General features: G+C 65.8%; 7 protein-coding genes across 11 annotated transcripts in view; 2 read left to right on the forward strand and 5 right to left on the reverse strand.

Moving 5' to 3' along the window:
* Ahnak2 (AHNAK nucleoprotein 2) overlaps positions 1-4,623 on the reverse strand; it is a 211,084-nt gene extending 206,461 nt beyond the window's left edge. The window contains 7 exon segments of the mRNA XM_048362033.1: positions 1-2,537; positions 3,148-3,332; positions 3,464-3,614; positions 3,813-3,911; positions 4,200-4,298; positions 4,397-4,455; positions 4,569-4,623. The exon segment at positions 1-2,537 is cut by the window's left edge and continues 1,891 nt beyond it. Of these exon segments, the coding sequence (XP_048217990.1) occupies positions 1-2,537; positions 3,148-3,332; positions 3,464-3,614; positions 3,813-3,911; positions 4,200-4,298; positions 4,397-4,455; positions 4,569-4,623 (3,185 nt within the window).
* An 8,181-nt stretch (positions 4,624-12,804) lies between these two features.
* LOC125363057 (collagen alpha-1(I) chain-like) lies at positions 12,805-22,719 on the reverse strand. Its single transcript, XM_048362034.1, has 10 exons — positions 22,312-22,719; positions 21,659-22,183; positions 19,548-19,694; positions 18,102-18,334; positions 17,542-17,867; positions 17,007-17,174; positions 16,033-16,196; positions 15,516-15,581; positions 14,565-15,239; positions 12,805-12,852 (listed from the first exon to the last, which is right to left on the reverse strand). The coding sequence occupies exons 1-10, from the start codon at positions 22,717-22,719 to the stop codon at positions 12,805-12,807; spliced, it is 2,760 nt and encodes a 919-aa protein (XP_048217991.1).
* On the forward strand, positions 22,694-28,346 carry Clba1 (clathrin binding box of aftiphilin containing 1). Its single transcript, XM_048362182.1, has 5 exons — positions 22,694-23,190; positions 24,639-24,784; positions 25,769-25,895; positions 26,674-26,790; positions 27,719-28,346. Exons 1-5 carry the CDS (start codon positions 22,768-22,770, stop codon positions 27,875-27,877), a joined length of 972 nt encoding a protein of 323 aa, XP_048218139.1. The 5' UTR covers positions 22,694-22,767; the 3' UTR covers positions 27,878-28,346.
* Positions 28,347-30,497: 2,151 nt separating this feature from the next.
* LOC125363402 (cell division cycle-associated protein 4-like) lies at positions 30,498-40,318 on the reverse strand. 5 transcript variants are annotated; one of them, XM_048362592.1, is made up of 2 exons: positions 40,297-40,318; positions 30,498-31,224 (listed from the first exon to the last, which is right to left on the reverse strand). In XM_048362592.1, the coding sequence occupies exon 2, from the start codon at positions 31,218-31,220 to the stop codon at positions 30,510-30,512; it is 711 nt and encodes a 236-aa protein (XP_048218549.1). In that variant the 5' UTR covers positions 31,221-31,224; positions 40,297-40,318; the 3' UTR covers positions 30,498-30,509. The 5 variants fall into 5 exon arrangements, with proteins under 5 accessions (XP_048218549.1, XP_048218547.1, XP_048218544.1 ...); XM_048362590.1 differs by lacking the exon at positions 40,297-40,318 and adding an exon at positions 38,429-38,564; XM_048362587.1 differs by lacking the exon at positions 40,297-40,318 and adding an exon at positions 38,429-38,564 and having other exon boundaries at positions 30,498-31,283.
* On the forward strand, positions 31,405-38,419 carry LOC125363059 (collagen alpha-1(I) chain-like). The gene is made up of 4 exons (XM_048362035.1): positions 31,405-32,229; positions 32,774-32,842; positions 37,305-37,548; positions 37,854-38,419. Exons 1-4 carry the CDS (start codon positions 31,405-31,407, stop codon positions 38,417-38,419), a joined length of 1,704 nt encoding a protein of 567 aa, XP_048217992.1.
* On the reverse strand, positions 38,425-39,976 carry LOC125363060 (collagen alpha-1(I) chain-like). The gene is made up of 2 exons (XM_048362036.1): positions 39,275-39,976; positions 38,425-38,541 (listed from the first exon to the last, which is right to left on the reverse strand). Exons 1-2 carry the CDS (start codon positions 39,974-39,976, stop codon positions 38,425-38,427), a joined length of 819 nt encoding a protein of 272 aa, XP_048217993.1.
* Positions 40,319-44,716: 4,398 nt separating the features above from the next.
* On the reverse strand, positions 44,717-48,456 carry LOC125363061 (probable G-protein coupled receptor 132). The gene is made up of 2 exons (XM_048362037.1): positions 48,238-48,456; positions 44,717-46,296 (listed from the first exon to the last, which is right to left on the reverse strand). The coding sequence occupies exons 1-2, from the start codon at positions 48,293-48,295 to the stop codon at positions 44,717-44,719; spliced, it is 1,638 nt and encodes a 545-aa protein (XP_048217994.1). The 5' UTR covers positions 48,296-48,456.
* Positions 48,457-65,491: the final 17,035 nt, after the last annotated feature.

Below are 65,491 nucleotides of genomic sequence, written 5' to 3' on the forward strand. Positions count from 1 at the left end.
CTGGCTCCCCCAGGCTGGACAGCCAGGTCTTCCTCGGGTAGCTTGATTGTTACCTGGTCGGCTTTGGCCTCCACTTCTGCAGGAGGCAGCTGAACACTGACTTCAGGGGTCTTGTGGTCCCCCTGGATTGATGGTAGACCCACGTCACACTGCAACGTGGGGGTGGACACCTCTAGAGTGCCCTCTGAGGCCTTGCCAGGCACTGACACCCCAAAGGAGGGCATCTTGAACTTGGGCATTTTGAACTTGCTGTCTTTGGCCACCTCGTCCTTGTCCCCCAGAGCAAGGTCCCCCTCCAACTGGACACCAGGGGCTTGGAGGTCCACCTCCACGCTGGGAAGAGCCACCTCCAGATCAGGGCCACCCGCCTCTGCCTTGGTGCCCTTCACGTCCAGCTTGGGGCCCCTGAGGTCCACTTTGGGCATCCTCAGGCTGGGCATCTGCACCTTGGGCAGGTGGCCTTTGAGACTAAAGCTTGGCCGACGGCCTGACAGTTTTGTCGCAGGATGTTGGTCATCACACTCTTTCTCAGTCACCAGGCCAGCCTCGGCCTCCAGTTCAACAGAGGACAACTGAGCACTGACGTCAGGAGTCTTCACTTCTCCGTGGAAGGTGGGAACATCTACATCTCCCTGCACCTTGGGGGCAGAAACTTCTATTGCACCCTCCGAGGGCTTCCCAGGCACTGACACCCCGAAGGACGGCATCCTGAACTTGGGCATTTTGAACTTGCTGTCTTTGGTGGGTATCTCCTTGTCCCCCAGAGCAAGGTCCCCCTCTAGCTGTGGACCAGGGGCTTGGAGTTCCACACTAGGCTGAGCCAACTCCAGCTCAGGGCCACCCGCCTCAAACTTGGTGCCCTTCACGTCCAGCTTGGGGCCCTTGAGGTCCACTTTGGGCATCCTCAGGCTGGGCATCTGCACCTTGGGCAGGTGGGTTTTGATACTGGCTCCCCCAGGCTGGCCATCCGTGTCTCCCTGGGGTAGCTGGCCCTCGGGCAACTCAATTATCACTTGGTTGGCTTTGGCCTTAGGATCGGCAGAGAGCAGCTGAATTCTGGCCTCAGGGGTCTTGACGTCCCCCTGGACTGAGGGCAAGCCTAAGTGTCCCTGCACCTTGGGTATCGACTCCTCCCGCGCCCCTTCTGTGGGCTTGTGGGGGCCCAGCCCTCCGAAGGACGGCATCTTGATCCCGGGCGTTCTGAACTTGCTGTCTGTGGTGGCCCCATCCTTGTCCCCCACGGGTAGCGCGCTGTCCAGCATGACACCGGGGCCCTCAGCGTCCACCCCCACGCTCATTGTGTTTTCATCACTTCTGCTATACGGGCCGCTTTCTTTTGTCAGGCTCCTATTTTGTTCTCCTTGTTTTTCTATTACGCCGGTGTGTATTTCACTTCCGTTTTTCCCGTATGTGTTTTTGTCTTCAATGTTATCTAAGCCCGTTGCTATTTTCTTGTCCCTTCTTCTTTCCCCTGTTTCCCTCTCCTTTTCTTGGGCTTGCTTTCTGTCGCCCGTTCCTACCTCTTTTGAGGGCGACCATGAGAAGGAGGGCATCTTGAAGCTGGGCGTTTTCCTCCTCGCTGGGCTTGGGTCCTCGCGGGTCTCCTCCCCTGCCATGGCGGGGGCTGCCGGCCCTCCGCCCGCCGGCCCTCCACCCGCCGGCCCTCCCTCCTGTGCCGGCCCTCCTGCCGGGGGGATGGAGGCGCCCCATCCCTCCTCTCCTTCGGGCAGTGCGGTCCCCCCTCCCCAAGGCCTCTGCTCGTGAGCAAACGTGCCTCGTTCTTGGGAAAATCCAAACGTTGGTGTCTTGAGAGGGCGTATGCGGACCCGGGCTTCCCGAGGCGGGCTCCGTGTGTCTCCGTGCTCCGGGTCACCTCGCGGAGGCGGCCTGGCGATCCTCCTTCCCGGGCCCTGCGCCGCCGCCCCCCCGTCCTCCCCACGCGATCCCGGGGCCGGCCAGCCGCCTGCCTCGCCCGGCGGCGGCGCCCTCTGCGGCCCGGCCGCCCTGCCTTCCTCCTCTCCGGGAACGGCGAGGCTCGACTCCGCGGGCCGGTGTGAGCTCTGCGCGGGCGCGGCCTCTCGCCCCTCGGCCCTGCCCTCCTGTCTGCCACCTGCCACCCTCTCCGCCTCCGGCAGCTCCTCATACCCGGGCTCCGACGGCTCCCGCACCCCTGCGTGCGCCGGGGCCCCGGCCCGCCGGCCCGTCTGGCCCTGCTCAGAGCCCCTTCCGAGCCGCAGGGGCAGAGGGCACCTCTTCCTGCGGCCGCCGGGCGCGGCCTTCTCCGGCGCCTCCGTGTCGGTGTCGGCTGGGGACCCCCCGCGCGAGCCCCCGCCTTCAGGGGCCTCTGAGGAGCTGCGGGAGCGCCGGGGTCCCGACGCCCGCCGGCTCCTTAGGGCTGGGAATTTGGGCCAAGAAAGCCTGTCCTGCGACCTCCGACCTCGACCTCCGCCGGGGGTGGAGAGGAGCCTCTCCCGGTCTCCATCCGCCTCCAGCGTCCTCGCGGGGGCCTCTGCGCACGCCTCCGCCGCCTCCGTGTCCTGAGTCACGAGGAGGGGAGGCCAGTTAGGGCCGGGGGCCGGGACTCGGGCCGGGGGCCGGGGACTCGGGCTGGGGGGCGGGGACTCGGGCCGGGGGGCGGGGACTCGGGCCGGGGGGCGGGACTCGGGCCGGGGGGCGGGGACTCGGGCCGGGGGGCCGGGACTCGGGCCGGGGGGCGGGGACTCGGGCCGGGGGGCCGGGACTCGGGCCGGGGGGCGGGGACTCGGGCAGGGGGGCGGGGACTCGGGCCGGGGGCCGGGACTCGGGCCGGGGGGCGGGGACTCGGGCCGGGGGGCGGGGACTCGGGCCGGGGGCGGGGACTCGGGCCGGGGGCGGGGACTCGGGCCGGGGGCCGGGACTCGGGCCGGGGGGCGGGGACTCGGGCCTGGGGGCGGGGACTCGGGCCGGGGGCGGGGACTCGGGCCGGGGGGCGGGGACTCGGGCCGGGGGGCGGGGACTCGGGCCGGGGGCGGGGACTCGGGCCGGGGGCGGGGACTCGGGCCGGGGGCCGGGACTCGGGCCGGGGGGCGGGGACTCGGGCCTGGGGGCGGGGACTCGGGCCGGCGGCCGGGGTCACGGCGCTGGCCACGGCAGCCACAGCGGCCTCACCTGCTGTTCCGGGCCCTTCCAGCCCTGTGGAGGGGGGTGGACAGCCCAGGCCTCCTCCTCACCGGCGGCGAGTTTCCGCTTGAGGTGGAACTGAACTTTGTAGGGCTCCGAGTACTGTAGAATTTTGAGAGCATCTTCATATTTAATGTCATCGAAGAATATGGTCGCACTGAGCAGCTGGTCTCCTAGGAGAGAAGAGGCCGCTCGCTCTCCTGCGTGCGGAGGGCTGGGCGTGGCCCGGGAGGCCCCCCTCCCCACACCCCCCAGCCCCCCGGCTCACAGGGGACCGGTCAGGGCGGAAGGAGGCCATGTGTACCTGCTCTCAGGCTGAAGAGCTTGGCAGCTGAGGAATCCTTCAGCACTTGCTTGACAAAGAGGCCCTGGGTGCCGCCGCCCGTGACACTGTAGCCGCTGGCTCCCGCCTCCACCTCCGTCTGCAGCGTCACCTCTGCTGTCTCCCGCGCGGCCTGGGACAGGAAGGAGCACACCGGAGCCGTGGGACGGGGCCTGACCCCTGCGCGTCCTGGCTGAGGGCGGGGCACTGTGCCTGCTCCGCCAGGAGGGGGCTCGGGCGGGACCCCTTCCTGTCCCCCCCTCCTGCCTGCGGGACCCGGGCAGGGCAGGGGTTCCCCATGGGCTCCCAGGGCTCCCCGCCTGGGCGGTACCTGGGGGTGGCTCATGCTGGAGGCCGGTGAGTCCCCCGAGAGCCGCTTCCACCACGACCTCCGCCTCCCCGAGGCGCGGCGCCGGCCCGGAGCCTCGTCCTGCAGTCACAGGGTTGAAGGTCGTCCACGGAAATGGGGTCATTGGGCGTGCGTGCCCTGCCCCTGCCACAGCCAAACCTCCCCAGGCCAAACCTCCCCGCCTCAACCCCACAACTACACTCACACCTCCCCCCACCCCACGCCCACACCTCCCCCCACCCCATGCCCACACCTACACCTCCCCCCACCCCACGCCCACACCTCCCCCCACCCACCCCACGCCCGTACCTCCCCCCTGGCCGCACATCCAGCCCTCCCCACAGTGGCAGGCCCTGCCTAGAACCTCACCTGGACTCCAAAGCCAGCACCCTCAGCCACACATTCGTAGACCGGTGAGGAGCCCTGAGGCCGGGGCCGGATGATCTCCTCCTCGGGCCCTCGGGTCACCTGGCGGGCGGCAAGAAGGAAGTGGCCGTCAGGGCCAGGCTCCCCCAGGAAGGACGGGGTGGGTCTGGGGGGACCCGCGGCTCCCGGGCCTCACTTACGGAGTCGTCCTCCCGGCTCTCCACCTCGGGCCGCCCCGGCTGCGGCTGTGGGCTGGACCCTGGGAAGAGAGGGAGAAGCAGCCTGTGAGACCAGGCGGGCGGAGGGAGGAAGAACGGGGTGCAGGCCGGGTCTGGGGAGGCCCCCAGCCCCTGGGCCCGGCAGCCTGAGGACTGAGCACGCGGGAGTCAGACACCAGGACTTCACACACCGAGTCCAAAAGCGTCATCCACGTGGTCCATTAAATGTGCAGCGATCAACCGAAAATGACAGATCGCACAAGAAACAAGAAGGCGCCACCTACTCTGAGGAGCAACGCGTGAACAAAACCTGCCTCCAAAACGTAGACATGGAACCTCAGCACTTGCGAGGCTGAGGCAGGGAGCATTGCAAACTGAAGGCCAGTCAGGGCTACGCAGGGAGACCTTGTCACAAAACTCCAAGGGGAAAGCACACCTGAGTGGCAGAGTCCTGTCTAGAGTGTGCGAGGCCCAGGGTTTGATCCCCGCTACCACACACACACACACACACACGCGTGCGTGCGCACACGCATTCAAAACACTAAAGTAAGCCAGGCCCCACTGGCTCATGCCTGTAATCCTAGCTACACAGTTTAGAATAAGCCCAGGAAGGACAGTCCACAAGTCCCTTATCTCCAATTAACCAGCAAAATGCCAGAAGGAGAGCTGTTGCTCAAGTGGCAGAACACCAGCTTTGAGCAAAAAAAAAAAAATATTTAAAAAGCAGCACCTAGGCCTTGAGATCAAGCCCCAGGACTGACATAAAAACAAAAGCAAAATCCCCAAGTGATGACAATGTTCAATGAGGAGAAGATCTCATAAAGAAACAGAGGTGTGTGTGTGTGTGTGTGTGTGTGTGAGAGAGAGAGAGAGAGAGAGAGAGAGATTTCTGGGTGTCACAGGCCCGGGCACTGTCCCTGAACTTTTTTGTTCAAGGCCAGCACTCTATCACTTTAGTGACCATAGCACCATTTCTGGCTTTTTGTTGTTGTTGTTGTTGTTGTTCACAGGGCTTGGACTCTGGGCCTGGGCGCTGTCCTTGAGCTCTTCCGGTCAAGGCTAGCGCTCTACCACTTGAGCCACAGCCCCACTTCCTGTTTTCTGGTGGTTCATTGGAGATAAGAGTCTCTTGGGGACTTTCCTGCCCTGGGGGGCTTTGAACTGCAATCCTCAGATCTCAGGCTCCTGAGTAGCTGGGATCACAGGCGTGAGCCATCAGCGCAAGGCTGGCTATTTTTTGATAGTTAATTGGAGATCAGAGTCTCATGGACTTTCCTGCCAAATCTAGCTTGGAACCAGGATCCTTAGATCTTAGATTTCTGATTACAGATATGATAAAATAAATAGAAATTATTCTTTAAAAGTCAAGTGGAAATTCTGGAGTTGAGAATCTACTACAGGGACACAGCTGCCTATTTGAGTGGGCAAGAGGAAGACTATACCCAGAGAAATTCACCAGTTTGAAGAACAAGAGGAGGAAAGATTGAAGAAACACGAGCTGAAGGGAGCCACAGAGGTTGGTAAGAGAAAGAGGCAGAAAAATACAGAAGCAATGGCTGAAAGCAATCCACAGATCCAATGACAAGCCCTGAGCAGGAGCAGAGTGACCCGCCCTGGAGACATCAGAGTGAAAATGCTTACGAAAAAGACACTCCCGCGCAAAGGCATTGAGAACAACAGAGTCCTGGAGCCCGGGAGAACAGGAGAGCGGTGTTTACAGCAGTGAAAGAAGGGATGTTAACCAACTGTCCTTCAAAGTAAAGCAAAATAGAGCCACTCCCGCAGTTCCAAGTCATCTGCCACACAAGAAATACTTAAAGGAACTGGGCTAGTCTCTCACTCAAATCCGCTAGCGTGGATGGGGGTCATGGCCAAAGACAAACAGTTCAGTGGTGTGCCGGCTCCATAAGAGGACCTGGCCCTGAGTTACATCAGGACCTGATTTTTGCCGTGCGCAAACATCAGAATTGCCTTACACAACCTAAGGATGTTGCCCCTCACCAAGGGACAGAACCCGGGGGCCCTGGGCCCCTTCTCCACCGGTGCAAGGGTCTGGGTGTGCAGCCGCAGCTTCTTGCTCTGTCCTTTCCATGAGTAAATGGCTCAGGGTTCACCAGCCATATGGTGTCTTTTTTCTTTTTCGTTGGGTTTTTCCACCTGAGGTGGCTTTGAACCCTCTCCTCAGATCTCAACCTCCTGAGTAGTTAGAATTATAGGTGTGAGCCACTGGGGCCGGTTCAGCCGTAAGGTTTCTCCTGCAGAAGCAACTATTAGACAACATGCAAGTGAATAAGAGGATTGTCTGCCGATTGTGCTTATCAAGGGGTCGGCTGCCCAGGGCACAGCAGACAGACAGAGCTGGCAAAGGGGATTCCATCTAAGTAAAGAAGTTTCTGCACACTAAAGGACGGAATCCTAACCTAGAAAGGCAGCCATCAGACTGGGGGCAGGCAGAGGCCCAATATCCAAGAAACAGACCCCTCCCAAAGCTAACAGACCAATGGGTAAATGGGCAACGGGGCTAAGGAGAGACTTCTCAAAAGAAGAAAGAATGGCAAACAGACACAGGAGGAAATAAATGCTCAGCACGCCCGCCACAAGGGGAACACAGAGCGAAACGCCCTGGAGACCCCAGCGCACCCCGGCTGGACTGGCCCACACCAGGGGCCGGAACAAGGTGAGGGGGACCCAGGCCCAGAAAGCCCAAACTCCTCGATCGGAACGGAGCCGGGGCTGTGCGTGGGAGGCGCCCAGCCCACCCTGGCCACCCTTCCCCGGGGAGGTGCGGGGCGAACCCGCGGCTGCTCCCTGGGCACCACCGGCCCCCCTGCTCCCGACCCCGGGGCTGCCCGGAGAGGAGGCCCCGCCCCTCCGGCCCGCCCAAGCCCCAGGCCCCTCCGGCCCCGCCCCTCCGGCCCAGCCCCAGGCCCCTCCGGCCCCGCCCCTCCGGCCCCGGCCCCGCCCCTCCGGCCCCGGCCCCGCCCCTCCGGCTCCGGCCCCGCCCCTCCGGCCCGCCCAAGCCCCAGGCCCCTCCGGCCCCGCCCCTCCGGCCCAGCCCCAGGCCCCTCCGGCCCCGCCCCTCCGGCCCCGGCCCCGCCCCTCCGGCCCCGCCCCTCCGGCCCAGCCCCAGGCCCCTCCGGCCCCGCCCCTCCGGCCCGCCCAAGCCCCAGGCCCCTCCGGCCCCGCCCCTCCGGCCCCGCCCCCGCCCCTCCGGCCCCGCCCCTCCGGCCCCGCCCCCCGCCCCTCCGGCCCAGCCCCGGCCCCCGCCCCTCCGGCCCAGCCCCAGGCCCCTCCGGCCCCGCCCCTCCGGCCCCGGCCCCGCCCCTCCGGCCCCGCCCCTCCGGCCCCGGCCCCGCCCCTCCGGCCCGCCCAAACCCCAGGCCCCTCCGGCCCCGGCCCCGCCCCTCCGGCCCCGGCCCCGCCCCTCCGGCCCAGCCCCAGGCCCCTTCGGCCCCGCCCCTCCGGCTCCGGCCCCGCCCCTCCGGCCCCGCCCCGGCCCCGCCCTTCCGGCCCCGCCCCAGGCCCCTCCGGCCCCGGCCCGCCGGCCCCGCCCCCATCCGCCCCGCTGGCCCCTCCTGGAACTCCATAAGGAAAGAGCGCGGCTCCACCACGGTCAGGAGGCCTTGTGCCACGGCCCCTGCCCCGCCCGGAGGGAGGGCCTGCCCGCGCCTGCCATGTTCCCGGAGACAGCCCTGCGAGGAGGAGCGGCGGCAGAGCCGAGGGGGCGGGCACGGGCAGGGCCGGCCTGAGACCAGGGCCCTTCCCCACTGCAGCCTCCTTCTTCCCAGAAACAGCCGTCCATGCCTCCTGCCTCCCTCCACTCCCCCACCCCGTGCCCTGGACCCCGGCCCCCAGCCCCCTGTCCATGCCTCCTGCCTCCCTCCACTCCCCCACCCCGTGCCCTGGACCCCGGCCCCCAGCCCCCTGTCCATGCCTCCTGCCCCCCTCCACTCCCCACCCCGTGCCCTGGACCCCGGCCCCCTGTCCATGCCTCCTGCCCCCCTCCACTACCCCACCCCGTGCCCTGGCCCCCCCCTCCACCCCCCCCACCCCGTGCCCTGGCCCCCGGCTCCCTGTCCATGCCTCCTGCCCCTCCCTGCACCCCAGGCCCCCGCCCCCTCCAGCCCCCAGACTTCTCCTGTGCCACCTCCTCTATGCAGACCTGGCTTGGATAACCTGCCCCCGCTTGTGGACACCGCAGATCCCTGGTGCACCACACAGTAGGTGCATAATCAATGCTAGAGCAAGGAGGAGATGGAGAAGGGCAGGGCAGGGCAGGGAAGGGCAGGGCTGGTCATGGCTCCTGCAGTGGCGGACCTGAGAGGACCCAGTCCTTGGACTGGATGGGCAATGGGTGCCCCACCCCCACCCCGCCCTGGTGCCTGCAGAAGCTGAGGCACAGCACAAGGTGCACCAGCCCCAACTCCACAGAGCCCCGCAGCCTGCAGGACCAGCCCATGGCCCCATCCACCCAGTCAGGGCAAGACAACTAAACCTGTTGTGTGCCTAGAAGGGCTGGCTGGGCCCACGAGGAGGTGGCCCACCACTCCAGGTCCCTAGAGCCCACCTTGGGTGCCCCAAGAAGAGCCGGCTGAGTGGGCTGGGGATATAGCCTAGTGGCAAGCGTGCCTGCCTCGGATACACGAGGCCCTAGGTTCAATTCCCCAGCACCACATATACAGAAAACGGCCAGAAGCGGCGCTGTGGCTCAAGTGGCAGAGTGCTAGCCTTGAGCGGGAAGAAGCCAGGGACAGTGCTCAGGCCCTGAGTCCAAGGCCCAGGACTGGCCAAAAAAAAAAAAAAAAAAAAAAAAAAGAAGCCAGGGACAGTGCTCAGGCCCTGAGTCCAAGGCCCAGGACTGGCCAAAAAAAAAAAAGAAGAGCCGGCTGAGCCTGCCTGAGCCCCTCCACAATCTCCCCGGGCCCCTGCACACCAAACCACATCAGCAGGCACTGTCTGTGGCTCCCTCCCCAAGCCGCAAGGCACAGCCTCTGGGACCTGCGTGTCCTCTGCTGGCACCTGTGTCCCCCACAGCCCAGGCATCCTGCAAACCAGAGCCCCGGCCCCCCTGCCCAGGGCCAGGTCCTGCCCAGCGTCCACAGGCCTGGGGCGGGTGGGTCCCGGCTTTCCTCAGGTTCCAGGTTCCCTGGGGTGGAGGAAGCCTCTCTCTCGACACACTGGCTCTCCAGTCCAGCCTGCGCTGGTGCACTGACCCCTGCCCTTCCATCTCGCAGGGCTGGGGAGGAAGGGGGCCCAACGATGCCCCGCCCAACTCAGCTGCCCCCCCCTCCCCCAGCACACTGACCTGCTGGGAACGATACTGGGTGGACCGTAGAAGAGGGGCATCCTCTCCAAGGCCAGGCCCGGACTCTCCCAACTCCAGAAGCCTCTGGAGTGGGCTGCCTCCCTCCAGCCCCTCCCTGTTCCTGATCCGCCGGCCCGCCCGCCCCACCGTCCCTCCCTCCCAAAGCCGCCACCTCCTCAGCCAAGCCCAGAGCCCTGCCAAGACCCCCACGCCCCACTGGGGGAGTGGACGGGCCTCCTTGCAGGCCCCACCCCCCCCCAGCACTCAGCCTCTGGGAGCCGAGGACCCCCCTCGGCCCCCACTGCCCAGGGACCCCCCCTGCCCAGGCGGCCGACCGTGAAGAAACGCCTGCCGCCCGCCCGCCCGCTCTGTGAGTCCCAAAGGCCGCCCAGTGCACACGCTGCTGCCGTGCAGACCCACACGCAGGGGTGCAGGGCCGCAGGTTCCCCGTGGGGCTGGGGCAGAGGTTCAGAGCTGGGGCGGCTGGGGCTCAGGGAGGGAAATGCGAGCAGGATCCACGGCCGGAGCCACGGGGACCTGCGCCGGGTGCCCTCGGGGACGGCCAGGGCTGCCACCACCCGTCCCGCCCTGAGGGTGACTGGACCCCAGCCCTCCAGCAGACGTTAGGCCCCGGCTTGAATCCCGACTCAGAGGCTCGAGTCACCACGCAGCCCGGTGCGGCGGGGCCCCTCCCTGCTCCCGTTATGGGGCACAGACGGCACCTGAGGAGCACACCGCCCGGGGGACCCCACCTCACTGCTGTCCCCACCCCCCACGCCCCCCCTCCCCCCGCTGCGGCTGCTCTGCCTCTCCCACTCCCTGACTCCTCTCTCTGCGGTGTCAGCGCTCAGCCCTGCCTCTCCTGGCTTTGGTCGGCCCACAGGCCCGGGCAGCACCCGGCCCCTGTGCCAGGCACAGGTGCGCTGGGGTCACGAGCCACCGCCGCACCCCGAGCCCACAGCCCACGGGGTGAGGCCCGCCCGCCCCACGCCCACGGCCCACCCCACGCCCACGGCCCACGGGGTGAGCCCCGCCCGCGCCCACGGCCCACGGCCCACGGGTGAGGCCCGCCACCCCGGCACCCGCGACTCACAGGCGACTGCGGCGGAGGGGCCTTCCCTGGGGCCGGGGGCTGGCAGGCCCCTCAGGAAGGAAGGGCCTGTGCCACGTCCCTGCCCGACCCTCCAGGCCCCAGTCAGCCACCGCTGCGCTGAGATGGAAGCTCCTCTGAGCGGCTGAGGGAGCAAGGCCGCCACTCAGACCTGGAAGCCAGGAGGAGAGGGCAAGAGGGCCCCGGGGCAGCCAGGGGCTCCGCGTGGTCCACACGCTGGCCTCCAGCTCTCCCACAGCCCTGCCCTGAAAACCGAATGGGCGGGCTGGGGAAGGTGGCTTAGGGGTAGAGCGCTCGCCTAGCATGCATGAAGCCCGGGGTTCGAATCATCACCACATAAGCAGAAAAAGCCAGCCATGGCGCTGTGGCTCACGTGGTAGAGTGCTAGCCTTGAGCAAGAAAAAAACAAAAGCAGCAGCAGCAGCTCAGGGTCAGTGCTCAGGCCCTGAGCTCAAGCCCCAGGAGTGGCAATAAATAAATAAATACTCACGGTCCCCAGAGCTGAACCTCCCTGTTTGCAGTGTGAGGAAGGGCGGGCCGCTCCCCGGTGCTCTCGCCTGAGAAGTGCGTTTCTTCCCTGACACCCACCAGACTGCCCACGGCCAGGGCTGGATGAGGCCGCAGAGGCCCAGCCCAGCCGGCATGAGACCGGACGGACACACAGGAGACATGTCACCAGCTGCCTGCCCAGGACCGCTATGCCCAGCTGCGCACACGGCAACAACAATGCGTCTCCAGCTCCTGCCCCCTCCCTCTGGCCCCCTGGCCCCGTGCCCCGGGACTCGGGGCCCCGGCTTGGCCTTGAGGCTAGGCTGCCTCAAGCAGAGAGAAGAGGCACTGCAACCAGCCGCAGGCTGTAGCTCAGCCTCCCGGGGGGGCTACCCCCCCAAGATGGGCTGCACCTCCGGAAGGTGCTGCCACCGCCAGCCCGGCCCTCTGTGGACATCCCCCTGCACGCCGCTCAGCCGCTGGGTGGGGGGTACCGGCAGCCGGGGCGCCAAGAATCTGCTGAGTGGCAGCACGTGAGGGTAAGGCCGGGCACGGTGGCTGCACCTGCAAACCCAGCTACTCAAGAGGAAGCCCACGCCGGCCAAGAGTGAGTGAGACTCGAACTCCACCAACCACCTCCGCATCACGGCTCGGCTCCTGCGGCCGCCTGGCCGCATGGGAGGCGGACAGCAACGGTGCCAGGCAGAGAGTGACGGGAGCAGAAAGGGCTGGAGGGGTGGCTCAAGAGGAAGAGCACCTGCCTGGCAAGTGCAGGGCCCTGAGCTCGACACTCCAGGACCGAGGGGAGGGGGGCAGAAGGGGAGCAGCCACAGAATCCTAGGGCTCTGAGCCCAGGAGGGCAAGCGCCAGGGTGGCCCCATCCTGGAGCCCAGGCCCGGCTCTGGGTCCCCGTGGGAACCTGGTGCTGGCAGAGGCCGGGTGGGGCCTGGGACGGCGGCCGGTGAGTCAGTCACACAGCCAGAGCCAAGTGTGCGGCCGGGCGTTCCCGGGAGGCGTGTCACCACCCGCCGCCCCCCGGAGCCTGCAGGGAGGGGCCCCAGGACCGGCCGCCTCCTCACCCCCAGCGGCGGCACTCCGAACGCGCAGGCCGCGGCTGACAAAGGGACGCGGGGCGGGGCGGGAGCCCTGAGCCGGCAACCCGAGGCCAAGCTGGGCCCACCCCGGAGCAGGAGGGGGCTGAGCCCCTAACCAAGGGAGGCCAGGACCCCGCTAGTGGACGGGAGTCACCAGCCCCTGGGGAGCCCCCCGACGGGCCCCGCAGCCCAGGGAGGCGCAGGCCCGGGCAGGCCCTCGGCCGTCCGGCCCGGCCACGGCTCTGGCAGCCCCGGCTGTTCTTTTCAGCCTCCGCTGAGCCCTTGGCCCTGGACCCCGCATCCAGGGCTGTGCCCAGGCAGGCGGCAGCCTAGGGTTCCACCCTGGGCTCCTGCCAGTCCTCCTCCGAGCCCTGGAAGACATGGCCCTGCCTCAGCGGGCATCGGGCAGGGGCAGTCGGAAACGGGTGTTCTGCGGCATCTGGGGCAGGGGAGGGGGAGGGGGGCCTCCTGGCCTCAGCTCCAATTTTCCATCCGAGAAAGTGCTTTTGACTATTAAATATTTATCCCAGCAAGGCAAGTCGTGGCTCCCACAGACCCAAGGCTTCCAAAAAAAAAAAGGAAAAGAAAGGGAAACCCCGAGGGAGCGGCAGGGGCAGGCGGGGCCCCGCGGACGCCCCTGCAGAACGGCTGCTGGTCAGGGGATCAAGCCGGGGCTCGCGGTGGGCAGCCGAGCCTCCCCCCCCTCCCCCCCGAGCTCAGCCGGCCTGGTCTCCTCCCGCCCCACGCCCTGCCTCCCACCAGGGTGGGCCCCGCCGTCTCATCCCTCCCTTCGGGGCGGCCTGCCCGCCTGCCGGGCTCTGACCCGCTCAGAACGCAAGCCTCCCTCCAGCGCCCGCCCCACCCCCTCTGGCCTCTCCACCTGTTCCTTCTTCCCTGTGCTGCTTCCGGCCTCCACTGCTGAGACCCTTCCTCCAGGAGGCCCCCCGCCCCCATGCGCCCGAGGACAGGTCTGCCCACTGCCCACAGCAGTGCCCACTGTTTGCCCGAGGAACCACGGTGGGTCTCTGCCTACGAGAGGCCAGGTGCACCGAGAATGGACAGGCAGCGGTGCCCGGACGCCCCCACACCCCACCCTCTCTGAGCGCAGGGGACCCCTGGGCAGGCCACACCCCGCCCCTCCTGCCGGGACTCAGGGCCTCCTCGCCCCGGTGCCTTGCTCCCTGGGCAGGCCCGCCCTAGCGGGAACCCGCCCAGAGCCACCCGAGGAAGGAAGGGCACCCACAGGGCTCAAGGAAAAGCCAGGGGAGCCGGGTGCCGGTGGCTCACACCCAGAATCCCAGCTACTCAGGGGACTGAGATTTGAGGATCACAGCGAGAAGCCAGCCTAGTAAGGCCGTGAGACCCTTATCTCCAGGAAACTAAAGTGGCAGAGCGCTAGCCTTGAGGAAAAGAAGCTCAGAGACAGCACCCAGGCCCAGAGCTCAAGCCCCAGGACAGGAAAGAGAGAGAGACAGAGACAGAGAGTGCACTAGGGATCGGCCCAGTAATCCTGGCACTTCCAGAAGAAGCAGCATCCAGCCTGGCTGAGGACAGAAGAGCTTGCCCAGGGAGAGAGAAGGAAGCGAGGGCATTCCTGCTGCAGTCGGGCAGGCAGGGCAGGTGCACTGCTGCCGGGGGGGGGGGGGGCGGGGAACTTGGCCTTGCTGTCCATCCTCAGGCCCCAGCCTGCCTGTCCCTGGCTGCACCAAGTGGACACAGCCTCGGGCGTGTGGAAGGAGCAAGAGGCTGCCCAGTCCACCCAGGCCGTCCAGCCTGACTCTCCGCCAGAGGAAGAGCCGGGGCGCTGTCCAGCACACAAAACCACGTCCAGGGGGGCTTCCTTCAAGCTGGGGGCGGCCCAGGACAACCCTGCCACCTCCTCAGTGGGTGAGAAGGGGTCTGCCACAGCTGTGCCCCTACCCTCCCCACGTCAGGAGAGCCAGCAGCCTAGACACGCCCCCACACCACAGCTGCAGCCTAGACACGCCCCCACACCACAGCTGCAGTCTAGACACGCCCCCCACACCACAGCTGCAGTCTAGACACGCCCCCACACCACAGCTGCAGTCTAGACACGCCCCCACACCACAGCTGCAGTCTAGACACGCGCACACACCACAGCTGCAGCCTAGACACGCCCCCACACCACACCTGCAGTCTAGACACGCCCCCACACCACACCTGCAGCCTAGACACGCCCCCACACCACACCTGCAGTCTAGACACGCCCCCACACCACAGCTGCAGTCTAGACACGCCCCCACACCACAGCTGCAGTCTAGACACGCCCCCACACCACAGCTGCAGCCTAGACACGCCCCCACACCACACCTGCAGCCTAGACACGCCCCCACACCACACCTGCAGTCTAGACACGCCCCCACACCACAGCTGCAGTCTAGACACGCCCCCACACCACAGCTGCAGCCTCTGTGGTTGCCGGGATGGCCGCCCCGAGGTGCAGAGCTCTTCCTCTGAGCCCCCGGCCCCACGGTGCCCGCCATTGTGGACAACCTGGTCAGGGAGCTGACAGGCCTGTGGCCTCCTCTGACCACGCGGCTCTCGCGGCAACACAGCTCCCCGGCCCTCGGCGGCGCGCCTCTGCAGTGTCCCCACCCTTCCTTTCCTCGGGACAGTCCTCTGTCGTGCTGCCGTCCTCACGTCAGACCCCTCCCGGATGTCCTTGGGCGCGTCCCTGCCCCTGGGCTCCCCTGGAGCCAGGGACAGCCGGGGGGTCCCCAGGCCACCGCAGGCACTGGCAGGTTTCAGGACAGAGACGGAGGCGTGGGCCTCGGGACGCAGCTCTGCCTCTGGGAAGGCACTGGCCTGGCCCGCGGCAGGAAGAGGTGTGCCCCCGTGCCGGCGGGTTGAGGCCCCATGCGGTGTCCCTTCCCACCGCGGGTAGAGCAGGGGGGCGGGGGGGGGAGCACACACCTAGAAGGGGAGGATCCCCATGCCGGGACAGCAAGCTGCGGGCAGGTGCATTCCCACACAGCCAGCAGGGGGCAGTCTCCGCACAAGCTGGGGAGAAAGTCCTAGAACCCGTGGGCTGTGGGCAGTCTGACGGCCTCTGGAAGAGGCGCGGGGGGGGGGGGGGGACACCAGAGAGTAAGGGGACGAGGCAGGGTAGCGCAGGAAGGCAAGGGCAGCAAGCCTGCTGGGAACAGCCTGACAGGGGAGTGGTCCGTATCAGGAACAGGGTCCGCGTGCCCACGTGCAGGGACGGGAGGGCCTGGGACTCCAGCCTGGGGACGGAACCCCGGGAGTTCCATCAGAGCTGCAGCCGGGGCCTCCGACCTCTCTCTCCAGGAGGGTGGGCACAGGAGGGGCTGTCCAGTCAAGCCAGCCGGGGAGTCACTAAGCCAGAAGTAGGAAGCTGGGTCCCAGCTGGAAAGGCACCGGCCCTTGTGGAGACAAAATGCGGAGAGGGTCCCCAGACCCGGGGGGCCACAGCCACAGAGGGGAAGGAAGCCCCAGCGTGGGGCACCCACACCGGGAACGGCAACCTCATCTGGCACTGCCCACAGACCCTTCCCGCTGAGGAGGCTTGTCTGCAGTGACGTGGGCTGGCGCCAGCCACGGGGAGCAGGGAGGGGAAGGCTGGGGGGCCACGCCTCACCAAGGGTCCCCATTCTCCTGCTACTGTCCAGGGCGCACGTCTGCACAGGGGAGGCCCACGCAGGAGGGCCCCCGGGGCTGCGCAGGCGAGGTCTGGAAGGAACCCGGGCTCCCTGCTGTAGTGGCCCTTCAGGCCAAACATGCCAAGCTGTCTGGCAAAGACAGCTGGACCACGGGAAGGGCCTCAGACGCTCCCACAACAGGTAGAGGGGCTGCCCAGCCCCGAGCGGCCCCGCTGCAGGGCACGTGGCCGCCGCCCCCTCCTCACGCACCGGTGGCCGGCCACACAGCGCCGCCCCAGCCCCCTTCCAGCCGCTGGCCAGGTGCCCTGGGTGTGGCCAGACTGCTGCATTACTGACCCAGAACCTGAAGGACAGTCCGGGCTGCCCCACCCTTCCCGCCCAGCCTGCCCCAGGCCCGGGCAGGGGTGCAGAGACACCAGGGGAGGCACCCACCCTGCCACAGAGGCGGTGGAGGGCGGGTTCTGACCACCCCCGCGGTGGCCCTGGAGGGCGGCACCCACCTTCCCTAGCCTGGAGCCGGGGAAGGGGCCGGGGGCTGCTTAGGTCTCGGTCCCGGCCCCGCCCCAGCCCCAGCCCTCACGCCTAATTCTGCCACAGCCACCACAGGCCCAGCCGAGCGCCTTCACCCCCGGTACAGCCGGGAGGCCGTCCCCACGCGGGCGAGGGGCCGCTCCGGCGGCAGGTCTCCAGGCCTGGCCCCACGCCCGCCCAGACGCGCGGCCTGCCCCGGGGCGGCAGCACCCGCCCCCACCTGCCTCCGGGCCGGGCGGCCTCGCAGAGGACGACCGCGGGGGGAGGGAGGGAGCGGGAGCGAGGGAGGGCGGCCAGGGGCGGCGCGGGAGCGGGCGAGGGGCGTGCGGGGCGGGCGGCGGGCCGGGGGTGAGGCGAGGCCGGGAGGGCCGCCCGAGCCCACCCGCCCAGGGGAGCGGGCCGCAGGCGGGAGGGGGCGCACCGCTGCCGGGGGCTCCGGCCCAGGTGGGCAGCACCACGTGGAAGCAGTCGCACATCTTGGCGCCCGAGCGGTGCGGGCCGGCGGCGGCCCGACGCGTCCGGTGACAGCCGCGGCTCCAGCGCGCCCGGGGCGCCGCGCCTCGCCGCCCCGCGCCGCCGCGCTGCTGCGCTGCCGAGGGCCGACAGCCTCGGACTGCGGCCGCGGCCCGCGCCTCGAGACCGCGGCGCCGGCCCCGCCCCGCCCGCCCCGCCCCGCCCCGCCCGCCCGCGCCGGCCACTGAGCGGCCAGCGCGCCGGTGATGCCACTGGCTCCGCCCAGCCCATTGGCGGCGCCCGCCGCGGCCCCGCCCCTCCCCGCCGCCGGCCCCGCCCCCAAAGCCCGCCCCTCCCCGCAGCGGCCCCGCCCCTCCCCGCCGCCGGCCCCGCCCCCAAGGCCCGCGCGGCCCCGCCCCTCCCCGCAGCCGGCCCCGCCCCCAAGGCCCGCCCCGCCCCGCCGCCGGCCCCGCCCCTCCCCCCCACCCCTGCCCACCCCGGGCCTATCCCGGTGGGGAACTGGAGCCGGGCCGGGAGCTGCCCGGGATCCCCGGACTCGGGCTCCCGGCGGGCCGCTGGCTTCACCTCCAGCCTGGAGGGCAGCAGGGGCACGCGAGCCCGGGAGGCTCCTCCAGACAAGACGGAGTTCCCCCAGGCTGCGGGTGGAAGGACCTGGCCAGAGCGCGGGGAGGCTGGGGCTGCAGGCCCGGCCCCGCCCCGACGGGGGGCTCCGCGGGGCCGGGCTGGGGCCGGGCCGGGAGCGGTCCCGAGGGCCACGCGCTCGGGCTCGCCCTCCAGCGGTGTGCAGGCCCGCCGTGCACACGGGGAGCTGCGCGCCACAGACTCAGACCGGGAACACTTAGAGACCAGAGCCCATTCGCACACCCAGCCCCACACCGCAGGCACGGCTAAGTCCCGACCACAAGCACGCACGCACACCGAGATGCACGCGTGCACACACTCGGGGCGTGCACACACAGGTCGGTGCAAAACAGCCCCGGGCTCGCTGGGAACGGAGTGCGGGCACCGAGCCCAGGTGCGCTAGCCCGGCAGGATGACTCACTCTTGGCAGTTCCCGGTAGCGGGGCTGCAGCCACCCGGCAGCCTGCCCGCGCGGATCAGACGGACGGTCACTGGAGTGGCTGCCGGGAAGGGGCCCTGGCAGACGCCTCCCGCGACACGGTGGGGCACAGCGCCGTTCTCCGGGCGGGATGCTGGGCTTCGCCCCTCTCCCTGGGCACTGCCTGCCTTGCCCCGGATGTGTGGGTCTCTGTGGTGTCCCAGATTGCCCTGTATCTGTCAGGTGGGCTGGGGGTCCCGTGTTTCTGAATCGGGTTCTGGGAGGGGCCTGCAGTCAGGGACCTTAGGGCCCAGGCCCAGCCGTGTCCCCACCCTGCCAGATGTGCAGCCTAGGCAAGATCACCAGGCCCCGTCCTTGTACAAGTGAGTGACCCCCCTGGGTGGGTGGTGTGTCTTGGTTTTCTGTGGAGGCAGCCCCAGGCCAGCCTAGCGCTCTTCCACAACAGGACACCCTTCAGACCCGCTGGGGACCGCGTGAGCAGGGCCTCCTGTGTCAAAGCCCCCTCCCGCTGCCCCACTGGGGGAGGGGCATCATGGGGGAGGGACTCCTCTGGGCCTGTGTGGCACGGAGAAGGTCCTAGCGCGTGGCTCTGACACACCCAGGGTGCCCACTCCCCTGTGGAAGTGGAGAAGGTGGGGGGTGCTCGCCAGCTCTGGGACCTGCCTCAAATGGGGTGGCCTAGAACTCGAGACCCGAGGCTGCTCCTCCTCTGCCTGCTCGGTCTCCTGACGGTGGCCTTCGGCTCTGCTCTGTCCTCGTGCCCAGGAGGGAGGCACCGTGGCTGCCAGGGCGAGCGGAGGGCCCCAACCCCGCTAGTCCTGCCGCCTCCCCCAGAGACCCCTCTAAGTTAGGCGAAGACAGGAGCGCTCTGAAGAACAGACACCTTGGGGTGTCCACCCAGAGAGCTTCCCCGCCTCAGGGGCCACCTCTGCATCCCCCTGGGAGCCCGTGCCATCTCTCTGAAGATGTCCCTGGGAGGGCCTGCGCCCACAGACAGGCTGCCGCCGGGGTGAGGGGCGGTCCTCCCGCGGCGAGGCTAGAATCCACCACTGCCAACTACCCAGCCTCAGAGTCCCAAACCTGGCCTCGGGGCCACGAAGCACAGGGGGCGGGAGGAGGTGTGTGTGGTGGGTAGGGTGAGGGACACCACACCATCCCCCCCCCATCCGCAGCCGGTCCCGGCCTCTGCTGCGGAGCGGAACAGCCGCCAGGAGTCCTGCTGCCCTGCCCTGGCGTTGCCCCGTGGGGACAGATGCCCCCGGGGAAGGCGCTGCAGCGGCCTGGCTCAGAAACCGATTCCCCACTCTGATGGGGATGCAGGCCGCCCCCCCCCCGCAATATCAGGCCACACGGCCCTTCAAAATGCCACCCCAGTGTGCACAGCCCTGTGGCACGCGCGCACGCGCACACCCACCCCCACACACACACCCCGGCCTCGCTTTCTCCTCCAGGCTCGCTCCCTGCTGGGGCCCCGGGCTCGGCCCTACGGCTCGGCCCGCGTTCCCGGGGCCCGGGCTCGGCCCTCCGGCTCGGCCTGCGTGCAGGGACGCCCACAGCATCAATCATTGATGCGTACTGCAGCAGCACAGCAAAAATAGTTTTGCCGTCAGCCTCGCCCTGCCCCGCCCAGCACGCGGCTCCGGCCTCCCTCCTGCCCCCAGCCTTTGCCCTAGGGCTGTGAGTCTCGGCGCGGCGGGCTGAGGTGGGGAGGGGCCCTCACTTACGGCCCCGCCCCTCACGGCCCCCATCTCTCCCGGCCTCTTCCCCTGCCTTTTGCACAGCTTCGTGGCTGGGCTCAGGAAACAAGGCTGTGGCAGGTTGACTTTTTTTTTTTTTTTTTTCAGAGCTGAAGCCAGATCTCAGGGCCTTGCACTTGCTAGGCAAGTACCCTTCCACGGAGTGAAATCCCTAACTTACACACACACACACACACACACACACACTTTCTTTTGAGATAGAGTCTCACGATATAGCCCAGGCTGCCCTTGAACTTGCAATACTTCAGCCTCAGACTCCTGCGGGGATTACAGGCATGGACCACTATGCTTGTCTTTCCTGTCTCTCTCTTACAAGGATCCTGCTTACTCTGGGCTCAACTGTTATACTCCAGGCCCATCTCTTCTCGAGATCCTTTCTTTAATGACGTGTGTAAGCCCCTTCCCCGTTGTAAGATCTATATCCACAGCTTCTAGGAATCGGGATGGGATGTTGAGGAGCGTTATTTGGTAGCCACATTGGTAACACAGACCACCCCACCCTGGACCCGTGGGCCAGGAAGCAGAATGCTGGTTCCGTCTTGGTTCCTGGGTCGTTCCCTCCAGTGCCCACACCGAGGAGCCTGGCGCTCCACCCTCTCTCCACAGGGATCGAGCTGGGGAGGGTGATGAAGGCCTGGAGCACCTTCAGCCCACGTCTGCTCACTCCAGCCTCAGTCCCCTCTCCTCCCACCCCTGCCAGCTCCCCACACCTCAATAACGGCAAGGACGGTGGCAGAGGGCATGGATAGACAGCAGGACCTGCCGGGTAGTCACTGCCCCCGCTGATGTAAGAGAGAGCTGAAGTCAGTGTCTGCAAACCCAGACAGTGTCTGACCCAACCTGCAGGGCCAGTGTGGGTGCTAGGGCAGCTGAGCCAAGACCCAGGCCTGAGCAGTCTGACCGCAGGGCTCCCACGGGCATTGCCAGGCTGTTTTGCCCCTCAGGAAAGGGTGTGTGTGTGTGTGTGTGTGTGTGTGTGAGAGAACAAAGCTATCATCCAAGGTGGGGGGAGGGGCCAGGCTACTGTCCAAGACACAGAGAGTGATCTCATCTTGTCACTTTTAAGTCCCTTTTTTGAGCACTACACTGAGAAGGGTGGGCCAGGGACTCCGAATTCACGCAAGGACTGGGCCCAGGCAGGGCCCGAGGAAGTTGCAGGTAGAAGAAATGTAAGCATGGAGGTGGGCTGGGGTTGGGTGTGGATTGGGGTCCAACGGTGGCCTGGAGCCCCCTTGCTCAAAGACGGCTAAGATGGGGTGTCGCGGCTCAGCCTTGGATGGATGGGAGAGGACAAGGAGGATCTGAAGAGAGGGGTAAGACTCACTAGTGCCCTTACTCTGGGCCAGGCCAGGGGGGGGGGGGGCAGCTCCCTGGCTCTGCTGTGTGCCTCAGGTGAGAATCCTGGGGGTAAGGGTGGGCGCCAATGGCCCCTCACCTCCTGAGGAGACAGAGTAGAAGAGACAGACGAATAGAGATGAACTCAACGACCAAGGCACGTTTATTCCGGACTCTACACCCAAGTAGAGAGCCTCTCCTACAGGCCGAGGGGCTTCTAAGGGGTTCGTGGGGGAAATGAGGCCAGGTGCAGGGGCTGAAATTTACCTTTGGCTGCAGGGTAGGGTACTTAGTGGAGCAAGCCCTGGTAGCCAAGTGTCATTCTCTTTCCAGAAAGGGCTTTGTGCTGGTCCCACTCCTTTGCCTCCTACAAGCAAAGACAACTTGGGGACAGAAAGACAGTCTTGGTTCAGGAAACCTCCAGCTCGGTGGAGACACTGACAGCACCCAGCCTGGGGCAGGGCAGGGCGATGCAGGCCGCGGCTCGGGCTGCGCCCCGGACAGGGCAGGGCGCCCCCCGCCAAAGGCTCGGGCTGCGCCCCGGACAGGGCAGGGCGTTGCAGGCCGAGGCTCGGGCTGCGCCCCGGACAGGGCAGGGCGTTGCAGGCCGAGGCTCGGGCTGCGCCCCGGACAGGGCAGGGCGTTGCAGGCCGAGGCTCGGGCTGCGCCCCGGACAGGGCAGGGCGTTGCAGGCCGAGGCTCGGGCTGCGCCCCGGACAGGGCAGCGTGTCCCCCGCCAAAGGCTCGGGCTGCGCCCCGGACAGGGCAGGGCGTCCCCGGCCGCGGCTCGGGCTGCAGGGAGACCGTTCGCAGGGGCGTTCGCGGGGGCGCGGAGACGCGGAAGGCCCGGGCCGGCCACGGCGGGGGGCGAGCACGAGCCTCCGCGCCGGCGCCGCCCCGCACGCCCCGCACGCCCCGCACGCCCCGCACGCCCCGCACGCCCCGCACGCAGGGGCGGCTCTGCCCGGCCGCCTGGGGGCGGGGCCGCGGGCCAGGGGCGGGGCCAGGGGCGGGGCCGGGAGCGGGGACGCGGTCCTCCTTGGCCCCGCCCCGCCCCGGCGGACGTCACAGGTAGTCGCCGGAAGCGGTCCGGCGCGCACCGTTGCCAGGCAACGCGCGGCGCGGCGCAGCCCGAGAGCTCGGCCGGCCCGGAGCTGGTGCCCGCGGGGTCCGGCCCGGGAGGCCGGCGCGGCGGCGCGGACGAGGGCGAGCCCGAGGCCGGGCCCTCGGAGCCCCGGCCGCCCTGCGCCCGCGTCTCGGACCCGGCTCTCGGCAGACCCCGCCGGCGTCCTCGGGCGCCGCGCCTGCCTGGGGGACCCGGCCCGCACCTCCCGGCGGCGGGCCGCCCCGAGGCCTCCCTCCCTGCCCCTTCCGCGGCCCCTGGCCACACCCCGGGGCGACTGGTGACCGGCGGGGCGCTGTGGACACCCCGCAGCCGCGCCGCCCGAGACGCCTGTCCCCCGGCGCGGCGCGGCGCGGCCCGGGCAGCTCCAGCCCGGCTGCTGCATGTCTCGGGAGCCGCTGCCGAGCGGACCTGCTGGCCCGGCCGTGCCGAGATGCAAGGCCGGCGGGAGCTGGGGGCGGAGGCAGTGAGTGACCTCGCAGGGGGGCCTGGGACGGCCTCCCTCCGCCGGGCAGCCGGGGGACAGAGTGGTGACGGTGTGCGCGGGACACGAACCTGCTGCCCCAGCTCCCCGCCTGCGGAGAAAGCCGGCAGTTCCAGGCCAGGAGCCGGGCTTCGCGCCCGCAGCCCCAGCTGTCCCGACCCAGGGGAGCCCAGCAGCGGGTGGGGGGAGTTCGAAGGCTTCCAGGAATCTTCCGCCAGGGCTGAGCAATTCGCTCTGGCCCTGGAACTCCTGGAGAGACCCACAGAACCTCAGCCACCGAGAACCCCTTCCATCCCAAAGGAGCCCAGTTCTCACCAGCTGCACCCGGGTGGACCCTGGGCGGCAGGAAGTGCTGCCTGCCCATCGTCAGAGGTATTTTGTGGTGCTCACCACCAGCTTGAGTGGGAGGTGTTTTGCACACCCAGAGGATGGAGGACTGTGTAGGCTGGTGTGCTGAAAGGGTGGGGGGGGGGGCTTCTAGCCTTGGAGGGTCTTCTTCGCTCTCTGGCCATGTGGTTGGCTATCTTGTCCTCCAGAGGCCAGGGAATGGAGCGTTGGTAGGAAAGGCTGCAAAAATGGACCCTGCCAAAGCCAGGTGGAAGCACCAGAGCTGGTCCACATTGACTGTTCCTCCCCAGGCCTCCACTTCCTGTCAGCGGGAGCTGTGCTTGGGTGACCCCCATTCTAGGCACATGGGGGGGATCTTTGAATTTGTAATCTGCAGATTTAGAAAGTCCCACATTCTGAAAGTCACAAGCATGTGGGTAATAGTTTGAACTGAGTAGTGCTGGCCCTGCCCCTTGCCCTGCGGTTCCTCAGAGCTGCCCAGCCCGACTCCTCACCTGCATCCCTCTGTGGCTGCCTTTGATCCTTAGTTTCTAGTTGACCTCTTCCCTCCATTGCTCCTTTTTCTCTTCCATCCATTCCCAGATGGTTCATCTTAGATACCAGAGAGCAAAAGATTAAACCAGAAAGGATAAGATAAAGCCAGAGATTCCATCATGAGTGGTGCAGATAGACTGACTGCTCTCTAGCCCATTTCCCAACTGGATGCTCATGGCTCATGTCTATAATCCTAGCTGTTCAGGAGGCTGCGACCTGACCATCTCTGGCAGGAAATGCCATGAGACTCTTACCTCCAATTAACCGCCCATAGCTGAAGTAGAGCTGTGGCTCCAAGTGGTAGAGCCCTAGCTTTAAGCACCAAAGCTCAGGGACAGTGCCGGGGCCCTGAGTTCAAGCCTTAGGACCAGCACATACACATGCACATAAATTAAGCATCCATTTCCCTGGACCTCTGATGAGGTCCCAGTGCATTCAGCTCTGCTGTAGCATTTCCTTGAAATCGAGACTTTCTTCTCACGTGGTGGAGATACTAGAGAACATTCGGGCATAAAGGGAATTTTGCAAGAAACACTAAGTGAATATAGAAAACTATAGCCAGCTGAGCTGGGCTTGTTGAATCCAGACAGCTCACACCTGACACTTCAGGCACCCTCGTATGCTGGTATTGTGATACTTCCCAATTCAGACCACCCCACCTAACAGCTGCGAACCTCAGGGCCTTTTCAAGGTGATGTGAGCCCCCACTACCATCCAGTGAACATGGAAGGGCCCTGTCGAGGTCACCTGTGTTGTTGTTGACCAAGCCTGAGCGGTGCCCTGCATGGGTTCACATGGCAGAGGCCATGGGGATGACACTGGGTGGTGGCGGAACTGATGGTACAGTACTTGCACTTCATTTATACCAAAATGCACGATCTGGAATAACACAAGCCGTTGCCTGTACTTCTCCTAACTGGAATGCCCTTCCCCCCCAGCCCATTCTCAGTTATGAGAACGTCTTTAAGTCTGTTTTCCAAGAAGTCCCAGTGGAGCAGGCAACTGAAGACGTTTCTACCTTGGACCATTTCTTAGGAACAAACAGTGAAGAGAACCCTGGCCTCACCTCTGTGCACAGACCGTGGTAATCACCTTAGACGGGGACTAAGCCTTCCTCAGGGCAGCTCGGCATCTGTGCTGCTGTTTGAGGCTCCAGGTCCCTCCTGGAGAGCACAGTGCTCCTGGACCCCCTGGGGGGGTGCTGCCCTGGGCGGGTGCTGTGCCCGGGCCCTTCAGAGCTTGGTTTCTGGCAGCCTCAAAAGCCTCGGCCCCAGGGTCACAGTAAACCCCGGAGCAGCCACCCAGCTGGCGGGATCAACCCCCTGTGTGTGCTCCCCAGGGTCACAGTAAACCCCGGAGCAGCCACCTAGCTGGCGGGATCAACCCCCTGTGTGTGCTCCCAGGTGGCCTGTGAGGACGAAGGTTCTCAGGGACAGTTAGCGACACCTGTCATCCTGTAAGAACGTGTGTCAAACGGCATGGACCGGAATGGTGCTGGGCCATTCGCGTGTGGGACCGAGGCTGAGATGGGCCGGCCTGCGGCCCCGTGGAGGGAGAGGGGGGCGCGCCGGCTTCTCTGCCCCTTGGCGGAGGTCGCTGTGCTGCAGGGTCTTGAGCGCTCAGTAGAGGGGCCTTCTTGACCTCTGGCTGGCTACCACGATTCCCGACGGGGCCACGCCTGTCTGTGCCCCTGCGCGGCGCCCCTGCAAAGCCTGGCAGGCCAGTGGGGCTGGGGTGGCAGGCTGGCGTCTGGACGGCGGGTTGGTGGTCTGCCCTGTGGTGGTTGGACGCCCATTTCACGTTCCTCCCTCAGTCCCCACAGCACCCACGAATGCTGCCCACCACCGGCATTTCTTGGTGATCCTCTGGCTCTGTGGCTAGCACAGTTGTAGGAACTGAGTGAATGGAGTCAGCAGAGCACCCGGCTCTTCTTGGAGAAGCCGCAGAGGTGGCAGCCGTGCCGCCAGGAGCGAGGCAGCAGCCGGGCAGGACCCCCCTCCCCCCCCGTGGGCTGCGCGGCGGGCTGCACGCAGGGCGATGGCCCTGAGCGGCCGTGCCTGTTTTCCAGCTGCGACTCCAGGCGGCTCTGGAGAGCCCTGCAGAGCAGCAGCGCCGTGTCCGCGTCCCCGGGCCCGTGGCAGGGCTCCCGCTGCCGGCAGCGTCTCCTCCTCCTCCTCGGTGTGGACACTGCCCAGGTGAGGGGGGCTGGGGCGGGGACCCCGCCGGGGCCCGGCCTGCCTCGGGCCCGTGGAAGCCTCCACTCCCGGGGCTCCTTGGAAGGTGGCCCCAGCAGGCGAGGCCAGGGTGCCGTGGGCGCCCCATCTGTCTCACCCCTGCGCAAGGCTCCAGCTGGGTATCCGGGAAGGGTGCTGTGTGTGGGCGCGGCCACCATGCTTGTGGGCAGGCCTGGGACCCCCCCCCCAGCCCTGAGGCGGGTGGGGAGCTGGGCGGGGCACCTGCTGGGCGAGCGTGCTCCCACAGGGCTACGGGCTGGCAGAGTGGGGGGCACGCAGGGAGGGTGACAGAGCGCGCTCGGCGTGGCCACGGGCACATGGCCCACGGAATCAGGCAGGCGTGAGGGAGCTGCGTCCGTAGTACAGGGGTGGTGGGCCTGGTGCGCACCCCAAGAGTTGGGGTGGGTGGCCTCATAAACGTGTTAGAGCCCCGACACCAGCCAAGCCCAGGGCAGAGTGGCACACGCACGCCAAGCTCGGGCCTCTCATCCAGCCACTGGTGCCACCACAGGGGACCCACGCTCACAACTGCCTCTGGTCCTAGCCACCTCCAGAAGGCCCTGCCTCTACACCTGGCCCGTCAGCAGACAGGCTGAGGGGCGTCAGGGCCATGCAGGGCTGGGCAGGGAGCCTGTGGGCCCGACTCTGCTGACGGTGGGCTTACTCACTGTCCAGAATTGGGGTCGCTGCAATTTGGGAGAGGAAAGAGTGACTGTGTGACTGAGGTTTGTTTCCTCAGAGCCTTTCTGGAGGCCAGGATCATGTTCTGGAAGGCTCAGGCCTGAGAGAGCCTGAAGAACTGCTGGCGGTCAGCACCTTCCAGCTGCAGCACTGCAAAGCCCTGATCCAGACCAAGGTGAGTGCCCCGGCGAGGTCTGGGGAGGCGTCTCGAGTCCAGGTGTTCTCCTGTCGTCCTGTGGACTGAGGGAGAGCCCTGCAGTGTGGGGCAGACACGCAGAGCAGGCCTGCGGCTGCAGGGCGCCGAGCACCACGGAGACCCAGAAGCCCAGGGGCTGGGGAGGAGGCGGGCGGGGTAAGAAGCCAGGCAGAGGGGAGAAGGCTGGGGCAGGGCTCCGACCCGAGCGCTGGCACTGACAGACGCACTCCAGGCAGGCAGGGCGGGCCGGGGGGCTCTTTTATCGTGAGGAGGAGGGAGAGGCCTGTCTGGGACCCGGAACTGCAGGAAGGGCTCAGCCCGGACGCTAGCAGGCGGCGGGGATTGCTCTGCCCTGCGGAGGGCTGTGCGGTAGAGGACAGGGAGGAGGTGCCACCTGGGAGGCCCATGCTGCGGGACAGAAGCAGGACAGAGCTGCGCCGGGGCGACGGTGCCCACGGCCTCGTGCTAGCACGTGATTGGCACGAGCTGGGTGCACGCGTGGCACTGCCCAGCTGCCAGCCACAGCCCGTGTGGCCGACGCGTGGTGAGGGGTGCGGGGCCCTCGGGAGGCCCGTCAGGGTCTCACGCAGTGGGGCCTCCCTGGTGCACCCCTCAAGGCTGTGCCCCTCTGGCCACCCTATGAGGAGGCAGAGACTCTAAGGCAGGGCCCGTGGCCTGGAGGGCGGGGCCGGGCTGCAGCTTCACGCAGACGCTTCCTGCGAGGCAGGCTTGGTCACTCGGGAAGAGGCCAGGGGCCAGTGGGCGGCCCCGGAGCCCCAGGCCCGGCCCGTGGCCATCCGGGAGGGCCTCTGGTTGCTAAGCAGTGTTGAGTGGCACGGGGCAGGCAGGGCGCCCGTCTGAGGGCTCTGCCCACCTGTGTCCTGGAGCCTGACCGCCTGCCTCTCAGCTCGCAGGGGCGGCAGGAAGCCGCCGGGGGAGCCTGATCACCTACGGCGTGTTTCTCAAGACACCCCTACGCAGAGACGAGCACTACATCACGGTGCCCCAGAAGATCTTCTCTCCACGCAACTTGAAAATGGCATTCTTCAATCGTGACGTCTGGTAAAAAGGCGTGCTTTTTACCTTGGTGAAGCTTTTTACATTTCCTTACTGGCTTGGCTTGGTACTCGGAATCCTGGGATCTGTCGGAACCGCCCCGTGCCTCCAGCCCCGTAGCCCGCCCAGTCTATTCGGGGGTGGGAGGCGTGTCCTTTGGAGGGCCAGGGCTGGGTGGGGCACTGCGCTCGCTGGTCCCGGCCCAGCTCACTGTGGGGGAGACAGCTGCCAAGGGCACCGGCGGGGCCCCTGGGCACGCCGCTTCCTGGGGGTGCCGTGCGCATCCCACGCCTGCACCTGGCCCTGTCCACGGGGAGGACAGGCCTTCCTCTGGACAGACAGGTGGACAGCAAGCCATTCCAGGACGGCCAGGAAGGCCTCTGGGGGAGGTCGCTTCCCATGGCCATCTGCCTAGGCCACTCTTTTCTCCAGGTAGCAGTTTTATAGACTGTTATGAAATAAAAAGGCCCGGATGATAAGCCTGCGCTGTTGAGTCGGCTCTGCGGGGGCTGCCGTCCACACCTTGTCCCACAGGGAGGCCTGAGGCGGAGGGCAGGGTGGTCTGGGTAGGGCACCTCTGGTGTCAGGCCCACCTGTCCAGGCCCGGGCAGGGCTCCCGGCAGGACAGGTGCGGTAATGGAGGGAACACAGACAGCTGCGTCTGCACCCAGCAGTCTGGTCACCGGCCACCCAGGTAGCTCTGCCACCAACACCATGTAGCTTGAAAATTCCAACAAACCAATAGTTTAGAAAAGCCACCTTAAGTCTCCACTTTCAACCAGCGTGCAACGAACGACATCGAGAAAAAGCTGCAGTTGAAGCAGCCAGGTTGGCGAGAAAGGCGTGTGAGGCTGGTTCCTAAGAGATGTATAATGAACCCCAGAGCAAGAAAATCAGTGTTCTAAAGTCCTGCGTTTGTGTGCACAGATTTAAATGCGTTAAGCTTGGCAAGGAGTGACTGGAAAAGCAGCTCCCCCATCCCCGACCCCTGTGAACTACAATAGCAATAAAGACTTTGCGCGTCCAAGTCTAAGAACTTAGATGAGCTGCAGTCAGGAAACCAGGGAGTGGGGGACCAGCTACGGGAGCACTCAGCCCTCAGCAACGGCCACATTACCCACCCAGAGGACGGCCACTTGCAGCTGCAGGCCAGGGCTGGGCTGATGGATGACAGTGACTCTCGACCCTGGGCATCCCGGGTGTTTCCTAGCAAGCACCCCAAAGCCACATGCTCGTCAAAGTCTCACTGCAAAGTCCTGTACTTTTCCATGCAGCTCCTCCTGACACTGAACAGATGATATCTAGAATAGATAGCGAACACCCACAAACATTGCTCTACCATCCATCCTGATATACCCTCCAGACCAAGAGGGCATCAGTCCACCCACGGACCCGGGACTCATCTACATCCTCCCCTGCGGTGCTGCCCAGAGCCCTGGCACACCGGCCCTTCCCCAGCCCGATGCCAAGGCCTTCCGACCCAGGGGAGGAGTGCCAGTAGAAGGGGCCCCGCCAGGCCCCGGAAGCAGAGCCGCCATTGCCCATGCACTACACCGAGTGGAGTTCTCCAACCTCTACAAAGCATTAGATATGGCTGAAACAAAACAAAAAAGCGCCTTCTCAAGGACTGCGACACGTAGATAATTCACAACACATTGCATCCTGTTTGTTGGATCGTTTTTTAATAGAGTGAGGTTTACATTGTTGATAATGGAGAATGGTCACATACGTAAGGAAGTGACAGGCCGTCGGGGCTCTGGTTGCAGTGCGGCAGGACACGTGCGTGCTGGGTGGGGTGGTGTCTGGCGTGGCGTGGTGCGGCGCCAGGGGCCCGGCGGGGCAGCAGCCGGGCACGGGCTGCATGCCAGTGGCTCTCGGTCAGGTTCTTTCCCCCCAGATTTAAATTTAACTCTCGAACGTTGTTCAGCACCAATGTCACAGAGCACGCCAGGTACGTGGGCCCAAGGGTGTGACGTCCCCTCGCCCACGCGTGACCAGGAGTGTGCCACGCCAGCTCCCGCTCCCCCGCCTCCCCCGCCGGCACGCCGGGAAGGAGACAGGGCCCGTGCATGGGACCCACACGAGACCAGAGCACATCCACCCAAGACTTCAGAGTCCTCCAAGACCACCGTGCCATGATCTGCAGCCACCTGGCCTTCGAACGCAGTGGCACTTAGATAAATAGGCATAAATAAAACTGAAGTCTAGGAGGAAGACTCACAGATGACCGGGCGCGGGAGCCCCGCTCACTCCTCCGTAACTGCACCCCGCCTGGGTCACCACGACAGTGAACGGCAAACACCCAACACTGGTGCCGCTGCCGGGGCGCAGTGAAGCCCACTGAGAAATTCCAATTCAACCTTTAAAAACTCAAACGCCAACGACAATGGTTGAGGCTATAAAAGTTTCTAACATAGCAGCAGAGGACATTTGTAGAAAAAATATACTTTTAAGAAAATAGCTGAAAAAATCTACCGGGATAAAATACAAAAAGTTTAGAAAGGTATTTTAAAAATATTGCCTGAAGCAACCATTTCAGAAAGGTCACCTGTCCAGGTGTACTCGCCTCCCACGCGGGGACGGGGGGGAGGGGGGAGCGGGGCCCGGGCGGGGCCGAGTCCCTGGCCCGCGGGGGCCTCTCCTCAGGTCTCCACCAGGATCTCCACCACGTGGTCCAGCTCGGCCAGGTCCGACTTGCAGCCCGCGGCGGGGGGAGCCGGGGCTGCCGCGAAGCCCTCGAGCCCGCCGCACAGGCCCGGCTTGGAGCCGCCCACCACGCCCGTCAGCACCGTGTCCAGGTCGTAGTAGGAGCTCTCCACGTCGGAGAACAGCTCCTCCATGCAGCCGGGGGGTTTGCTCTCCAGGGTCTCAAATATCTGGTCCAGGGCCTTGGGGAAGCCCCCCCTGCTCTCCCGCGCGCTGCCCATCTCCCACAGGCTGCTCCGAGGGTCCCGCGGCTCGGGGGCCGGGCCGGCCGTGCAGAGTTCGGGGGCCGGCGCCCGCGAGGGGCCCTCTCCGGACCCGGGGGCGGGCGGCGCCCCCGGAGGGCCCCGGGCCGTGCGGCACAGCACCTCCGTGGACACCAGGCGGTCCAGCGGCGCCCGCCCCGCGCCCGGCGGCGCCCCGGCGTGCCACGCGCCGTCCCGGCTCATCTCCTCCTGGATCTGCCGGACGGTGTTGGCGATGAGGACCGAGCGGCAGAGGTTGGGCTCCACCAGCATGTGGCAGAGCTGCAGCTTGACCAGGGACATGTCCAGGAGCGACTGCCGCTGGAGGCTGTAGGACGGGGCGGTGCCAAAGCCCTCTGCCGCCTCCTCCTGGTCACACCTCCTCTTCAGCCCGCGTGCAAACATCGTGCTGTGGAAACCAAGGAAGACACCATTCAGCCCACCTCCGCACCCAGCCAGGTCCTGACCCTGCAAAGAGAAGGGGCGAGGGAAAGGTCAGAAGGTGCACAGCCAACCCGCCCCGGCTGTCCTCAGAGGCGGAGGAGGGCTCGGGGAGCGGAGGGGCGGGTGTGACCGGAGCACACGGTTTATGCGTGTGGAGACGCCGCCGTGGAAGCTCCCTGGCACAACGAATCCACGCGGGTGGCCAGGGGCTGACAGCACACCGGCACCAGACACAGCCCGCGACGGAGCCGCTCCACGGGCCGGGACCCGCCAGTCACACCCCACAGGGACACAGCCTGCGACGGAGCCGCTCCACGGGCCGGGACCCGCCAGCCACACCCCACAGGGACACAGCCTGCGACGGAGCCGCTCCACGGGCCGGGACCCGCCAGCCACACCCCACAGGGACACAGCCTGCGACGGAGCCGCTCCACGGGCCGGGACCCGCCAGCCACACCCCACAGGGACCCAGCCCGCGACGGAGCCGCTCCACGGGCCGGGACCCGCCAGCCACACCCCACAGGGACAAGGTTCTAGGTGGAAGCGCCCGGGAGGGAAGAGGGGCCTCGCGGTGCCGAGCGGAGTGATGGGGCCGCAGGCCAGCGGCGTGTCACGCGTGGCGGTGCGTGGGCTAACGGGCTCTGCTGAAGCGCAGCGACACGAGGCCCCACGCCTCCCCCGCTGGCAGGCGCTGCCCGGCTCTGCGCGCTGCAGCCCTTCCTCTGAAGACACGAGTCCCGGCCGTGTACCGTGGCCTCGGCAGCCCACCGCTCCCACGCCCGCAGCCCGACACCCCGAGAGTCCAGGTCCCCCAGCCGTGACCCCTCAGGCTTCCCAGGGAATGGCCCCTGCCCCGGGGCCGGGAGCTGCTGCGCTGGCCTCGGCCTGTCGGGATCGCAAAGCTAATCCAGGGGCACACCGTCTCTTTCACCTCACGTGTGCAATAGAAGCTAAACATTTTAATCTCACGGTATTTGAAATTAAGCAATTCATTGAGTCATTCACTGAGTAGAAGTCTACAGGTGCCAGCTTTAGGGTGGGATGGGCCTGTGGGCAGTAGGGCCTCGGGGAAGCCCTCATACCCCGGGACCCCCCCCATTCCTGCTGACCCTGCCGCATCGTAAACAAAGATCAGCTTTACATAATTAAGTGACCTCTGGGACTGATCACAAGAAGACCAAAGTCAGGGCCATGTAGGGATGCACACACGCATGCTCAGAGCGCTCCATTCCCCAGCAACCCTCCACAGAGCCAGTCCCCTCCAGTGGGGAGCGGCTCAAGTCCTGAGCAGCCCAAGGACGGAGCTGGCGACGCCAGGGCCGTGTGCAAGGCTGCGGCGGGAGCCAGGCGCCCGGAGGACGGCAGCTCCAAGGAGCCATCGGGGCGGCCTGCGGCGGGGCAGGGGTGGGGGAGACACAGGGCTCCTTCCGTTCCTTCCTGTGCGCCCACAGCCACTGCAAAACAGCAAGGTCAGACGTCTGTCCAGCTGACATTCCCCACAACACTTTCTCCAGAGCAGCAAGCAGTGTGGTGTTCACAGAGCCCCTGCAGCCATGGCCGCGCTGCCTCATCACCCATCCCGTGTGAGCGTGCGTGTGTGTGTGTGTGCACGCGCGTGCACGCGGGGGCTTCAAGTCCTGAGCTTTTTTGCTCATTACCACCTCTTTCTTAATGACAAATTTACTACCAAGGTACTTTGCAATGTACATTAAAAATATCTCAGCCAGATGCCAGTAGCTCACATCTGTAATCCGCGCTACTCAGAAAGATGAGATCTGAGGTTTGCAGTTCAAAGCCAGCCAGGCAGGAAACTCGGAGACTCTTATCTCCATTTATTAACGGACAAAAGGCTGGAAGTGGAGCTGTGACTCAAGTGCTAGAGCACTAGCCTTAAATGGAAAAGCTCCGTGACAGCACCCCAAGACCAGCACGCTCACGTGCGCGTACACACACACACACAACCAACCACCTCAATTATGTATGTATGTAATGTGTGTGCTGGTAACAGAGCCTAATGCTCGCCCTTTCTGCTCAAGTGTGAGCCAGAGCTCCACTTCTGTTTAAGGTTTATTTGGTGTTTTCTGGTTAACTAGAGATTAGAATCTCATGGACTTTACTGCGGGACTGGCTTCCACCCTCTATTCTCAATCCTCACCTATCAGTAGCTAGGATTACAGGAGTGAGCCACCAATGCCCAGATTCTTTTTTTTTTTTTTGGCCAGTCGTGGGCCTTGGACTCAGGGCCTGAGCACTGTCCCTGGCTTCTTCCCGCTCAAGGCTAGCACTCTGCCGCTTGAGCCACAGCGCCGCTTCTGGCTGTTTTCTGTATATGTGGTGCTGGGGAATCGAACCTAGGGCCTCGTGTATCCGAGGCAGGCACTCTTGCCACTAGGCTATATCCCCAGCCCCCAATGCCCAGATTCTAACCGCTTCTGATAATATTCAAGTTCTTTGTCCTGTGTACAAACTTCTTGTTTAAAGGTTTTCTGTAGTACTGAAGTGTGAACTCTGGTCTCTGTGCTTGTCAGGTAAGTGCTTTATCACTTGACTCACACCTCCACAGACCTTGTTACTTATTTTTATGTTTTGCTGGGACTGTGCCCTCCTATTGATGCCTCCTTCTTAGATAGTTGGAATAACAGATACATACTTCCATGCCCAGTTACTGGTCCTGACCTGTGCCTCCTGTATAGCGAGAATCACAGGTGTAACCATCATGCCCTATCATATGTCTAACCATTTAGCTCTGCATGATTTAGTGTAGAAGTCAAACCAAATCTACTCAAATGACATGAATGAAACCTTTGTTTATAGACAGAACTCCTAGTCAGACTCCAGAAACATGGCAGGATGATGTACTCCAAAGGCAGGTTAGTCCTGGGAAAGCCAGGCTGGCCAACCAGGCCTGGAGGACAACTCACAAAGGGACTGAGAACAAGAGTGAGTGGGCCATGGACTGGGAATATGGCCTAGTGGCAAGAGTGCTTGCCTCGTACACATGAAGCCCTGGGTTCGATTCTTCAGCACCACATATACAGAAAAAGCCAGAAGGGGCGCTGTGGCTCAAGAAGTAGAGTGCTAGCCTTGAGCAAAAAGAAGCCAGGGACAGCGCTCAGGCCCTGACTCCAAGCCCCAGGACTGGCAAGCAAAAAAAAAAAAAAAACAAAAAAAGAGTGAGTGGGCCAAAGACTTACACCTCACACTTCCAAGACAGCCCAAGAAGTTACACTGAAGCCAGGCAGGGTAGTCCATGCCTGCAATCCCAGCCCTTGAGAGGAGAACCCAACAGCCTGAGGCCAGGCAGGGCTGTGATGGTGAGGTCCTTGCACGCCCAGGTCACAAGCCCCTCGGTGGGTAAACCACCAAAGACCCTTGCATGCCCTTCCAAAGGCACATGTGTCCTCTAGCAGGCTCTTTGGGGGATGGGAAGAGGCCAGGGAGGCCAGCGGCCCCCCCGGGGCAGGGCTGTAAAAATAGAAAGCCCAGAAGCACTCGTCCCAGTATTTGCTCTTAGAAGAGAGGCAGAGATGAGCAGATGGACTGCATGTCAACCACAATGCTGACCTACCATCTTTAATTGCCAGCCTGCGGGGCCAATCATGGCTCCGGAAGCAGCAGGCTCCCTACAGCACCCCAGGAGTCTAAGCAGCAAGTTCCTGACAGTGGCCCCTACGGCCAGGACCTAAAAGCTGAGCGTCTTTAGTTTCTGTTCCTGCTATCCAGAGGCCTAACCAGAGAGGCAGAAGCCCTGCCAGTCATCCAGGAGGTCCACCCCAGGCCACCGGCCAGCCCCTGGCCGGTGGCCTCCAGCTTGGGCCTCCTGGCCTTCCCTCTCCCTAGACCCCCCGAGCAAGGTGGCCTGGCCCTAACCACAGCAGCTCTGCATTCAAAGCCGCTTCCAGTTCTCCATGACTCCATTTGGAAAGACAATAAAAAAACAAAAATGCCCCACAATCCTAACCACTCACAGACGACCTCCCGGCCCTTTCCTCTCACGCAGAGTCCAGGCGTCCTCCACCTTCCCTTTCCTCTCACGCAGAGTCCAGGCGTCCTCCACCTTCCCTTTCCTCTCACGCAGAGTCCAGGCGCCCTCCACCTTCCCTTTCCTCTCATGCAGAGTCCAGGCGTCCTCCACCTTCCCTTTCCTCTCACGCAGAGTCCAGGCGTCCTCCACCTTCCCTTTCCTCTCACGCAGAGTCCAGGCGTCCTCCACCTTCCCAGCTGATCACAGCTGTGCTCCACGGGAGCAAGAGCACCCGTTATTTATGAGAGCCGTGTGCCGACTCCACACCAGGCACGCCAGCCCTGTGCTGCCAGAACCCCGCTCACCTCATCGCCTCCGCTTCTCACTGGGGGTGCGGGATCTCCAGCTCAGTTCTTACCCTTTTGATTCCTGATCAAAATCAAGGCAGCAATTTTTGTCAGTATCAAGAATTTGAATTCCATGTTCCCGCTTGCCAGTCAGGTGCTATACACTTGAACTACATACCACCCCCTCTTTTTTTTCTTTTTCTTGCCAGTCCTGGGGCTTGAACTCAGGGCCTGGGCACTGTCCCTGTCTTCTTTGTGCTCAAGGCTAGCACTCTGCCACTTGAGCCACAGCGCCACTTCCGGCTTTTTCTGTGTATGTGGTGCTGGGAATCGAACCCAGGGCTTCATGGGCCACGTTCCCAGCCCCTGCCATCCCTTTCTACTCTGGTTATTTTCAGACAGGGTCTTGCACAGGCCGCAGGGACGATGAGGATCTTCCTCATACTTCCACCTTAGCTGGGAGGATAGGGGTCTAACTGGTTCAGACGGAGGCTGTCCTTCACCGGCGGTCCTCCTCATCGCGAGCCACCAGTGCTCAGCCTGTGGGTAGGAGCACCCTTGAGGCACTTGAACAAACCAACACGTTTCGTAGGAATCCCCTCCCCAGTAACTTTTCCGAGCTGATGGCCAACTTCCCCTCTAAAGGCTTCCTCTCCTCTTTCCCATTTCCCTTAGGACCCAGGAATCTTATAGAATATCTCTCCAAACACTCGCTTTTCTGCCAGAGCCACGCTGCTGTGAGTTTTGTTTCAACACCCTCAGATGCGGAGCCTCAGATTTGAATTCTTTTTTTTAAGTTGAATGATGGAATACAAGCGAGCAACACAAACCCTGATGGTCTGTGTTCAGCGTGGATCTTGGATGCCACGCGGAAACACACCTGTACTCACCAGATGCTCTAGAACCTAGTGGGGAGGCACAGAGACCCAGGCAGTGCCGTTGGCAGGGAGCAAGGGGGCGCTGGGGCAAAGGAGATGCCCCCCAGCGGGGGGGCCCCGGGCCTCACCGTCCACCGATCTCCTCACAACACCCTACTGCACTAGTAACTAGTGACTTGCTTACAAGGAAGTCAGTGGATGGGTGGGAAACTGGAGGTGGCCTCGGCTGCTGCCTCACGGCGTGCCCGACACGGCTCAGGGCGCCGGGGCCATGTGGGTGGCCAGCGCCCCCGAGACCACCTGCCTGCCATCCCTACGTGGCGTTTTGTGGGTTTGGTGCCAATCCTGGGGCTTGAACTCAGGGCCTGGGCTCAGTTCCCGCGTTTTTTGCTCAAGACTAGCCACAGTTCCACTTCTGAGCTTTGGTGGTTAGCTGAAGCGTCTCCAGACTTTTCCTACCCAAGCTGGCTTCCAACTGCAATCCTCAGATCTCAGCCTCTTGAGCAGCTGGGATTACAGGAGTGGGCACTGGTGCCCAACTTCTGCAGGTTTCAAATGCTCCTAAGCCTGAGAGTGGTTTTTGTGACACCCCAAGTGAGAAATGTGGACATCACTGCAAGAGAGTAAAGTTCCTGGGTAACTTTTACCCCTAAAACGGAACCGTTACCCAGAAACCGTGTTCCAGAATAATGTGGATAATGCCCAGAAGGCAGGTTGTGGGGACAACCCTAGGCACATGTTTGTGTCTGGGGCCACGTTAGCATAAAGCTCGGCCCTGGCCAGCACTGGGGGAGACCTGGGGTGGGGGTGGGGCACCGCTCATCCCGGTTCCCTGCTGAGCTGCACGAGAATCTAGTTAAATGACTATGGTCCTCCTCGCTGGCGTCCTGGGGATGGCCAAGGCCGGCACTGGGGCCTCCTCCGGGAACGCAGGCGCTTCCTTCGCACACAGAGGAGAGGTCCAAGTGGGGACTGCTCCCTGGAGCAGCCCGAGGTCAACGGCCACTCCGGCCACTCCGGGACTCCTCGCCCACCTCCGTGGCCTGGCAGGTTCCCAGCAGCAGGGCTGCGGGCGCAGGAGACAGGGCTCCGGCTCGCAGGTCAGATCAGCATCCACCGAGCGTCCGGTTAAGGTGAGCCAGCGCGAACGGCTCCCACCTCAGGTGTGCTTGGCAATTCTCCATCAAAGAGCAAGCGGGGAGGTGCGGGGACCCCCGGCCCCCAGGAACCCCTGATTCATCCTGGCGCGATGCCTGAGGCTTTCCACCGACCCGGCTGCTTGAGATCCTCGGAAGCGCACCAGACCTTCCCGGGCCGGGCCGGGCCCGGGGCGGCCCGGGGGAGGCTTCCTGTCTTCTTCCCAGGGGGAAGCTGCCATTTTCCTGAAAAAGGTCCCGCTCCACAGGACACGGTGACCCTTGGAAGCCCTCCTCCCGCGGCCCCTTCCGAGGGCGGCTGGCCCCGTCGGGCGGTCCGGGGCACCGGACACAAAGGCCGGGAGGAAACCCCGCGGAAGCCGCGCGGCCCGGGCCACTCCGCGGCCTGCGGGGCGGCGCTCCCGGGCGGCCCGAGCAGCGAGGACGGCGCCCCGGGCTCCCGGTCCAGCCCCGACGGCAGCGGAGGGGAGGAGCCTCCCGCACACCCGAGCACGGCCACCCACACAAAGAGAACGCGCCCGAGTCCCCGCGGTCCGGGCGGGGGCTGCAGGGGCCCGGCCCGGACGCCCGGCTCCGGGGACGCCGACCGGCAGGGGGCCCGCGGGGGCCCGGGGAGCGGAGGGAGCCCCCGGCGGTGGGGCGCCGGGCCCGCCGGGCCGCGCTGCCCTCCCGCTCCGGCCGGCCCGCTCCCGGAGCCTCACACCCGCGGGCGTGGCGGGGACGCGGGACCGCGGCCCGGAGCTCCGCGCCGCCCGCCCGACCCCACCGGCGCCCGACGCGGCCGCCGGGGCGCCGCCGGCCGGCTGGCCGTTGACCCGCTCACCTGCGTCGCGAGGCCGGCCCGCCGCTCAGCTCGGCGCCGGAGCCACTCAGCGCCCACAAAGGGCCGCCATAGCCCGGCCGCCCGCCCGCCGATTGGCCGAACGCGGAGCGGGCCTCCGTTCAAACCCGCCGGGGCGGAGCTTGGACCGCCCGGACTCCCGCGCCGCCGCCGCAGCCGTTGGGCGCTCGCGGGCGGAGGCCCCGCCCCCTCAGGCCCCGCCCCCACCGTGTGAGGTTCCGCCCCCGGGGCCCGCCGGAGCACCAGGCCACGCCCCCGAGGTCCGCCCCCTGCAGACCCCGCCCCCGCCCCAGGCCTCTTTGCTCCGGCCCCTATGCGCTAGGCCCCGCCCCGAAGCCCCCAGGAGGTCCCACCTCTCCAGGCCCCGGGAACCAGGCCCCGCCTCCGAGGCCCGTCCCTCCCGGCCCCGCCCTCGGCCTCTGCGCGCTAGGCCCCGCCCCTCCCGGCCCCTATGCGCCAGGCTCCGCCCCTAGGCCCCACCCCTCCCGGCCCCATGCACCACGCCCCGCCCCCGAGGCCCGCCCCTCCAGACCCCCGCTCAGGTCTCTGCGCTCCAGGCCCCGCCCTCCCGTCCTCTATGTTCCAGGCCCCACCTCCGAGGTCCGCCCCTGTCGGCCCCGCCCTGGGCTCCAGGTCTCCGCGTGCTTGGCCCCGCCCCTCTCGGCCCTGCGGGCCCTGCCCTCGGCTCCCGGGCTCCCGGAGCCCGGCCCCGCCCCCCGTCCCAGGTCTCCGCGCGGCGGGCCCCGCCCCGCCAGCCCCGCCGCGCCCCGCCCGGGCTCCGCGGCTCCCCGGGTTCGGCGGCTCCCCGGGCTCCGCGGCTCCCCGGGCCCCGCGGCTCCCCGGGTTCGGCGGCTCCCCGGGTTCGGCGGCTCCCCGGGCCCCGCGGCTCCCCGGGCTCGGCGGCTCCCCGGGTTCGGCGGCTCCCCGGGCCCCGCGGCTCCCCGGGCTCCGCGGCTCCCCGGGCTCGGCGGCCCCCCGGGTTCGGCGGCTCCCCGGGCTCCGCGGCTCCCCGGGTTCGGCGGCTCCCCGGGCCCCGCGGCTCCCCGGGCTCCGCGGCTCCCCGGGCTCGGCGGCCCCCCGGGTTCGGCGGCTCCCCGGGCTCCGCGGCTCCCCGGGCTCGGCGGCTCCCCGGGCCCCGCGGCTCCCCGGGCTCCGCGGCTCCCCGGGCTCCGCGGCTCCCCGGGCGCGGCGGCCCCCCGGGTTCGGCGGCTCCCCGGGCCCCGCGGCTCCCCGGGCCCCGCGGCTCCCCGGGCTCCGCGGCTCTCCGCGGCGCGCCCGCCAGCGCTGCGGCCGGTCGGGGCCGGGCCGGGCCGAGGGCGAGGAGCGGCGCCCGGTCGGCATGGCCGCCGGCCGTGAACGTGGCCAGCCACGGAGGCCGCCCCGCCGTAGCCGAGCAGGGCGCGGCTCCGCGGTGGGGCGCAGCCCGCGCGAGCCCAGCGTGGGGCTGGGAAAGCGGCCCTCGCCCAGGCCCGGCGCCCGCCGCCCCGGTCCGGAAACCGGGGAAGTTAAGGAAAGCGAGGCGTGGTTCATGAAGGCCAGCCAGGCACCGGGCGGTCACGGGCCGGAGCGCTGGCCTTGCCGTCCGCGGCCCGGGGACAGGCTGCGCCCCGCCTGGGACGTCTGTGCCCCTCCCCTCGGGGGCGATCGGAGCCGGGGTGGAACCCGTCCGCACACCCCGGCAGCCTTGGCACCCTCCTCGGAGCGCCCGCGCCGCCTGGGCCTCGTCTCGGCTTGCCTGATCAAGCCCCACCAGGTTTCCCGCCATTGTGACTTGTCCAGAAATCCTTATTCTGCCATCCAATCAAGGACCCTAAGAAGGGAGACCCCGGTTTTCAAGGGAAACCACAAACCTTCACCGGCATCCGGTGACAACTGGACACGGTGGGGCTGCCATGACCCGGGCCGGGGGCAAACCGGTGCCCGGACCGGATCCCACACCTGCGCCCTTGGGCCTGAACCCCGCCCCTGCGCCCCTGGGCCTGAACCCCGCCCCTGCGCCCCTGGGCCTGAACCCCGCCCCTGCGCCCCTGGGCCTGAACCCCGCCCCTGCGCCCCTGGGCCTGAACCCCGCCCCTGCGCCCCTGGGCCTGAACCCCGCCCCTGCGCCTCTGGGCCTGAACCCCGCCCCTGCGCCCCTGGGCCTGAACCCCGCCCCTGCGCCCCTGGGCCTGAACCCCGCCCCTGCGCCCCTGCGCCCCTGGGCCTGAACCCCGCCCCTGCGCCCCTGGGCCTGAACCCCGCCCCTGCGCCTCTGGGCCTGAACCCCGCCCCTGCGCCCCTGGGCCTGAACCCCGCCCCTGCGCCCCTGGGCCTGAACCCCGCCCCTGCGCCCCTGGGCCTGAACCCCGCCCCTGCGCCCCTGGGCCTGAACCCCGCCCCTGCGCCCCTGGGCCTGAACCCCGCCCCTGCGCCCCTGGGCCTGAACCCCGCCCCTGCGCCCCTGGGCCTGAACCCCGCCCCTGCGCCCCTGGGCCTGAACCCCGCCCCTGCGCCCCTGGGCCTGAACCCCGCCCCTGCGCCCCTGGGCCTGAACCCCGCCCCTGCGCCCCTGGGCCTGAACCCCGCCCCCGGGCCCGAGCCCGCACCAGCACGGCTCTGCACACCTGGGTAGGGTGGGCAGAATAAACGCAGAGCTGCTTGGGCAGGTGACAGCCAGACCAATTGGAGCTCTGACCAATGTTCACCTACTGCCCGGCAAAGATCACAAACACTGTCTGGAGCAAGAATGTGTTCCAGAGCCTCCACTGCTTTTTACCCAACGTGTCCAGCGATCCAGAAAATAGCAACTGGCAAGTCGAGACACCCCCCACCCACCCATATAAAAATGGAAAGAAAAAAAAGAGAGAGAGAGATCCAAGGATGACCCTACTGTTGAAGCTGTCTGATTTTCAGTGAGCAGCAATCCATGTCATTAAGGAAAATTGATGACAAAAGAGAACTAGAACATACAAGAGGAAGGAATAACACCAATCTCTCATTTGTCCACATGCGTGCAACAGCCGCACTGCACCCCCACGAAGATGTGCACCTGCTGCCGTCGGTGAAAAACGTCCACGTCCACAAACGAGACCATCGAGCTCCATGGCGCCCAGGGCAGGCAAAGGTCCAGGGAAGGTCCGGGAGGGCGGGAGGAGAGGTTAGGGTGGACACCTCACAACCAGGCTTGTGGGGATCCAGCCCTGGACACGGGCTCCGTGCTGGCCCTGCTGAGGCAGTGCTGCCCCCTGGTGGCCACGGGCGGGAGGCGTGGTCCACACTCAGGACCTCTGTCTAGGCCCCAAAGGCCATTGCTGGGGCAGAGGACATTTTCCTAAGTGAGGTCTGCATCCTCATTTGGCTGGGCTGGCCGCGGGGAAGCGGATTTGAGCATCTGACTACCGTTGACCCCTAGCCCGGCCAGGCACAGCGTCGGGTTAACGTTAACCTTGCGGTTAGTGAACCCAGCAGCTCTGGGCTCACTGTCACCATTGCCAAATTCCAGGGGGCATTCCCGGCAGGGGACGTGAGCTGTCCCCTACAAGTCCTGGGGTATTGTGCTTCCAGGCAGAGATGCAGGGTCTCTGTCCACCCTTCCCCCAGCTCCACCAGAACCATCCACAATACGCCCCAGTGGGTGAGTGGAAGGATAATGGAGGGAGCAAGCAAGTGTAGCTCCCTCTCAAGCTTGGTTAACCCCTATGGTGACCCAGAACTTTCCGTTAGATAGATCCAACTATGAAAGGTCTGTAGTTGGAGGTGACAGAAACATGTAACCACCAGGAGAGGAGAAATGTTTCCAGGAAACTGGGCAAGGTAGGCCTGCAGCCACCCGCTGCCCGAAGGCCCCTGCCGGGTGAAGCTAGGCCCTTCGCAGCGCCCTGCCTCAGGGGCCGCACCCGGTTTCCTTCCTGGGCGCCCCCTCGCCCAACCTGGAGCCGGCCTGGGCCTGGTCACAAGAGCGTCCCACGGAGGCTGTCCGGGCCGGAGCACATGGCCCACGCCCGGGAGCCCGGTGAGACCCCTTCCCCAGAGGGTGGCCAGGGTGTGGGCTCCAGGGCCGCTGGCCTGGGGGCAGGGCTTCTGAGGAGGGGACTGGCCCGCCCCAGGCGCCCCAGGGGGGTGGGCGTGGTCCAGGGGCCAGGCCTCTCCACCCTGTCTCCCTCCCTGAATTTGGAGAACAGGCGTGGCCCTGGCCTCTGCCTGGCCTCATCCTTCACAGCTCTCAGGCAACCAAGAGCCCACCCCACCCCCACGGGCCTAACTTCCTGAAAGATGGACACACACACACACACACACGCACACACACGCATACACGCATACATGCACACACACACACACACACAGAGGAGATGGCCTAACTTCCTGTAAGAGACATGCACACGCACACACGCATGCACACACGCAGAGAAAACTGCTCACCTGCTCAGGGAAAATTGCTCTGTCCCTTTTGGAGGGGAAGTTGAGACCAACACGTGCTTTTGCACTTCTGTTGAAAGTGTCTCTCCCCATCCCCGTCTCCCAGTGGGGCTGACAGCAGCCTCACACACACAAAGGCCGCCTCCAGCCCCTGGCCCTGCGCGGGAGGATGAGCGGCGCCTGGTCGGCTCAGCATCCCCGCCTTGGACTCGCACCCGCGTCCTGTGTGAGGCGTCTGCGGCCAGGGCCTCAGGCAGGGGCGAGCCGGCCCCACAGGGCCCGCCGAGGCAGCAGTCCTTGGCCTCGCTGGGGGAAGGAAGACACCAGTGTGGCCGGGCCTCCCTCGGGGTCAAGGGGGTCAAGGGCTCGTCCTGCAAGCCCCCCCCTCCGGGGTCCCGGCAGCAAGGGCTCCTGCCCTGCAAGCCCCCCCCCCCCGGCTCCCGGCAGCAAGGGCTCCTGCCCCTCGCAGCGCCTGGGCTGTGCACAGTGTCCCAGCCCCGATGGCTGGTGCCTGGTGTGGCTCACATCACCTCTTGGGCAGAGCACAGGGCGCCCCAGGAGCATGGCAATCGTTGGGGTGAGGCATTTAGAGACGCACAGGAAATAAAGTCATCACTCCGCTCTGCCTGCCTGCCATGGGCTAATGGCCCAGGGAGCCAGCCGGGATGAGCCCAGGCCAAGAGCTCCCTGCTGGCTGCATGCTCCCTCTCTCTCTCTCTCTCTCTCTCTCTCTCTCTCTCTCTCTCTCTCTCTCTCGCCTGCGGGCCGCCTGCTGTCTCTGGGCTGCCAGGTGTAATGACCTAGGAGCAGGAAAATCCACAGAGGCACGGTTAAAGGGGACGATGGAGTTTTATTAGTCTGTCTGCAACGGCCTTGTCCTGGGCTACCCCGGAACTAGGGGCAGCTGCAGCCTCCAAGGGGGTGAGTTCTTCCTTTCTTCCTCTCCTCAGCCCTCTCTGCTCTCCTCAGCCCTCTCTGCTCCCCTCAGCCCTCTCTGCTCCCCTCGGCCCTCTCTGCTCTCCTCAGCCCTCTCTGCTCCCCTCAGCCCTCTCTGCTCCCCTCGGCCCTCTCTGCTCTCCTCAGCCCTCTCTGCTCTCCTCAGCCCTCTCTGCTCTCCTCGGCCCTCTCTGCTCTCCTCGGCCCTCTCTGCTCTCCTCGGCCCTCTCTGCTCTCCTCGGCCCTCTCTGCTCTCCTCAGCCCTCTCTGCTCTCCTCAGCCCTCTCTGCTCTCCTCGGCCCTCTCTGCTCTCCTCAGCCCTCTCTGCTCTCCTCAGCCCTCTCTGCTCTCCTCAGCCCTCTCTGCTCTCCTCGGCCCTCTCTGCTCTCCTCAGCCCTCTCTGCTCTCCTCGGCCCTCTCTGCTCTCCTCAGCCCTCTCTGCTCTCCGCGGGCCTCTCTGCTCCCCTCAGCCCTCTTTGCTCTCCGTGGCCCTCTCTGCTCTCCTCAGCCCTCTCTGCTCTCCTCAGCCCTCTCTGCTCCCCTCAGCCCTCTCTGCTCTCCTCGGCCCTCTCTGCTCTCCTCGGCCCTCTCTGCTCTCCTCAGCCCTCTCTGCTCTCCGCGGGCCTCTCTGCTCCCCTCAGCCCTCTCTGCTCTCCGTGGCCCTCTCTGCTCCCCTCGGCCCTCTCTACTCCCCTCAGCCCTCTCTGCTCCCCTCAGCCCTCTCTGCTCTCCTCAGCCCTCTCGGCTCTCCTCAGCCCTCTCTGCTCTCCTCAGCCCTCTCGGCTCTCCTCAGCCCTCTCTGCTCCCCTCAGCCCTCTCTGCTCCCCTCAGCCCTCTCTGCTCTCCGTGGCCCTCTCTGCTCCCCTCAGCCCTCTCTGCTCCCCTCAGCCCTCTCTGCTCTCCTCAGCCCTCTCGGCTCTCCTCAGGCCTCTCCGCTCCTCAGGCCGGGACTTGGGCCTCTCCACTGCTCCGCAGGCAGAGCTCGGGCTTCTCCTGTTCAGAAGCCCTGGCTTGGCCTGAGGTGAGGCCGGGCACTGCGCCGCCCCAGGAAGGCACCCCTTGCTGCCTTCTTTCCTCGGCGTCTCTCTCCCTCTCTTCCAGATCCCCTCCCTCTGATAGCCCACCCCACCCCAAGCCGGAGGGTGTGGCAGCGACCTCCGTGCGGGGCGGGGCTTCCCTCGGGTTCTCACCCAGGAGCATCCGGGCCCCTGGGTGCCGGGGTGAGCCATCACCCGCCCCGCGGGGGAGCCTGGCGCGCGGCCCCAGCGGACGGAGGCTCGGGGACGGTGGCTTTAGGAAGGCGCGGTCACCCGTGTGTCCGAGTGGCATCGCAGCCGGGACGCTGCCCGGCGGGCTCTCTGCCCCAGCCTCCGTGCCTGCCACTGTCCCCTGCGGCACTGTCCCCCGCCAGCCTCCCTGGGGGCCACGGTGAGTCCCGGGTGGCTGGCTGGGACCGCGATGGGCGGGCGGGACGAGGGGGCACAAATTGTTTGTTAGTGTGGTGGGTGAGCTGGGCGCCTCTGAGGCCCGGGACTGTGGGAGCCCGGGGGCACTCGTCCTCGCGGCCCCCTCTTTCCACCTCCGGTAGACTCTGAACACTTCTTGCCTAGAGTGTTCTGTGGCCAGGACGTAGAGGATGGGGTCAGCCACGCTGTTGACGGTGCACAGGCAGAGGAACAGCACCGTGACGCCGTACAGGCCGCCCTCGAGGGCGCACAGGGCGGCGGGGTCTCCCCCGTGGGAGGAGAAGGCGGCAGCTCTGACGAGGAGCACCACGTGGTAGGGGGAGAAGCAGACGAGGAAGATGGCCACCACGGCGACGGCCAGACGCCTCACGCGGGCTTTCTGGGCGGCAGTCAGACCCGCGCTCACCCGGATGCTCCTGAGGATGCGGTGGTTGGTGAAGGCGAGGACGGCGAGAGGGAGGGCAAACCCGACGGTGAACCGTGCGTAGTGGTAGGCTGCGATCCTCCCGCTCATCTGCAGGGGCTCGAAGCAGGACTCCCTCCCGGGCTCCATGTCAAACACCGGGTAGTGGACGAGCCCGACGAGGAGGAAGATGGAGCCCGCGATGGAGGCGGCGGTCCTCTGCCGGCGGAGGCCGCGGCTCTCCAGGGCGTACACCACGGCGGTGAAGCGGTCGCAGGAGATGCAGCACAGCAGGAGGATGCTGATGTAGATGTTGCAGAAGAAGATGTAGGCGGTCGCCTGGCAGGCGCGGGGGCCCAGGGTCCAGCGGTGCCGGTTGTGGATGTAGACGGCCCAGAGCGGCAGCGTGCTGACGTAGAGCAGCTCGCAGAGGGCCAGGCCCAGCAGGTAGACGGACAGCACGTTGCCCCGCAGCACCTGCAGCCACGCCAGCCAGGCGGTCAGGCCGTTGGCCGGCAGGCCCAGGGCACACACCGTGCTGTAGGCCACCACCAGGACCATCCTGGTGTCCTCAAAGGACACGTTACAGATCTCCGTGGAGACGTCCCGGGGCCCTGGAGAGGCAGGGCTGCTCGCTGCGGTGGAATTCCCTGTGGGACAGAGATGGAGGTGAAGGTCAGAGACCTTGCAATCCCTGGGAGAGGCCGGTGGTCGTGAGGAAGGCAAAGCGACGCCAGAATACGTACACCAACTGTTCAAAAGTCTCCCGCTGGGCCAGGCTCCCCGGCCCCTGCCTATAGCCCTAGCCTGAATCCTAGCTACTTCAGGAAGTAGAGATTGGAGAACCACAGTCCCAGGCCAGCCAGGTGTAGTAGTGCTCAAGACTCCACTTCAACAGAGGGGCCCGGCACCTGTAGGACGATCAAGACCCCACCTCAAAACTAACCAGAGCAAAAAGTGCTCGCGGCATGGCTTGAGCAGTGGAGCGTGCACCAAGTCCAGCAAGCACAGAGCCCGGTGCTGAAGGAAGATTCTAGATAAGTTTGCAAAGCGACCCTTAGCTCCTGCGTGTCCAACACACTGGCTTCGTGAACAAGAACGCAGGGTGCACACCCTGGGAGACCTTGTGACTCGTTCAGGTCAGGTGCCAAGAGCGTTGCTTGTGTTTTTAACACAAGTGCCTAACTAAGCACATATTCTCCACAGCGTCTAGAGTGAGGGATCACTGCTACCCCCTTCTAGCGTCTTCCATGCTCCTACCTCTCCCTCCTTCCCTGCCTCCACTCCCCACCACAGGCCCTACCTCATCCTAATGTATACTCTTATTCCTTCTTTGCCTGCCTGAGCTATCCGTTGCTGAGTTGATTTACAGTGCCTGTTGTGATGGTGGGTTTGGCCATGTCTTGTTGTTTTCTTCACATTTGCTTTGTGTATCTGATGCTTTTGGTAACTGGTGCACAGGAATTAGAATGTCGCTGTTATCCTGGTGAACTGGCCCTCTCACCGTTATAATCATGATGATGGGAAGAATAATGACCTGCCCTGGAAGATATCGATCACCCGAGCGAGGTGATCTGGCTGAGAGGAAACAAAGGCTGCTGACAGAATCGGGACCATTGATCAGCTACCTGTAGTGAGGGAGGCTCAGCCTGGATTACCAAGTGGGTCTAGTGTATCTCACAAGGATGGTTGAACGTGTGAGAGGGAGAGAGAAACGATTCAAGTGAGGTAGTGAAGGAAGCTGGAGTATTTAGTAGAAGACCAAAGGACCACATCCAAAGACCACAGGGCCTCTAAGGCCTGGATGGGCAGGAAGGGTCTGCCCTCGGGGCCTCCAGGAGGAGACAGTAAAGCAGACTCCTGGAGTGATGTTTTCTTGGCCTTCTCTTTGAACACAGGTCAGAAAGAAGGCTCAGCCACTCAGGATACAGCGTTCAGCTCCCACCTCACTCCAACAGCCAAGAAGTTGCTAGAGGTGAGAGCTCAGGCATGAGGGAAACACACCTGGAGCAGGGTGTCCCGGCCCCACGCAGGCCGGCTCCCGGTCCCCGCTGGGGTGTGGCCGCCGGCTGCCCGGGACGGGAGCCAGGGCCGCAGGGCTGCCCAGAACCGGTGACTTGGTCCCAGCTGCTTGGATCCATTCTGGATTTTGGTCATCCAGAAATAGGGGATGAGCACCACCTGGGGGTGAGCATGCCCACCCCTCCTCCCATCCCTCCCCCTCCCCCTAGCGGGCCACCTTGGGGAAGGTGACCCAAGGGAGGAGCCTCAGAAGGGGAGGGTGGCACTGAGGCAGGAGAGGGACCGGCTCCCTATTGTAGCTCCTGAGGTGCCCACGGGGCTCCCAAGGGAGCGTGGCAGCCGGAAGCCCAGTCCTGGTCGCTTACGGTGGACGCTCGAGCAACAGCGCTGGGGGCCTTCCTTCTGGCCCCGGCTTTCCACGTCCCAGGGTCTGGGTAGGACACCTCTCCTTTTACCATCTCCGCGTCAGGCCTCACTGGGGAGACCTGCCTGTTCCTGTTTGAATGATGAGACAAAGGGAAATTCTTGTGACCCCTCTTAAATGTTTAAAGTCAAAGGGGGTCTCTCACCTGTGACATTTGCAGGCTCTGGCCTCAGAGTGGCTTTCAAAAAGGTTTCATAGGACATGTCATGCGTTTTGTCAGTCCCGTGGGGACGCGTATGCTGGCACTTTAAAATGACCTGGAGGAAGAGGGGGTTGAAGTTGCTTTAAGAAGGAACACACGACCAGGTTGATCACCATAGCCAAGGTCTGGAATCAGTCAGACGCCCCTTAACGAACGAGTGGATCTACACAATGCCGCCTATATACATGGTGGAATTTTACTCATCCACACAAAGAATGCTATAGCCTCATTTGCAAAGAAATGGAAGGACCTGGGGGGGGGGGGAGATGGTAAGTGAAATGAGTCAGGCTCCAAGGGACAAAGGACACATGTTTTCTCTCAGATGTGGAAGCTAGAATTAACTCATAAATGTGTAAGTAAACACTTAAGTAAGGTAGCCAAGTGTGCACCAATGATTAACTTACATATGATAGAGTCAAGGGAGAACTCAGATGGTGTAATTCCTTAGAAAAGTGAACTCACAGTCCAACAAAATGAACACCGGGCAAAGAATATGAAAGGTGGAGGCTGGGGTCAGGGGGAGGGGGGATAGGTGAATGACAAGAGGGAGGGGAGAGAACACAGTCATAAAGTCAATGTCTGCCTTGAAGTTAAGCCAAGGGAGGGAAAGGGTTGGGTTGGGGGGGGGAGGGGCTCGAGGAAAGAGGTGATGCGAACCAAGATGCATCGTATTCATAAACTGCCTGTGCGGAGTGGCGGCTTCTTTGCACCGCTGCTCAAAGATAATAAAAATTACAACTTAAAAAAGTAACACTGAGGGGCTGGGGATATAGCCTAGTGGCAAGAGTGCCTGCCCCGGATACACGAGGCCCTAGGTTCGATTCCCCAGCACCACATATACAGAAAACGGCCAGAAGCGGCGCTGTGGCTCAAGTGGCAGAGTGCTAGCCTTGAGCGGGAAGAAGCCAGGGACAGTGCTCAGGCCCTGAGTCCAAGGCCCAGGACTGGCCAAAAAAAAAAAAAAAAAAAAAAAAAGTAACACTGAACCACACCAACTCAATAAAACGATTCAGGAGTACTGGGGGCATGCCTGTCAGAGTGAGCTCGCCCTGTGGGACACAGCAGCCCCTCCTCAGTAGATGGAGGACTCCCCATTGCAGCTCTAAGGGCCCTCAGGTCAGGACAGTAGCTCCCGGAGTGGTCATGGCTACGGGGTGTTTACTGTACCAAACACTCTTTTGGTATAGTTTGAAGTTTCCCATCATGAAGTATTTAGAGAGCAAAAAGTGCATAAAGATGTTACTTTGCGTCAGATGGCGAAGAAAGAAAAGAACTCCACAAATCAGCAAAAGGCAGCTGTCAGGGTTAATGAGCGTCGATGCATTTCCTGTATGCTGTAAATGGATCGTGGTTTTCATTTACGGATTCTACCTTAACAAACTGGGAGAGGGAGAGCAAAGCCAGCAGACGTTCGCAGAAGCAATGAAGATGGTTCCAGCATCCACACGTGAACGTTTCGTTTCCTGCCTCTTAGAGTGGCGGAAGTAAAGAACTGGGCTTGTCTCCACGCAATGGAGAGCAAGCCACTGTACTGACAGAGGCAACTTCAAAGCATTTGCAAAATTCTTCAATGTGTTTGACCTTTAACCTACTCAGTTCTCGTCTAGGGATTTTTTTTTTCTGTGAAAACGATCCAAGATGTGTCGGTACCAGTGGCTCACTCATGCCTGTAATCCCAGATGCTCAGGACGCTGCTAGCTGAGGTCCAAGCGGGGAGCCAGCCCAGGCAGAAAAGTGTGTTAGACTCTTATCTCCAACTAACCAGTGAAAAGCTAGAAGTAGAGCTGTGGCTCAAGTGATAGGACACCAGCCTCCAGTGAAAAAGCCAAGTGAGAGAGAGCACACGCACACACACACGCACGCGTGGGTGGACACACACACATGCACGCGTGGGTGGACACACATGCACGCGTGGGTGGACACACACAGACATACACACGTGGGTGGACACACGCACACACGCACGCGTGGGTGGACACACACACGTATACCCACCAAGCTGTGACGTGTTTGTGACCAGACCTGTGCCCCCTGCCCAGAGCCCAGCAGATGGAGCGGAAGTAGCAGTGGTCCTGTCTCTCTGCCTTCTTCCCCAAGTCTAGGGGAAGGCATGAGGTTAAACCCATCCTCAGACGCTGTGACTCGACCTCCCCACACCCACCACTGGCTACTGCCCTCCACCAGGTGGAGACCACAGGTAGCTCGTAGTGCAGAGGGGTTCCTCCAGCACGTCCACCAGGCCCACCATGTCCCCCAGGCCCACCACGTCCACCAGACCCACCACGTCCCCCAGACCCACCACGTCCACAAGGCCCCCACGTCCACAAGGCCTCCACGTCCACCAGACCCACCACGTCCACCAGACCCACCACGTCCACCAGGCCCACCACGTCCACCAGGCCCACCATGTCCACAAGGCCTCCACGTCCACCAGACCTCCACGTCCACAAGACCTCCACGTCCACAAGGCCTCCACGTCCACCAGACCCACCACGTCCACCAGACCCACCACGTCCACAAGGCCTCCACGTCCACCAGACCACCACGTCCCCCAGACCCACCACGTCCACCAGACCCACCACGTCCACAAGGCCCCCACGTCCACAAGGCCTCCACGTCCACCAGACCCACCACGTCCACCAGACGCACCACGTCCACCAGGCCCACCACGTCCACCAGACCACCACGTCCCCCAGGCCCACCACGTCCACCAGACCCACCACGTCCACCAGGCCCACCATGTCCACAAGGCCTCCACGTCCACCAGACCCACCACGTCCACCAGACCCACCACGTCCACAAGGCCTCCACGTCCACCAGACCACCACGTCCCCCAGACCCACCACGTCCACCAGACCCACCACGTCCACCAGACCCACCACGTCCACCAGACCCACCACGTCCACCAGACCCACCACGTCCACCAGGCCCACCACGTCCACCAGGCCCACCATGTCCACAAGGCCTCCACGTCCACCAGACCTCCACATCCACAAGACCTCCACGTCCACAAGGCCTCCACGTCCCCCAGACCCACCACGTCCACCAGACCCACCACGTCCACAAGGCCCCACGTCCACAAGGCCTCCACGTCCACCAGACCCACCACGTCCACCAGACGCACCACGTCCACCAGACCCACCATGTCCACAAGGCCTCCACGTCCACCAGGCCCTCCACGTCCCCCAGGCCCACCACGTCCCCCAGGCCTCCGAGGTCCATAAAGCCCCATATTGTCTCTGATGCCTACAATGCCCCGATGCCCTGAGGCCCGCAGGACGGCAGTGTCCACAGCCCATTGCGCCCGCGGGACCGTGGAGCCTGACCTCAAGGTCGCTCGGCAGGCTGAGCTCTCGTCGGTGGACGCGGTGAGGCAGACCGGACCCGAAAGCCCTGGTGTCACGCGATGACGTCACCCCAAGGCCCAGGCCCAGGGCCGGGGTCACGCAGCCGCTCCCCCCTGCCTGCCCCGGCCCCTGCCCCTGCCCCTGCCCAGCACGGCACGCCGCCACTTCCCCTCCCGTCCCAGCCCCCACCCAGCTGCCACGACGGTGCAGCTCGCCTTCCAACCACACTTTCCTTCCTGCGCCCCACCCGCCGCCGTCCTCGCAACGTCTCCTTTCATGCGGGGGGCCTGCCGGCCCGCCGCCCTCGGCCCACCCCCTGTGACCGCTGCGCTGCGCGGCACTGCGCTCCGCAGGCAGACCCGCCTCCCCGGGGGCGCCCGCCCCACCCCCCGAGGGGCACAGGGCCGCAGGGCTGCGGGGGAAGGGCTGCGGGGGAGGCCGCCCCCCACGCTCCGCTCGGCCCCGCGGCTCGCCGGACCGTCCGGTCGTCTGGAGCAAGTCCACTGTGGGTCGTACGTTCAGATCGACCGGCGAGCGCGGAGGGCCGGCCTCCGTCCCTGCGCTCTCCCTCGGGGTGCTGCCCGGATCTCCCCGCGTCTCCGCCACGCCCCCCGCCCCGCGCCCCCCCCCCAACGTCCTCGGGAGCTCGCTCACGCCAGCCCGGGCTTCTGGCAGGAGTCGCCGGGCCGCCGGTGCCCCCCGCCGCCCGCCACCCGCCCCCCGCCCCGTGGCGCCGGCCACCCCGCCTTCCCCGCAGCTCTTCCGCCCTTCCCAGTTTGGTGGGTTTGAAAGCTACGTACGGGTCGGACCTCTTAGCTTCCACCTTCCACCCTAGCCACGCAGGAGGCCGAGAACCGAGAACGCGGCTTCCGGCCGGCCTCGGCGGAGAGACCCGAGACACCTCATCCCCGTGAGCCAGCAGAAGGCCGGGGTCGAGGACCAAGCCCCGACAGGAGAGCCCCGGCCGGGAGCAAGAGAGGCAGGCAGGAGGCCCCGAGTCCCAGCCCCAGGGCCAGCATCAAACGTGCACGCCGCGCTATCTGCAGACTCATTCGAGGAGCGTGAGAAGAGGAACGCTTGCCTGCCCCTGTGCCAGCGCAGCTGGCCTGAGGCCGCTCGCTTGGGGTTCAGTCATTTCAAAGCCTGCCCGGGGTTCCCCTGCCTAGCTCCCTAAAGGCAAACGATGGCCCACATCGAGTGGCAAGCAAATGGCCTTTCAAGTAATAAGGTGGAAACCTGAGGCTTGCCGAAAGGTCGCCGGTCTTTACCAGAAGCTGGGTGGTTTACAGGGAAAGTGAGTCACGCCGGTGACCTCTGCACTCTGAACACGCTCGGTCCTCGCCCAGGGAGCCCTCCCCACGTCCTTCACGGTCAGTCCTCCTGTGCCATGCCCCGCAGGGTCTAGGGGGCCCGGACTCCACGGGGACGCTTCTACTTGGTCGCTGTGGGCTGGGTCTGCGTGCCAGCCATTCACACGTGTCATCTTCCTCCCATCCAGCCTGGCACTCCCCTACCACAGAGTACCCTAGACAGAGAGACACCAGGAGCAACAGCCGACCCCCCCCCAGTCCAGTCCTCCTCAGCCTGGACACCTTGAGGCGCCACCGGGCTGCCCAGGAACCCAGCAGGACCTCCGGAGCCTCCCTACCAGGTACCGGGGACCCCAGGCCTAAGAGGCCTTTCGCCCCGAGCCACAGGGTCTTGCCGAGGCTGAGCGGCCTGCCCCCCTCAAGTCCCGCCACGCCGCCTGGGCAGCTCTAGCGGGCAGGGGCTCCTCGGCCCACCAACCACGCCGCTTGAGCGGTGCAGGAGAGGCTGAGAGGAAATGCAGCCCCCCCAGAGCCCCCCCAGAGCCGCCGGAGCCGGAGAGCAGGGGTGAGGGGGAGCCAGAGGGAGTCGGAGGAGTGGGACTGCCCGTGCTCCACGCCCCTTGCCCTCCGCGGTGGGCACCGTGCCCCCGGCTCTCTCGGGGATGGCACGAGCACCAGCCAGCCACCTTTGTCCCCTCCCACGGCGGGTGGAGTGGGCCGGGCTCCGGCCTCGCCCACCCTCGGAGCTCGGTGACTTGCCTGCGGACCCGGATCCTCACGGCCAAATGCACCGGGCCGGCCCAGAGAGCGCTCAGGAAACCGCAGGTCCTCGCTGGCTCACCCCGAAACTCCCCTACGCGGGTGGCGTCACCTCGCGGTGACGGGCGCCCCATCGCTCTGTCGCTTTCCCGACGCCGGGCCCACCCTCTGCTTGTGGAGGACAGGGCCGCCAGGGCGCAGCCCGGGTCCACTCCGTGACCAGCAGCGCCTCGGGAGCAGCGCCGGGGGCCCGGCACCCCCGGCGGAGCAGACCTCCCGCCTGCTCCCACGCGGCCCGGCAGACAGGGCGGGACACCCAGGAGGAGGGACCCAAACAGCACTGAGCTCCTCCGAGCTGCCGGGGCCCCTCCGACGCCCTGCCCTCCCTCGGGGCCCTGCAAGAGGTTCAACCCTTCCTTCCTTCCTTCTGCTCGGCTCTCTTCCTCCCAGAACCAGCCCTCCCCACCCAGTGGCTCTGCCAGCAGTTTCCAGGAAAGACTGGAAGGGGGGCGGTGGGAGTCACTGGACTCCCTCACTAAGGGCCACCTGGCCTGGTGGGTTCTGAGGCAGCCCATGGCCTGCGGAGCCCTGAACACAGGCATCTTCGCTCGGACACGTAGACCAGGGTCTCTGGAGCAGTGGCTCTGGGGTTGCTTTGCTTTGTGGCCCTTCCCTTGCACCCCAGGGGGCATATGGCCCCATCCTGTGTCTTCCAGTAGCAAGCGCCAGGCTAGGCCGGGAGGGGGGTCATGGGCATCGTGGGTACCAGGCTAGGCCGGGAGGGGGGGTCATGGGCATCGTGGGTACCAGGCTAGGCTGGGGGGGTCATGGGCATCGTGGGTACCAGGCTAGGCTGGGGGGGGGGTCATGGGCATCGTGGGTACCAGGCTAGGCCGGGAGGGGGGGTCAGGGGCATCATGGGTACCAGGTTAGGCCAGGAGGGGGGTCATGGGCATCGTGGGTACCAGGCTAGGCTGGGGGGGGTCATGGGCATCGTGGGTACCAGGCTAGGCTGGGGGGGGTCATGGGCATCGTGGGTACCAGGCTAGGCTGGGGGGGGGGTCATGGGCATCGTGGGTACCAGGCTAGGCCGGGAGGGGGGGTCAGGGGCATCATGGGTACCAGGCTAGGCCAGGAGGGGGGGGGTTGTGGGTATCGTGGGTACCAGGCTAGGCCGGGAGGGGGGGGTCATGGGTATCGTGGGTACCAGGCTAGGCCGGGAGGGGGGGGTTGTGGGTATCGTGGGTACCAGGCTAGGCCGGGAGGGGGGGTCATGGGTATCGTGGGTACCAGGCTAGGCCAGGAGGGGGGGGTTGTGGGTATCGTGGGTACCAGGCTAGGCCGGGAGGGGGGGTCATGGGCATCGTGGGTACCAGGCTAGGCCGGGAGGCGGGGTCATGGGCATCGTGGGTACCAGGCTAGGCCGGGAGGGGGGTCATGGGTATCGTGGGTACCAGGCTAGGCCGGGAGGGGGGGTCATGGGCATCGTGGGTACCAGGCTAGGCCGGGAGGGGGGTCATGGGTATCGTGGGTACCAGGCTAGGCCGGGAGGGGGGGTCATGGGCATCGTGGGTACCAGGCTAGGCTGGGGGGGGGGTCATGGGCATCGTGGGTACCAGGCTAGGCCGGGAGGGGGGTCAGGGGCATCATGGGTACCAGGCTAGGCCAGGAGGGGGGTCATGGGCATCGTGGGTACCAGGCTAGGCTGGGGGGGGTCATGGGCATCGTGGGTACCAGGCTAGGCTGGGGGGGTCATGGGCATCGTGGGTACCAGGCTAGGCTGGGGGGGGGTCATGGGCATCGTGGGTACCAGGCTAGGCCGGGAGGGGGGGTCAGGGGCATCATGGGTACCAGGCTAGGCCAGGAGGGAGGGGTTGTGGGTATCGTGGGTACCAGGCTAGGCCGGGAGGGGGGGTCATGGGTATCGTGGGTACCAGGCTAGGCCGGGAGGGGGGTTTGTGGGTATCGTGGGTACCAGGCTAGGCCGGGAGGGGGGGTCATGGGTATCGTGGGTACCAGGCTAGGCCAGGAGGGGGGGGTTGTGGGTATCGTGGGTACCAGGCTAGGCCGGGAGGGGGGGTCATGGGTATCGTGGGTACCAGGCTAGGCCGGGAGGGGGGGTCATGGGCATCGTGGGTACCAGGCTAGGCCGGGAGGGGGGTCATGGGTATCGTGGGTACCAGGCTAGGCCGGGAGGGGGGGGTCATGGGCATCGTGGGTACCAGGCTAGGCCGGGAGGGGGGTCATGGGTATCGTGGGTACCAGGCTAGGCCGGGAGGGGGGGTCATGGGCATCGTGGGTACCAGGCTAGGCCGGGAGGGGGGTCATGGGTATCATGGGTACCAGGCTAGGCTGGGGGGGGTCATGCGTATCTCCAAGGCAGTCCTGTGTCACGGCAGGGCAGGTGGGCCGTGGCGTGGGGTGGGTGTCCACGGCCGGAAGCCCCTGCACCCTCCCTGGCAGGTGCCCCCTGAGCAGCCATCTGCACAGGCCCCTGGGGGCAGCTCAGTCAGCTCATGGGGCTTCTGGCAGGTGGCCAGTCTGAGGCAGGGCTCCGCTCTGCTTTCTAGAAACCTCTTCCTCGGGGCTGTGCCCGGCCACGGGCCCGGTGGCCAGTCCGTCACGGGCCGTGACCCGCGAGCCCTCCTCGGAGAGCGCAGTGGGGCGCGGTCTTGCCCTCCCCCTGGTACCCTCAGAGGCAGCCATCTCTTCCCACCCCGTGGGGGGGGGGCGTGCGAGGCCCTGCCCCTCCCCCAGCTTGTGGCTCACCCATTCCTTGGGCCCCTGGCCCCCTGGGGCAGGGGCTCCTCCGGTGGCTGCAAAACACTGGGTCCTTGTATGTCTCTCTGGGGCTCATGACGGTGAATGATGCCCATCCCAAAGCCGGCAGGCCGGGTCTTCATTGCTAAGCGACCCTCGGTCCCTGGCCCCAGGCACGTCCATGGCGTGCGTGACCCCGCCCTGCCTCCCCCGGACCGCTTCCCCTTTTCTCCGGCAGGGCCCGGCCACGGCCGCCACCATCCTCCTTGGTCTCCACCCAGCCGTCTAGTTGGGACCTCGTGTTTCCTTTCCTGACTGGCTCGCCCATGTTGAGGTCTGTGTCCAAACCTCCTTCCCTGTTTAGGACCGCCTCGCGCGCACACACACGCAGCCGGACCGCATGTCCCTCGTCTGTCATCCCTGCGTGGACGGTGGACTGCCGTGGACAGAGCCGTGTCGTGGCTCCTTTGCCCTCCGCGTGCCTCCGTCCGTCCCTCATTCCTCCCGATGGCTAGGCAGTCTCTCCACCTCTGTGCCATAACTGGCTTGTGCCCTCAGGCCTGCCATCTTGGTGATGTCTGTCCATCCATTTCCAAGGGGGGCTGCCGCGGGGTACGCCTGCGTGGTCGTGAGACTCCCGACCCTGCCGGCCAAGATGGCGACATCCCCGGGAAAAGTCTTTCCGGTCTCTTCTGGCGCTTCCTTTCTTCCTGGCGTGGCTTTATTCCTCTCCTCACCTCTGGGCCATAGCGAGCCGGCGAGTGGGGGGCTGTCCCCCCCCCGAGGGGGGACACGCGTTTCCCAGGGACCCCTAGGGGGGCTTGGAGGCAGAAGCCCTAGACCGGACGGGGCTGGGGAGGAAAGTGGGGCTTTTGAGGAGCCCGTTTCAACGAGCCCACTCTGGAAATGCTCACCGCCAGCCGATACCGAAAGTCCTTTGACCGGGACGCACCCCAAGTCTGACTCGTGAGTTGTTAGTTGTGGTTTCAGCAAAGCTCCAACGGTTCAGCCAGGCCCAGGGCAGGCTGCCCTAACCCAGAAACCCTGGCGGCTGCTAAGCCCGCGGGGGTTTTCTTCCTCGGGGCCACCCTGGAACCTCCCCGGGCCGTTAGAAACGTCCCCTCGGGTCAGGCGGCTGCTCGTGTCTGGGTTCCAGGTTTCCAGGGGGAAAGGGGACCGAGTGGCTCCTGCCTCCTCAGCCCTGGCCGGGCCGGGCTTCCAGGAGCCGCAGGGCTTCCCCGAGCTGATGTCCCAGTGCAGGGGCGCTGGGGGAGCATGGAGAGGGGAGCCCCCCACCGCACCGGCCGCCCAGAGCTGGGCACTACCGCGGGGCCTCGGTCCTGCTCCTCTTCATGGGGGCGGTGACCCAGTCAGCTGCCTCTTTGGCTGGAGGAAACTGGGGTGCCCCTGCTAGCCCGGGAAGTATCTGGAGCAGCCGGTGTCATGGGGTATCTGTGGCGCAGCCGTGGAAGCCAGGCACACGCTGCGCCCCGAGGGCGGGTGAGGCTGGCAGTGGCTTTGGCCTGCAGCCCTGGGCTCCGGCCACACCCCCGGCCCCCCCCTTGCCCCCATCGGGCTCCGCAGCTCCCAGGAAGGCCCCCGGCCCGGTGTCCGCCCTCGCAGCTTCCAGGATGCGGCTGTTTTTGTTCTAAGAGTGCCCTGTGATAGGAAGAGCCCAGGGATGGGGCTGGGGGCAAATCCAGACCCAGGACGGGAACAGGGACGGGGCTGTGTGCTCCAGGGCCCTCCCCGGGGCGGCCTGAGCCTGCACCCAAATGCAGAAGCCTAAGTCGGTTCTGCCCCCAGTTAGCTCCCCGTGCCGCGCCCCAGCAGGACACGCACACGCGCAGCCCAGCAGAGCCCTGTGTGTCTGCGTGCTCTGCGTGACCGCGTGCTCTGTGTGTCCCTGCACCGTGCCCATGTGCTGTGTCCGTGTGTTCTGCATGTCCACGTGTTCTGTGTGTCCACGTGTTCTGCACGTTGATGTGCTCTGCATGATCGTGTGTTCTGTATCTGTGTGTTGTGCATGTCAATGTGTCTGCGTGACCGTGTGTCCTGTGTGACCGTGTGTTCTGCGTGTCCACGTGTCCTGTGTGACCGTGTGTCCTGTGTGACCGTGTGTTCTGTATCCGTGTGTTCTGCGTGTCCACATGTCCTGTGTGACCGTGTGTTCTGCGTGTCCACGTGTCCTGTGTGACCGTGTGTCCTGTGTGACCGTGTGTTCTGTATCCGTGTGTTCTGTATCCGTGTGTTCTGCGTGTCCACGTGTCCTGTGTGACCGTGTGTTCTGCGTGTCCACGTGTCCTGTGTGACCGTGTGTCCTGTGTGACCGTGTGTTCTGTATCCGTGTGTTCAGCGTGTCCACGTGTCCTGTGTGACCGTGTGTTCTGCGTGTCCACATGTCCTGTGTGACCGTGTGTTCTGCGTGTCCACGTGTCCTGTGTGACCGTGTGTCCTGTGTGACCGTGTGTTCTGCGTGTCCACGTGTCCTGTGTAACCGTGTGTTCTGCGTGTCCACATGTCCTGTGTGACCGTGTGTTCTGCGTGTCCACATGTCCTGTGTGACCGTGTGTTCTGCATGTCCACGTGTCCTGTGTGACCGTGTGTTCTGCGTGTCCACGTGTCCTGTGTGACCGTGTGTCCTGTGTGACCGTGTGTTCTGTATCCGTGTGTTCTGTATCCGTGTGTTCTGCGTGTCCACGTGTCCTGTGTGACCGTGTGTTCTGCGTGTCCACGTGTCCTGTGTGACCGTGTGTTCTGCGTGTCCACGTGTCCTGTGTGACCGTGTGTTCTGCGTGTCCACGTGTCCTGTGTGACCGTGTGTCCTGTGTGACCGTGTGTTCTGTATCCGTGTGTTCTGCGTGTCCACATGTCCTGTGTGACCGTGTGTTCTGCATGTCCACGTGTCCTGTGTGACCGTGTGTTCTGCGTGTCCACGTGTCCTGTGTGACCGTGTGTCCTGTGTGACCGTGTGTTCTGTATCCGTGTGTTCTGCGTGTCCACGTGTCCTGTGTGACCGTGTGTTCTGCGTGTCCACGTGTCCTGTGTGACCGTGTGTTCTGCGTGTCCACGTGTCCTGTGTGACCGTGTGTTCTGCATGTCCACCTGTCCCGTGTGTCCGCGCGCTCTGGTCTAGAACGCCAGCCGCCTGTGTGGAAGGCCTCTGCCGTTGATTCTTCCCCATGGGCCCTGTGCGCAGCCAGCCCCCCGCCCCTCACGAGCCCCTACCGGGGGTCCACTCCCCACTCACCGGCACGTGGGAGCTCAGCCCGGCTGGGAGACCTTGCCCAGGGCATCCAGCATCTCTGGGGACAGCGGCGGAGACCACGATGCTGCCACCCACCCCATTCCAAACCCCTCCCGAGCATTCCCAGGTCTGGACACAGAGCCCGCAGCTGGGCTTGGCCGGGGCAGGGTTTAGCACGGACCGCTTTGGAATCATGTCTGCCGGGAAGGCCTCTGGTCCCCACCCCAGTGACGCCCTAGGCCAGCAGCTTGGACCAGGGCAGCAAGGGGGCCTGGGCCTCCGGGACACCGCAGAGGGGCTGCCCAGGGCCTGCGTGGCCTCCCGGCCTCTGCCACTCGAGTCCAAAGCAGAGGTGACTGGTGGGGAAGAACGTGTGCGGCGTGTACGGCGTGGGCTGGGGCTGCCCGCCTTGGGGGCGTCTCCCCAGACCTCCGCCTGCCTTGGGGGGCGTCTCCCCAGACCTCCGCCTGCCCTGGTGCTGTGGGGGGGGCGTCTCCCCAGACCTCCGCCTGCCCTGGTGCTGTGGGGGGGGGCGTCTCCCCAGACCTCCGCCTGCCCTGGTGCTGTGGGGGGGGGCGTCTCCCCAGACCTCCGCCTGCCCTGGTGCTGGGGGGGGGGGGGCGTCTCCCCAGACCTCCGCCTGCCCTGGTGCTGTGGGGGGGGGGCGTCTCCCCAGACCTCCGCCTGCCCTGGTGCTGTGGGGGGGGGGCGTCTCCCCAGACCTCCGCCTGCCCTGGTGCTGTGGGGGGGGGCGTCTCCCCAGACCTCCGCCTGCCCTGGTGCTGTGGGGGGGGGGGGCGTCTCCCCAGACCTCCGCCTGCCCTGGTGCTGTGGGGGGGGGGGCGTCTCCCCAGACCTCCACCTGCCCTGGTGCTGTGGGGGGGGGGGCGTCTCCCCAGACCTCCGCCTGCCCTGGTGCTGTGGGGGGGGGGGGGCGTCTCCCCAGACCTCCGCCTGCCCTGGTGCTGTGAGGGGGGGGGCGTCTCCCCAGACCTCCGCCTGCCCTGGTGCTGTGGGGGGGGGCGTCTCCCCAGACCTCCGCCTGCCCTGGTGCTGTGGGGGGGGGCGTCTCCCCAGACCTCCGCCTGCCCTGGTGCTGTGGGGGGGGGCGTCTCCCCAGACCTCCGCCTGCCCTGGTGCTGGGGGGGGGGCGTCTCCCCAGACCTCCGCCTGCCCTGGTGCTGTGAGGGGGGGGGCGTCTCCCCAGACCTCCGCCTGCCTTGGGGGGCGTCTCCCCAGACCTCCGCCTGCCCTGGCACCATGGGGGGGGCGTCTCCCCAGACCTCCGCCTGCCCTGGCACCATGGGGGGGGGCGTCTCCCCAGACCTCCGCCTGCCCTGGCACCATGGGGGGGGGCGTCTCCCCAGACCTCCGCCTGCCCTGGCACCATAGGGGGGGGCGTCTCCCCAGACCTCCGCCTGCCCTGGCACCATGGGGGGGGGGGCGTCTCCCCAGACCTCCACCTGGCCTGGTGCTGGGGGGGGCGTCTCCCCAGACCCCTCTCTGTGGGAATGGGGACATGGGAGGAGATGGGGGGACAAGAGCAGCTCACTTGGGAAACACCCACCGATGCAAAGGCCGAACACACTCCCTCCCAGAAACAGCCCGGCTTCTCAGACAGGTCTCAGAGATCCCCTGCCCCAGCTCCCAGGAGCTAGGAGACCAGCCCCGCCTCTAGTGACTAGACCAGGGGCACAGACCCTCCGCGCCCCACCCCTGCCCTGCAGGGGTCCCCCAGTCCAAGGCGGGGTCCCTCATGCCAGCAAGACCAGAAAGAGGCCACCAGGGCCATGAAGCTCCTTTCTCTTTTCTTGTCAGCGTGGGGCTTGAATGTAGGGCCTGGGCGCCGTCCCTGAGCTCTTTCACTCAAGGCTGGCCCTCCGCCGCCTTGAGCCCCGGCGCCCCTTCTGGTGTTCTGGGATAAGAGCCTCACAGACTCGCCTGCGCGCACAGCGCCTGTGCCGTCGTTCCGGCTTCAGGTCTGTGGTGGTGCCGTCCACTTCCGGCCCTGTGGGTAGTTCACCGAAAGTAAGAGGCTCATAAACTTTCCTGCGCAAGGCTGGCTTTGAACCGTGACCCTCCGATCTCCGCCTCGAGTAGCTGGCCTTACAGGCACGCGCAGGTGTCCGCCAGCGTCCGGCGTTTTACGTTTCTATCGGGATCTCCTCTGTCGTTCGGGAGTTACTCAATCGTGTGGCTTTGAGAGCTACAGATTTTGGTCACAAAAATCTCCAAGATCATCTAACCACAGCAAGATTACCGTGAGACTATTACCGCCACTCATCTCCACACGCGTGCGCTTGCGGTGCCTGTCCTCCGGTCCCTCTCGTCTTCTCCCAGCCCTCTATCCCCGCCCGTACCCTTCGGTCCGTGCGTCCATCTCCCCCCCAGCCGCCCACGCGTGCACCCCGGCATCCAATGACCGACCATCTACCCACCCGCCCATCTGTCCGGTCATCTGCTATGATTTACACATTTCCTATTTTTGTCAGAACTAGCGTTCGAACCCAGGGCTTCACGCTGGCTAGGCAGGTGCTCCACCGCTTGAGCCGGGCCTCAAGCTCCCACCTGCCTGTTGCGGACGCCCAGCCTCTAAAACAGCAGCCCTGGAAGGAAGGACGTAACAGCGTGGGGCAACTAGGCCGCCAGGGCTCTGCCCTCGGGAACCTGTCGGTGCGGCTCTGGAAAGGGCGTTCTTCACGGAAGGCTGGGTCCCTTCCTCCCCCATCCCCAGCTCTGCCTCTCCCGGTCGCCCACCATGGTATGTATGGCACAGCAAGAAGTCCCTGGGGGGGCACCAGCAGCGTGATCTGGACCTCTGACCTCCCTCCCAGACCCTTCCACACCACCCCCTGCCCTTCATTCCTGACAGCCCCCTCTCCAGCCACCAGCTGGGCCATGCAGGGGGAGCTGCTGTGGGTGGAGGTGGCTGAGGATGCTCAACTGAGACCCTGGAGCCCAGCCGGGGACCAGAACTCCGGCCACACACCCCCCCCCCCCCAGTCCTGGGAGGGACAGCAGCAACAGCATCAACACTCTGCCCCAGGTGTCTGGAGAGATCCCAAAGGGTTCTCGGGGATGGATGCCAGCCAGGCACCTCCAGTGTCCTCCCCCACCTCCACCCCCTCCACCGGTCCTCCTACCCCACCTCCAATCCCCCTCCATCAGTCCCTCCCCTCACCTCCAATCCCCCACCTCCAGTCCCCTCCCCCAGTCCCCATCAGTGCGGCCCCCTGGGTGGAGTGGCCTGGACACCTCTCCCTCTCCCCCGCCCCCCCCCCCGGCAGCAGCCGTGGGCTGTGCTCTCCCTCCCCCCCCAGCAGCCGCGTGGCGTGGGCCGTGGGCCGTGCTCTCCCTCCCCCCCCAGCAGCCGCGTGGTGTGGGCCGTGGGCCGTGCTCTCCCTCTCCCCCCGCCCCCCAGCAGCCGCGTGGGCCACCGCTCTCCGCTGGCACCCGGGCCGTGGGCCTCCATCCTCCGGGGAGCGACGCCCCTCACTCCTAGCGGCCTTTCTGAGCCCGCCCCCGCGGAGGAGGCGAGGCTCCCGGCCCCGCTGCCTGGCCGTGCCGCAGCCCCAGCCAGCCCAGGTCCTCCCAGGGCCCCGGGGCCGCCAGGGGGAGCCCACTTCCAAGGGCTGAGTCGGGGTGCTCAGCGCAGGCGCGGGGGGGGCAGGGAGGAGCCGGGGCCCGGGACTCACCCCGGTGGGGCTGCGAGCTCCCCTCCCGGACGGGAGGGCCATGCCGCCTGCCCTGGCTCCCGGGAGAGGGCGGCTGGGCGGCCCGGCCGTTTCCGAGCCCTCCGAGTCTTCTGTGTTAAGTCCGGCTGGCGGTGTCACTTTGGAAAGTCACCGACCTCTCCGGGCCTTGGCTCCTCACCTGTAGAATGGGGGCTGAGGGGCGAGGGTGCCCTGGCTCAGGCCTGCCGTCTCCGGGGGCAGGGGGCCCGGCTCGCTCGGGGTGGGGCTCTCCAGGGCGCCCTGGGCGCTTCACCCGGAGACCGCGGGCCGCCGTGCCGCTTGCTGCGGGCCGTGTGTGCCGGTGCGAAGGCCCCTGAGCGTGCGGGACCCCCGTGCCCCTGAGGGACGCAGACCCGAACCCCTCTTCCTCCGGCCTGGGCGGGCCCCACGGGGGGCCCCAGGTGCCCGCTGCCCTAAGCCAAGGCCCCACCTGCTACTCGAAGCCCCTGAGGCCCAGGTGCCACCCTGACGGTGCAGATGCCCTTGGGGCCCGGTGCGGGGGGCCAGGGGTGGGGGGTCAGGAAGGGCAAAGGCCGCGGCCTGGGCCGGGCGGAGACGGCGGCCTGCAGCTCCGGCAGCCCGGCTGGGCGTGGGCGGCGCGTAGGTTCCCATGTTCCCAGTGTCTGTTTTGGCACGTTGGCGGTGCCCCCCCCCCGCCCGCCTCCTGGGGACCGGGGCACTGGAATGTGGCCCAGGGTTCTGTCCCCCGAGGCCACAGATTCCTGTCTTCGTGGGCGAGGGTGTAGGCCGGCTTTCCGCCCTTTGATCAGGCCAATTCCAGGGAGCCGCCCCGCCCAGGACCTGCCTGCCAGGCCACAGGGGAGGCTGTGGGCCACGCCAGCCCTGCTCCCCGGGCCCACGCCGCCCCCCACTCCTGGCCCACCCGCAATACCCCTCGCCACCCCTCAGCACCCCAACCCTAGATGGAGCAGCCGCCCTCTGGGTCTGGAGAGGAGAGGGCAGGCCTGAAAACCCAGCGTCGGGGGATGGTCCAGAGGGGTCTGTGGGGGTGCGCGGAGCAGGTCCCGGGCCTGTCAGGACGGCCCACCTCGCCTGGCAGGGGACCCCGCTGTCGGCGCCCTCCGCGGGTCACCCTTCCTGTCAGTGCTTGATCGCCAGCGTCTCCGTGCCCAGGAGAGGAGGCGGCTCGCTGGTCTCCAGATGGGAGAATGCGCAGGGGCTGTGGAGCCCACGGCAGAGAAGCTTCCTGGAGAGGGTGGCCCAGAAGTTTCCTCTGGCTGGAGGGAGGGGGGTGCTGGGGAAGGGTGCAGGAGGTGGGGCAGGGAGGAGGGGATGCGTGCACCTGGGGGGGGGGGTCGGAGGGGATGTGCGCACCTCGGGCAGGGGTGGAGTGGGGGAGATGCGTGCACCTTGGGCGGGTGGGGGGTGGAGGGGGTGCGCGGACCTGGGGGGGATGGAGGGGTTGCACACCTCAGGCTGGGGGTGGGGGGGTGGAGGGGGTGCGCGCCCCTCGGGCTGGGTCGGGGTGGAGGGGATGCGCACACGGGAGGGGAGGGCACGCGCATCTCTGAGGGGGAGTGGGGGGGAATGCGCGCTCCTCGGGCCGGGTCAGGGTGGGGGGTGGGGGTGCGCGCACCTCGGGCCGGGTAGGGGTGGGGGGGATGGGATGCGCGCGCCTCAGGCAAGGGTGGAGTGGGGGAGATGCGTGCACCTTGGGCAGGTGGGGGGAGTAGAGGGGGTGCGCGTACGGTGGGGGGAGGGCACGCGTCTCTGAGGGGGAGTGGGGGGATTGCACACCTCTGGCGGGTGGAGGGGGGGTGGAGGGGATGCGCGCACCTCGGGCCGGGTCGGGGTGGGGGGTGTGCACACCTTGGGCGGGCGGAGTGGGGGGTGGGGCGTGCGCGCTCCTCCGGCCGGGTCAGGGTGGGGGGTGGGGGGTGCGCGCACCTCGGGCCGGGTAGGGGTGGGGGGGATGGGATGCGCGCACCTGGGGCGGGTCGGGGTGGGGGGTGGGGGGCGCGCGTCCCTCGGGCCAGGTCGGGGTGGGGGGTGGCGGGGTGCGCGCACCTGGGGCGGGTC

This window comes from Perognathus longimembris, chromosome 14, assembly GCF_023159225.1.
Source record: "Perognathus longimembris pacificus isolate PPM17 chromosome 14, ASM2315922v1, whole genome shotgun sequence".
In the NCBI taxonomy this organism is placed as follows: domain Eukaryota; kingdom Metazoa; phylum Chordata; class Mammalia; order Rodentia; family Heteromyidae; genus Perognathus; species Perognathus longimembris.

Excerpts from the sequence above, each read along its gene's own strand:
- LOC125363057 (XM_048362034.1), bottom strand. The coding sequence starts at position 22,719 with ATGCAGCAGCCGGGCTGGAGCTGCCCGGGCCGCGCCGCGCCGCGCCGG. Across the intron at positions 22,184-22,311 it reads CCGCGCGTTGCCTGGCAACG|GCGGCCGGGCAGAGCCGCCC; the intron begins GTGCGCGCCGGA and ends CCCCGCCCCCAG. Across the intron at positions 15,240-15,515 it reads CCTCGTCCCCTTACTCTCTG|GCCAGTGCCTTCCCAGAGGC; the intron begins GTGTCCCCCCCC and ends GCCGCGGGCCAG.
- Clba1 (XM_048362182.1), top strand. The coding sequence starts at position 22,768 with ATGCAAGGCCGGCGGGAGCTGGGGGCGGAGGCAGTGAGTGACCTCGCA. Across the intron at positions 23,191-24,638 it reads CTGCCTGCCCATCGTCAGAG|CCCATTCTCAGTTATGAGAA; the intron begins GTATTTTGTGGT and ends CTTCCCCCCCAG. Across the intron at positions 25,896-26,673 it reads TCGGTGTGGACACTGCCCAG|AGCCTTTCTGGAGGCCAGGA; the intron begins GTGAGGGGGGCT and ends TTGTTTCCTCAG.
- LOC125363402 (XM_048362592.1), bottom strand. The coding sequence starts at position 31,220 with ATGTTTGCACGCGGGCTGAAGAGGAGGTGTGACCAGGAGGAGGCGGCA.
- LOC125363059 (XM_048362035.1), top strand. The coding sequence starts at position 31,405 with ATGCGTGTGGAGACGCCGCCGTGGAAGCTCCCTGGCACAACGAATCCA. Across the intron at positions 32,230-32,773 it reads CTAAACATTTTAATCTCACG|AGCAGCAAGCAGTGTGGTGT; the intron begins GTATTTGAAATT and ends CACTTTCTCCAG. Across the intron at positions 32,843-37,304 it reads TGCCTCATCACCCATCCCGT|TTAAATGACTATGGTCCTCC; the intron begins GTGAGCGTGCGT and ends ACGAGAATCTAG.
- LOC125363060 (XM_048362036.1), bottom strand. The coding sequence starts at position 39,976 with ATGAACCACGCCTCGCTTTCCTTAACTTCCCCGGTTTCCGGACCGGGG. Across the intron at positions 38,542-39,274 it reads CGAACCCGGGGAGCCGCGGG|GCCCGCTCCGCGTTCGGCCA; the intron begins GCCCGGGGAGCC and ends GTTTGAACGGAG.
- LOC125363061 (XM_048362037.1), bottom strand. The coding sequence starts at position 48,295 with ATGTCCTATGAAACCTTTTTGAAAGCCACTCTGAGGCCAGAGCCTGCA. Across the intron at positions 46,297-48,237 it reads AGAGCCTGCAAATGTCACAG|GGAATTCCACCGCAGCGAGC; the intron begins GTGAGAGACCCC and ends TCTGTCCCACAG.